The sequence below is a fragment of the Myxine glutinosa genome, unplaced genomic scaffold (assembly GCF_964187855.1).
Source record: "Myxine glutinosa unplaced genomic scaffold, kmMyxGlut1.1 SCAFFOLD_2952, whole genome shotgun sequence".
NCBI lineage: Eukaryota > Metazoa > Chordata > Myxini > Myxiniformes > Myxinidae > Myxine > Myxine glutinosa.
Window position 1 is genome coordinate 1 of NW_027619046.1, and position 54,425 is coordinate 54,425.

The 54,425-nt window shown below is 50.1% G+C and overlaps 1 protein-coding gene and 2 long non-coding RNA genes across 3 annotated transcripts; 2 read left to right on the forward strand and 1 right to left on the reverse strand.

Moving 5' to 3' along the window:
• The first annotated feature begins 204 nt into the window (after positions 1-204).
• LOC144889348 (uncharacterized) lies at positions 205-7,350 on the forward strand. The gene is made up of 2 exons (XR_013621702.1): positions 205-571; positions 7,212-7,350. It is a non-coding gene; the product is annotated as an uncharacterized LOC144889348 (long non-coding RNA).
• Positions 7,351-21,039: 13,689 nt separating this feature from the next.
• LOC137413941 (uncharacterized) lies at positions 21,040-31,242 on the reverse strand. The gene is made up of 3 exons (XR_010981789.2): positions 31,215-31,242; positions 26,041-26,213; positions 21,040-21,379 (listed from the first exon to the last, which is right to left on the reverse strand). It is a non-coding gene; the product is annotated as an uncharacterized LOC137413941 (long non-coding RNA).
• Positions 31,243-53,358: 22,116 nt separating this feature from the next.
• On the forward strand, positions 53,359-54,418 carry MBLAC1 (metallo-beta-lactamase domain containing 1). Its single transcript, XM_078769541.1, is given in 2 exon segments — positions 53,359-53,814; positions 53,817-54,418. Coding segments are annotated over 2 exon segments (648 nt in total). The 5' UTR covers positions 53,359-53,468; the 3' UTR covers positions 54,119-54,418.
• Positions 54,419-54,425: the final 7 nt, after the last annotated feature.

Below are 54,425 nucleotides of genomic sequence, written 5' to 3' on the forward strand. Positions count from 1 at the left end.
TCTGGACAAGAGATGAGGTTAGATCTGGAGAAATAAAACAGAGAGGATTATAATGTACGAGGTGTGTGGAATCCAGCTGTGAACACGCGAGCCGAGACATGCAGGCAGGTTGCCGGGGCAACGGAGTAGCTGCCTCGCGGGGAACAGCGAGGTGGGACAGAATCGAGACAGGAATGCGGACCGTGCTGTGCACAAGCAGGGGACGCATTCGTGTGTGTGAACAATGCGAGTGATGAGGTAGCTTGAAGTGATGTGTTGGAGTGAGCACATGTATGTTGTGTGCTGAGTGGAAGCAGTGCTGCATTGTCGAGCATGCTTCCAAGGAAGACTTTGGGATGCTAGAGTTGGAAACGTTTTGTTTTGTATCTCAAGGGAGATATTGGTTATTTCTTATATGTGGAAATAGGAAATGTTTATGTGATTTTTGGAGAAGGATAAATTAAACTGGAATCAGAAAAGCGCAGGTACCAGATAGGAGAAAGGCAGGAGAAGTGCTGAGACTTCAAAAGCACAGGAAGAAAGAAATCCAGGTAGAAACCAAGGGATGGATCGGCTCACAGCAAGGAGCCAGGTAAGTTCACAGGTAGGTAGGATTGGAGTGTGCATGAGTGTGCATGAATTTATACTGTATTGTATGGAGAATAAAGGGTCAGTCACATGGTATGTGTGTATAAGGGAATGAATGATCTGTCATTGCAGCGTGTATTTGTGTTTATTGTGTGTGTGTCATTGATGTGTGTCATTGATTGACAAGGGGTTCCCCAAATTGCCTGCGGGCGTTGGGCAATCCGGATGAGTACATTTAGGAAGAAATAAGAGGTATCAGTTTAGATTTTGAGATGCCATGTGGGACTCAGTCTGCTGGGGAAAATTGGCAGGGAATAATGAGTATGTTATGGAGAGCATGTGTAGACAGGGCTTTAAAACAAGTGTTCAATTACATCCCCACATTAATGGCTCTCCAGATGTAGCAAGGGAGAATGGGAGTAAAAGTCAAAAATGATAGGCTGTCAACCGACTAGGTGTTTATTCAACGGCATGGCCGGGGCTTGTATTTGGCCGACTTGGGATGGCAGAATGCGTTGAATGAAGGCAAGAATGACATGTGATGCTGGCGTGAGTCCAATCGGAAGGATGGATGGTTATGATTTCACCCGGTCTGTTTATCTGTCTGTCTGTCCGGACACGGAGCTCTTGGGAGAGCCAGGAAGGGTTGGGGTGACCAAGATGAATGTGGACAATATATTAATTGTTTGCCATTGTGAAATTTTGCCCTCGATTTGAGACGAAGACATATGGCATTTGCTGTCGGGCTCAGGTTGGCTGGTTTCCTCAGCTCTGGAGGATCAGAGCGGGTGGATATTTTAAGTTGATACTCCTATGACAAATGTTGATACTCCTATGTGATGCGGGGTATGTGTGTGGTGATGGTGTCTGGGGCCTCGGGGTTTGCCCCTGCCTATTTGCCGGTCTGTCTGTCTGTTACATTTGACCCTCAGAAGAGGTTTCGTGAAAGGGGTTACACTTGATGGGCCAACTTATGGACAGGAACATGGAATTTGTACAGAATGCAGGCGATAACCCACCTGTGTCTATCTCTGTGTGTGTGTGTCCGTATTTGTCTGGCTTTCTGGCTGTCCATGGAGTCATGTCTTTGAACACTGATTTTGAGGGAGTTGCGGGTGTGCCATGGAGTTCAGGTGCACCTGCGGTGGTTGGAAGGTGGTGGTGGAGCTGGTGCGAGGATGCACGCTTGGATTAAAACATGTATTTAATTATCTGAGGATGTGTGCCGAGGTACAGTGTGGATTAATTAAGGGAGAGGGCACTTTGACTTTGTACATCCGTGGACTTTGCCATGCGTGTGAAAGCGCAAGTCAATGATAATAATGTCTTGTCCAGCACAATATTTTCGCAACTATGGAATGTGCTCGAATTCCATGTTGGTGCAATGCGAGTGTGATTCCCGCCATGCATGCCGCGAGAGATACATTGTTTGTGATGGGACTGTGGCGAAAGGTTGGATAGCAATGTGTAGAATATAAGATGCGTTGGTACATTTGTGTTGATCGATGCGCCGAAAAAGAAGTTGGAGGCGCGTGATGGAGTTGCAGGTGCGGACCAAAGCGGTGTGTGTCTACTGGGGGTCGAATGTCACTCCCTCAGTGTCTGCAGACTTGTCGTTCGGCAGTGTCGAAAGACAGGTTCGATTGTCGGTCTGTCTGCTTGATTTTCGGGTCTCACTCTGAGTATATGGTATATACTCTGAGTATATTGTTACAGACGCGGCTTTTAGATGTTATATTGACCGAGCGGTGGTGTATTTAACCGCATCCGAACAGTTACTCCCCGATTAAAACCCGATTTCACCCGACGTTGACCAGATCGCCCCACAGATATTCAATCGGGAAACCTCTAATGCGACCGAAAGAGAATGAAAAAGAAGAAGAAGAAGAATACGGCGGAAGAACAGATTTTATTATACACACACAAGCAATGGATGGAAGAAGCAGTAACACAGCGAATCCTTAAATTACACTATTCATTTTTACTTAGCCCCAAGACAAACGAACAGGACAGGACGTTCACACTTACACAGGGGATAATTGCAGGCAGGTAAGGCTTGAGATGGATCGCTTGGTCGGGAGCGCGCAGTTCGCAATCCCTCGCGGTTTTGGCGGGAAACCCTCCGTCGGGTATCCACCGCGGTAGACGTCCCGCGCTGGTTCGGCACACCTGCTCCCCTTCTTGGGGCGGGGCCGTCTCCCTCCTTTCAGCGCGTCTCTCCAAAGCTGGTCTCCTTGCCGAGTACCTCTCCTCGTTGGCTTGGAGCGTTTCGCATCTCACCGCCTCTCTTTGGTGCAGCCTCGTTGCTCCTCTCCAGCTCATCCCTCGTCGTATTTCCTCCATCTGGTTCCCCATCTGTTCGATTTCCCGGGCGGATTGTTCCCCTATTTCCCGCAATTTGTCCTCCATCCTATTTTCTAACCCCATTAACCCATTTTTCACCCCCTCTAACTGATTCTCCTGGGCAGCCATTCTGTTTTCCACCCCCGTTAACCCATTTTTTACCTCTTTTATCCCGTTGTCTAACCCCTCAAAATTATTGTCTAACTTCCCAAATTTCTTGTCTAATCCCTCACCGGTACCCCTCACTTCGTCCCTCATTACCCACAATTGCTCACCCTGAGCATCCATCCGGTTCCCCATTACCCCCATTTGGTTTCCCATTCTATCCATTTTTGCATTCAGTTGGGTCAAGAATAATCTGAGGTCAAACCCGGTTTGCCCAGCGTCCCCAGCCGCCACCGCGGGCTCGCCCTCCGCGGCGCCGCTATTTTGGGACCCTTCAACCACGTGCGCGAGCGCGCCATTTTGCGCGCCTGATATTCCCGCAACCACATTGCCATTTTCCTCCTCCCTTTCCTCCACATACATTTCCCCGAGGTCCTGGGTCGATTCCACCCTGTCTATCTCTCCCACCGACATCCGATCGCCTTGATTGTCCATGGCGCGATCTCAAAATTCGGGTTTTGCTTTATAAAACAAAATAAATTTCGGCAGCTTGTAATTTTGAGCGCGTTAAGCGCGCTTCGGGTCCGATTTCGGGTCCGATCTCCCTCCTCGACACCAATTGTTACTCTAATGTATGTGGAGGAAAGGGAGGAGGAAAATGGCAATGTGGTTGCGGGAATATCAGGCGCGCAAAATGGCGCGCTCGCGCACGTGGTTGAAGGGTCCCAAAATAGCGGCGCCGCGGAGGGCGAGCCCGCGGTGGCGGCTGGGGACGCTGGGCAAACCGGGTTTGACCTCAGATTATTCTTGACCCAACTGAATGCAAAAATGGATAGGATGGGGGGCCAAATGGGGGTAATGGGAAACCAAATGGGGGTAATGGGGAACCGGATGGATGCTCAGGGTGAGCAATTGTGGGTAATGAGGGACGAAGTGAGGGGTACCGGTGAGGGATTAGACAAGAAATTTGGGAAGTTAGACAATAATTTTGAGGAGTTAGACAAGAAATTTGGGAAGTTAGACAATAATTTTGAGGGGTTAGACAACGGGATAAAAGAGGTAAAGAATGGGTTAACGGGGGTGGAAAACAGAATGGCTGCCCAGGAGAATCAGTTAGAGGGGGTAAAAAATGGGTTAATGGGGTTAGAAAATAGGATGGAGGACAAATTGCGGGAAATAGGGGAACAATCCGCCCGGGAAATCGAACAGATGGGGAACCAGATGGAGGAAATACGACACCAGATGAGCTGGAGAGGAGCAACGAGGCTGCACCAAAGAGAGGCGGTGAGATGCGAAACGCTCCAAGCCAACGAGGAGAGGTACTCGGCAAGGAGACCAGCTTTGGAGAGACGCGCTGAAAGGAGGGAGACGGCCCCGCCCCAAGAAGGGGAGCAGGTGTGCCGAACCAGCGCGGGACGTCTACCACGGTGGATACCCGACGGAGGGTTTCCCGCCAAAACCGCGAGGGATTGCGAACTGCGCGCTCCCGACCAAGCGATCCATCTCAAGCCTTACCTGCCTGCAATTATCCCCTGTGTAAGTGTGAACGTCCTGTCCTGTTCGTTTGTCTTGGGGCTAAGTAAAAATGAATAGTGTAAGTTAAGGATTCGCTGTGTTACTGCTTCTTCCATCCATTGCTTGTGTGTGTATAATAAAATCTGTTCTTCCGCCGTATTCTTCTTCTTCTTCTTTTTCATTCTCTTTCGGTCGCATTAGAGGTTTCCCGATTGAATATCTGTGGGGCGATCTGGTCAACGTCGGGTGAAATCGGGTTTTAATCGGGGAGTAACTGTTCGGATGCGGTTAAATACACCACCGCTCGGTCAATATAACATCTAAAAGCCGCGTCTGTAACAATATGGTCGTTTTCTGTTTTGTGCTTTAATGGTGGTTGATTTGACTTCCCTGAAAGGGGGACAATAAATATTTGGTGTTAGCTGTTGTCATTTCGGATGTTTGCAGTTGTAATGTGGAGCCAGTCTGTCTGTCCGACTGGGTGTGTCTGACTGCGTCTGCAAATATGGATCAAGGAGGAGCAGTGTCTGCGGTGTCAGTTATGGTGTCGAATGTCATTCACTGTGTCTGCTGACATGTCGTGTGACTATGGTGACTATGATGGTGTGTCCTGGCGGGAAGAATCGTGGCAGCCTACAGATTTGAATGGAATGGCCTCTGTGAGACCATCCTGTTAATACGTTGGGGGTTCGTCTGTCTGTCTGTCTGTGAATGGAAACTCAGAAAATTGAACTGGACTTCGACAGAAGGCAGGTGGGTGGTCACCTGCTGTGAATTGTGGTGGAACATTTGTGATGTCCCCTAATACGAGGGGACGAATTGGTTTGTAAATGTGTTGTGCAGGTACTTTCTCTGTAGGTAGCCAAATTCTACCTGGGGTAAGTCAAGGTGGAGGGGAGTTGTCTCTGATGCCTTGCTCCACGGGGCAGTACTATTGTTGTCAAGTCTCATGTAATCTTGGTTAACGTATATCTACGGACAAGAGCTGCACTTTATTTTAGTAAGTGACTGGGAAAGTTTGTTTTAAAAAGTGCCAGTGGAGTTGTTTAGAGTTATGGAGGTCACAGCTCGCTGGAACCTCTTTGTTTATGTTTGGCTGGCTTACACTGGCTAGTGTATGGAAAAAAGGGGGACTGAAAATGCTTTGAATTTGCAGCCTGGCGGACAAGAGCTGTGTTTGGGAAGGTTAGAATCCAGCATTTTGCAGCCCTGAGCAGAGGGGATTGCCCATTGGGCATGTTTAGGATTTAACAGAGTGGTGGAGGTCTGTGGAAATATGAATCCAATGTTTGATGCATACTGTGCCGGTGTGCTCTGAGTTCGAAGGAAGATGATGCGATTATTTCAGATTTATCATAGTTAAGTTTGAGAAAGTTGATTTGAAGCCAGGATTTATTTCAGTGATGCAGTCCGTAGGGCTATTCGGGTACTTTGAAGTGATTTACATCGGAATGCATCTCTTGGAGGACTCCCGCTGTTCAAGGGAGGAAAGGTGTGAAATAGTGACGTCATCCTCGCTGGAAATGTGGTTGGAAATGGCAGGATTGACGCGAGAGTCACAGTGGGTGAAAAAATTGACCAACATGAGAATTAGGTCTATTTCAATAAATAGATCAGGTTATTTTCTTTTTATTATTTGTTTATTGGGCAGCTATTGGGCCAGAGGCTAAAACAGGTGTCTGCAACAGGTGCATGGGATGCTAAGAGAGGTATTGGAGGACATTGGATTGACTTTAAATTGAAATGAGAATTGAACAGGTGGATTAGGAAAATGAGTTTGTTCAAATAATCGTGGCATCTGTGGGATGCAACAATTTTGTGCCAGAATAGTGTATGGGGAACCGTCATCTGGGAAGCGTCGTTAAATGGCAGTAGGTTTAAACAGGTATTGAAAGGGTTCGTGCAATGTCATTTTGGGGCACCACTCGACACAAGAGTGGTAGAGAGCTGAAGTGAATTCTGCCAATATGGTGCAATAGGGTGACAACTGAGTTTTATTTGGAAAACTATTTGTTTGCAAACTTGGTTCGTACATAAGCTGGCAAAGAGATTATGCCAGTCTGAGGGAGTTTGTGTCCTTTGGATGGGAGCTGGAGCCTTGTAGGGTTGGGGCTTGTGGCTCGCCATTGTCTGTCTGCCAGTTATGGTAGGCAGAGGGAAGAGGGAGTGATACTGCTCTGGCCTCTTGCTTGGCAGAATTGAGTATTGCTGGTTTTACCCCTGTTCAAAATTGAGCTCTCGAGAGCTGATTAACATTAGGATGCATCTCTCAAGGGACCCCTGGGTGGTCTCGAGAGCTGAGGTGTGAAATATGGTGACATTGTCTTGTGGACACTTTGTGAGTGGCTAGACATGCGCCTGAAAGGGGAAATTGTATTCATAACTCATGTGGGTTGTGTCTGAAGGAAAGGTTTGGGAGAAAGTGTGAAGAAGGTCGTGGAAAGTGCAAAGATGATTGGATTGGAAAGTCGACTCAGATGGATTATTTGTCAATGACAGGTGACTTTGTTAGGAATTGTTGAGGAAGTAGAGGAAAAGGTTGTAAAAAGTTAATGGAAAAGACAGGAAATAAAGGAAAGTGGTTAGTTATGGACTGTTGTTTTTGTGATAAGAAGGTGATACAAGGGGTTAGCTTGCACTGGGGGGACCAATGAATGTAAAGTTTAAAAACGTTGTGTTAGATTGCTACATGCAGAATGACCCCAATCGAGGAGGTGATTGGGGGCTGGTGAAGATTGGATCACGGCTCTGCAGACCAGGTGAACAGAACTCCACCAGGTATGTGGGAATCACATCAATTGAATTATTGCTCAAAGGGAGGTGATAGAGCAAAATGAAGAAGATTGTCATGGGGACCGCAAGGCTAACCCCCGCTCTTGCAGGGAAATGGCTTTGGGAGGCTAGTTGTTGTTTTTGGTAGACTCTAGGTTCTAAAACCTAAGGCAAAATGCATAGGAGGGTAAAGTTGGCGATTGCGGATGGAGATTAGCTAGAGAACTTGGAGACGATTTCGTTATTTTTCAGATAATTTTTCCAGTGGGTATATACTGGTGTGAAATTCGCGTATCTAGGAAAGAAGGGAAAAAATGTCCAGGTATTGATAGGATAACAGTGAAATTTTGAAGGGGAGAATACCGATTATTTCCATTGACCAAATGGGGGGGGAAATGGTTGGTAAATCATGTATTATTAGATGTAGGGAAGATGATTAAAAGGAAAGTATTTTCGGAAATTGGTGAAAGTAAATATGGCATTTGAATTTCCAGACACGACACAGGAAATGCGGCTATGAATAAGCCAACCATCTGAGAGATAAGGTAACTAAATGCCAATTGGTGGGACGGGGGGCTAGGAATTTGACCATGGTGTGTGTAAGAAAGTATTTTTCAGGATGGACGATGAAGAAACCGCCGTCGGAAGACCATGATCTTGACCACAGAGGCCGTCGACCTGAATGGGTCCTACAACAAGGCAGATGTGACCGGCGCTTCAGAAGATTGTATTGATTTTTGTGATGACTGTGATACTTGTGTTGAAAATCCCTTGTGGGAACTGGCTGATGCCTGTATTGATGTTTGTGATGACTGTGATACTTGTGTGGTAAACCCCTTGCGTGTACTGGCTAACGCCTCTTATGTATTACAAGCTCACAGCTGTACACCCCCTTCCGACCCAACTATGGATCTGATTGCGACGCTGGGTCTGGCAGTCGAGGGACCCGACATGGATATCCTAGACCCGCAAGCCGACCAGGCGTCCATGGGAGACTTTGACATAAAGGAAGTCCCTCTCTTTGCTTCAAATGTTTTGGATCTCTTTGCTTCAAGTGATTCGGATTTTAACGCTCTGTACCCTGACCAGGAACATGAGACACAAGATACTGACAACATTATGTATTCCCCAGAACAGCAGCACGTGAGAGATCTCATGGGCATGATCGTTGATTAACTTCGAAGATCTGCAAGGACCGCATCTGCAAAGGGTGGGGGGAGCAAGTTCCGCAGGGGAGGTTGCTGGCCCCCTGGCGGAGCAGAACCTCATCTGGACCAGAGGCCTTCGTTGTGGATCCGAAACGTTAATAGACTTTCATGTTCTGAGTCTTCATGTTCCAAACACGCACAACATGACACCTTTCAAACATGCATGCAAGGTACTTTATGTGCGTGGCATGCCCTTGGAGGACACATACAACACTCAATAAAGCCCGATGTGGCCACATATAACACTATACTCTTTTGCTTTGCAAATAAAGCCGATGTGGCCTGGTCTCTGTGATACGTAGTCTCGTAGAGACCAAATGGGGGAATGTCGAGATCATGCCTTTTATTGTGCCTTATGTAATTGTGGTTTGCATTTAATAATGGTTGCTTTGTGAAAAGGATTAAGCTTACTATGTTCCCTCTTGTTTTGAACTATGTTTTATTGTCCAACTGTGCCAAAAAATGTAGAAAGATAGTGAAACCGCTTGCTCCGTTAGACCCCTAGTGAAAACGCGTCTGTCTGTCCTTGACCAAAAGCCAACATGGAAGATAAGTTTTGAGAATGTCACGGTGCTCTTTCTCCCTCCCGCATCTTGCCCTTTGCTCATGCCAAAGAAGATAGGACAAGGGTGGGGGTACTGGTCAACGTTTCCCCCATTGTGTATTATACTGCTGAAACTTGCCAAAATTAGCGGAGATTTTTATCACACTCTGCAAGTATATAAGGAAGTTCTTTCTGTAAGGAACTCAGGAGTGTATGTGGCCATGCTGTTCATTTGTGAAGGGTATGACTCTTACACCCTCCACAGCACTGTGATATTGGTTCATCATTCAATCTTGTTATCTCTTGAACTCAAGGTGTGGAACATGGTTCTGTTCTCGACATATATATATATATATATATATATATATATATATATATATATATATATATATATATATATATATATATATATATATATATATATATATATTGTTGCGGATATGGGATTTGCATCCATCCATATCCGCTTGTAAATATTCCCCTATTTCCTCAATACTTCCCAACTATCCCCAATGCCCCATTCCCTAGTCCCATTTTCTGTAAACAACACTCTGTAGACCCGACCTCCCCCTATTTCCCCCATTAAATGTCGTGCCCAGGTTCACCGCATCTCACGTAGACAACTATAGGACATCTTGCTAGTTATTCTTAGTCTATGTCAGTTAAGGACTCGTTTCCATTAATTCTGACTCTTCGTTGCACCAGAATGCGATTGTATGGCACCGTTAGGAAGTTTAGGACCTCGCAATACCTCCCCGCAGCTCTTCCTCACGGTTCAGCAACAACAACAACAACAACAGCACGGCGGCGGCGTGCACAGGGAGTGCGCGTCCTCACTCCGGCTTGGTTGGTAGGGGGTGTTGGGAGGGCATGAGGCCTTCCCAGCGAGCCGCCATCGAACATGTGCTCGACGGGGTTACCACATAGGGGCTCCCTGTCAGCTCCTCGTCAAGGGCGGAGCCCGCTAACCCCCGCACCCAATGGGAGCGGCGGACCGGTCCCATCTGGGGCGGAGCCAACCAGCCGACGGCGTGTCACTCCCCGTTGAGCATGCGCAGCCGAGGGAGGTGACGTCAGATGCGCGCTGAGCTTGGAGAAAGAAAGACGCCACCTCCGAGCGCTGTGAGGCCTCTCTGCATCTCTTGGACCGTGCTTGATCCTGTCCCCGAGCCAAGGTGCACCTTGTGCTATCGAACTACCTGTCCTTCCTGCCATCAATCCCTGTGTAAGTCAGCCTTGTCCCGTTTGTCTGTGGTCTGTCGGGGATAAGATAAGACTGTAACTAAGTGCCCATCTCTTCTGTGTCTTTTACCTCACTCTACCTTGTAATCTACCCCTTTTCTCCACCACTAATTATATCTTCCTCAGGAGGTCTTGAGAACTGTACCCCTTGCGTCATTTCATCTATCCCAGTCGTTGTGTCCTTTCCATCATTGATTTAGCGTAGATTTAGCGTAGTACAACACCCCCTACCAACCAACCATCATTGATTTGGCCAACGTTCGAGTGGAATCGGGTGAGTTGGGGAAGAATCGGGGGAACTGTTAGGTCGCGGTGGACCATCCGCTCGGCCCATAATAACATCTAATCCACGATAAGTAACAATTGGTGTCGAGGAGTGAGATTCGAGGCCCGAACCAAATTTTTTTTTAAACATCTAGGAAAAAATTTGGTCAAAATTATAAAGACACCGAAATTTGATTTTGTTTTACAAAAAACCCGAATTTTGAAAGTCGCGCTATGGCAGATCAAGACGGCTGGGTTCCGGTAGAGGAGAGTGAGGCAGGGTCGATCCAGGACCAAATTGAGGGACATGAGGAGAGCGAAGCAGTGAGGGCGGCAGGTTCGCAAAATGGCGTCCTCGCGCACGAGGTTACGGGCGCGCAAAATGGCGCCTCGCACATGTGCAGCGGGTGCGGCCGCCGTAGCCAAGTGGGAGGGATGGCCCAAATGCAGGCCCTCATGGAGCAATTTATGGTACAAATGCAGGCGTCCCTCAACCTGCAGAAGGACGAGATGAGGGCTGATAGTGAGCGATTGGGGGGCAAAATGGGAGAAATGGGGGAACGGTTAGAACAAAGGATGGGGTCCAATAGCGAGAAATTGAGGGATGACATGGGAAACCAGATCGGGGGTTTAAGGAATGACATGGGGGCCCAGATCGGAGGGTTAGGGAGTAGAATAGAGGGATTAGACAATAGATTAGGGGAAATACAGGAGGGGTTAACGGGGGTGGAAAATAGAATGGCTGCCCAGGAGAATCAGATAGAGGGAGTGAAAAATGGGTTAGAGGGGTTAGAAAACAGTATGGAAGGCAAATTGAGGGACATGAGGGACCAAGCGGAAAGGGAAGTTTAAAAATGGGGCAGCAGATAGAGGGGGTCAGAATGGGGGTAGAAACTAAATTGGATGCTCACAGGGAGGAAATGGAGCAGATGAGGGTGGCATCTGGGCAGGAGATGCAAGTGATGGGAGAAGAGATCAGAAGAGGTGTGAGTGAGGAGGTCGGAGGAGTGCGCGAGGAGGTGAGGCACTGTAAGGAGCGCATGGAGAAGGAGGTGAGAAAGGGGACTGTAAAATTGCAAGGTGGTATAGAGGAGTTGACGCTGGGAGTAGAACAACTGACAGTGGGACAAAAGGAGTTGGGGGACCAGGTAAAGAAGAACACAGCGGTAATAGAGGGTTTAAAATCGACACAGAAGGAGATGAAAAAGGACGTAGGGGTAATTAAAAAAGAGTGTCAGACGGTACATGAGGACCTGACGAGGAAAATGAACAAGGTGGTAGAGGTGATGGAGGTTAAAGAGCGGGAGGTGCGGGAGCACATAGAAAAAAATAAGGTGGAGTTAGAGGAAGAACTTAAGGGGGCGCACGAGGAGATGAAGGAGGTGAAGCAGAAATTAGAAGAAGTGGAAGAAGGGGTGAGCGAAATTAAGAAGCGATGGAGAGAGGATAAGAAAGAGATAAAGGAGGAAGTAAAAGAATTGGTCCAAAGTCTGTGTTCGGATCGTGATGATGTGCTCATTAACCGGATGAGGGATTCGCAGGTGATGGAGGAGAAGCGAAGAGAAAGAGGACCCGGTGTAAGTGGTGACCAATATGGTCGTGCGTATGATGCGCCAGGTGATTTAATAAGCTTGGGGGTCGAGATGGACCCGGATGTTCGTGAGAGGCCAAGAGTGAAGTGTATGGCTGGTCCGGAGGGTATGGAACGAGGGTGCGAGCGAGAGGGTCCGGTGATGGGAGAGGTGCGAGGCGTGAGTGAGCAAGGTTGTGGTGGTATGGAATGGGTAGCGGGTTGCGGAAGCGTGACCCATGCATCGACACCAACAGGGGTAGTTTTTAGAGGGACAGGGGAGGCACGGGAGCCCCTTGGGGGTAATGTACTGTGGGGGCCCGGCCGGTTCGGCCCCGCGCTGACCCCGCAAGGGGCGACGCACGGGGTCCGGCAGGCGGGCAACGACTCGCATACGAGGTGGTCCCACAAGGTCCCACTCGCGCCGTATGACGGCAAGAGTGATCTACGCGCGTACCTGGCGCAGTTTGACTGTGTGTGTAAGGGCAACGGTTGGGGTGAGGACGAAGGTGGAGTACACCTGGTGGCCGCATTGCGCGGCGCGGCGGCGGAGCTGCTGACGGCATTACCACCGGGTGCTCTCACCCTGCCAGCCCTCCGCGACGCCCTAATTAATCGATTCGGCATTGAACAGCAGAGCGAGCTTGTTAAAGCTCAGCTCGCGCTGCGAAAACGCATGCCCCAGGAAGCCATCGGGGAACTTGCCCACGACATTCGCCGCGCAGTGGGGATCGCACATGCTAACATGGCAGCGGATTCCCGGGAAAGCCTGGCGCTGGACCATTTTATCCAGGCCCTCCCGGATATTGAGCTCCGGCAACAGCTCGCCATGTGGCGCCCGCAGACTCTGAGCCAGGCGGCTGACGCTGCAGCCCGTTGGGAAGCAGCGAGGCCCCTGGCCCGGGGGAGCGAGCGTCACGCAATGGCGGTCCGCCAGGTGGGACCCCCGATGGAGGGCGGACCCCTTCGGGGGCCCGCCCCCGACGTGAGTCCTGACCTGGCGGGCATGGTCCGGAGGCTGGTGGACCAGCGCCTGGCGGGACCTGGACCATGGCAGGCGGCCCCGGAGGTGGCCCGCGGTGGACCACGAGCGGGTAATCCAATTCGGACCTTCAGGGGGGGAAATTTGGAATTCCGGAGACAAGCACCTTATCAGGTGAGGTGCTATACTTGCAACCGTCTGGGTCACCTGGCGCGGCACTGTCGAGCCACGCGCCGGGATGATCCCCGGCGGTTGAGGTCCTCAACTCCGCCCAGGGGGGAGCGGGTTAGCCGACCCCAGACACCCCCCCGCCAGACCCCGGGAAACTAGAAGGTGTCGGGCACGTAGGGCGGTGTTCGGCAGAAGAGGATGGAGGAGAGACCTCATTGACGCGACAGGTCATTTATTGTGGCCAGATTGGAACCGGTAGCCTGACAATCAGATGCAAAATTGCCGGCGTGGGGGTAGACGCCGTAGTGGACACAGGAGCTACCGCCACGATCATCAGCCCTGTGGTCCTTGATTCGAGCGCAGGTGGCTGGGATAAGATCCAGCGCCTGCAAAATTATAGTTTGCAACTTGCTACCGGGGTAACGGCCCCGATCATAGGGCGTGGTTCTGTGACCCTCAAGTTAGGGTCGGTAAGGAGGGAGATAGATGTTTGGGTGGCGGAGGTGTGCGACCCATGTTTAATAGGGTTGGATTTGTTGACTGCCAGCGGTTGTAAAATCGACTTGTGCCGGGGGATCCTGCAGGTGGGAGTAGAAGAGCTGCCGTTAGGGGGAGTGAGCACGGCCGAGAGAGCGGAGCTGTAGGCTTCCGAGGCCGTGACCATTCCTCCAAGGGCCGAGGCGATAGTGCCGGCCCGATGGGCAGCTCGCCCAACATGGCAGGAGTCCTGCGGCCTGGTCGAACCGGTGGCAGCGCAGTCCATACCGGGTTTAATCGTGGGCCGCACCCTTGTAAAAACGGACGGACCGGTAGTGGCCGTCCGAGTAATAAATATAAGTACAGAACCACGCACTATAGTAAGGGGCACGCGGGTAGCTGGCTGCACCCCAGTTGAGGAAGTCGTGACAGTGAGGGGCGAGAACGTCCAGCCGAGCCGGCCCCGGGGGGAGCCTTCAATAAGAAGTAGGAATTGGCCCGATCCCATTTGCGAGATGGTAAATCGTAGTAGCGTAGAGTTGGGAGGTACCCAGAGGGAGGCCTTACACAAACTGGTTGGGTCCCATTTGGACCTCTTCTCCCTGTCCACCGAGGATATTGGACGTACGGGCCTGGTGAAACATCAGATCCACACCGGTGAGGCCCGGCCTATTCGTCAGGCTGCCCGACGGCTCCCTTGGAGCAAGAGGGCGGAAGCTGACGAGCAGGTTGAAAAAATGCTCGACGCAGGCGTGATCGAGCCCTCGGGAAGTCCTTGGATGTCACCTGTTGTGCTGGTCAAAAAGAAGGATGGGACCACGCGGTTCTGCGTGGACTATCGCCAGCTAAACAACGTGACACTCAAGGACTCATATCCCCTGCCAAGGATTGATGACACCCTCGATGCCGTTGCGGGCTCAAATTGGTTCTCAACTTTGGACCTCAAGAGTGGGTATTGGCAGGTGGAGATGGATAGGGCAGGGAAGGAGAAAACGGCATTTTCCACAGGTAAGGGACTGTATCAGTTTACTGTGATGCCGTTTGGTTTGTGTAATGCCCCCGCCACCTTTGAAAGATTGATGGAACATGTACTAGGCGGCATGCCATGGCAATCATGCCTGGTGTACCTGGATGACGTCCTAGTACATGCCAAAACGTTCCCCCAGGCAGTAGCTAATTTGGACCAGGTGTTTAGGTGCCTCAGACAGGCAGGGTTGAAACTGAGCCCCAGTAAGTGCACCTCGTTTGCCAAGGAGGTGGCCTATTTAGGCCACGTCATCGGTTGCGAGGGGGTAAAAACGGACCCAGACAAAATTAAAGCGGTAGAGGAGTGGCCCGCACCACGTACCATCAAAGAGGTGCGGGGATTTTTGGGACTCTGCTCCTACTACCGGCGCTTCGTGGCGAAATTTGCGGAGTTGGCTCGGCCCCTTCACCGCCTTACGGAGAAGGGGACGAGATTTAATTGGACAAGGGAGTGCAACGAGGCCTTCCAAAAATTGAAGGGGTGTCTAACATCCGCACCCCTTCTAGCTTACCCCACTAGCAACGGGGCATTTACCCTGGACACGGATGCGAGCCAGGAAGGATTGGGCGCAGTTTTGTCTCAGACACAGGAGGGCGTGGAGAGAGTGATTGGTTACTATAGTCGGGCCTTAAGTAGGCCCGAGCGAAATTATTGTGTCACTCGCAAAGAGTTATTGGCTATGCTGGCTGCCATGAACCATTTCCACCCGTACTTGTACGGGCGGAAATTTTTGGTTAGAACTGACCATTCCTCCTTGCAATGGCTCCTTCGGTTCAAGGAACCGGAGGGCCAAATTGCAAGGTGGTTGGAAAAGTTGCAGCAGTACGATTTTGATGTGGCCCATAGGGCCGGGAAGGCCCATGGTAATGCGGACGCACTCTCTCGGCGTCCTTGTCTGGGGGAAAACTGCAAATTTTGTGCGAGACACGAGGAGAGGGAACAATTGGGCGATTCGGACCCGACCCTCGTTGTCCGTGCAACCCGGGTGAGAGGGCCAATTTTGCCACTAACCGCAGATGAGGAATTCGGAACTTTGGCTTGGAGCGCGGCCCAGCGGGAGGACCCCGTACTGGGGCCGGTGCACGAATGGGTGAGATTGGGGCAAAGACCTAATGGGGAAGAGGTCACCCCCCTCGGGGCACAGACCAAGGCATATTGGGCTCAGTGGAAAACCCTGGAATTGAAGGATAACATCTTGTATCGCAAGTGGGTGGAGGTTCCCTCTGATAAAACTTCCTGGCTGGTGGTAGTCCCAAATAAATTTAAGACCGATATATTGCAACAGGTGCATGGTACCCGCCCCGGCGGCCATTTGGGCAGGACAAAGACGACATCGCAGGTACGCCGGAGGTTTTATTGGGTGAATATGGGGCGCGACATACAGGACTGGTGTCGGAGATGCGACGCCTGTACTGCCAAAAAGGGACCAGCACGGAGGATGAGGGCCCCCCTTCAATTGCACCAGGTGGGGGCCCCCCTAGAACGGGTGGCCATGGATATCCTAGGCCCACTACCCCGCACCCGCCTAGGTAATAAGTACATCCTCGTTGTGATGGACTACTTCACCAAGTGGCCGGAGGCCTACGCCCTCCCCAACCAAGAAGCAGGGGTGGTAGCGCAGGCCTTCGTGGAAGGATTTGTGTGCCGGCATGGGATTCCACAGGAGTTGCACACCGACCAGGGACGAAATTTTGAGAGCAAATTGCTAAAAGATGTGTGCAGTCTCCTGTCAATTCGGAAAACAAGAACAACGCCTTTAAGACCTCAATCTGACGGGATGGTGGAAAGATTCAACCGAACTTTAATCCAACAACTGGCACTGTTCACCGCCACCCGTCAGGATGACTGGGACGAACATGTCCCTTATTTGCTCATGGCCTACCGAACCAGCCAGCATGGGGCCACCGCATGCAGTCCAGCGTTGCTTTTGTATGGGCGGGAGTTACGGGCTCCCGCCGACTTGCTATGCGGTCCCGTGCCAGACACAGTGGTTAACCCGCCGAGGGAGGGGTACGCACGTCACCTAGAGGAAGGCATGGAGCTAGTCCATGCCTTCGCCCGCCGCCAACTCCATCTGGCGGGGGAAAAGATGAAGCGCAGGTACGACCACCGGAGCCAGGGGAGTCAGTACACTCCGGGGATGAAGATTTGGTTCTTCAATCCCCGGAGGAGGAAGGGTAGGTGCCCGAAACTCACCTCTCCCTGGCAAGGCCCGGGGGTCGTCCTGTCGCAAGTCTGTGACGTGGTAGTAAAAATCAAAATGGGGCCACGAGCCCTCCCTCGGATCGTCCACGCCGACCGGATAAGGCCTTACACCGGCGAGCAGGCGCCCCCGTGGATTGCCTCGGCTTTAAATGCCGAGGCGGGACCCAGTACCTCTGAATAAGGGGGGCTTATTAGTGCCAGAGGACTGGGGGATTGATGAGCGATGGGCCCGGTGGGTAAGGGTGGCATCCCTACCACCCTTCCCATGAGGTGGGGGCAAAGGAGCACTAGATTAGGGGGTGTATGGCAGTGAAAACTAGCCCGGGTGGGTTAGGATATTGTGTGTAGGGATCTAGCGAAGATGACATTAGGTAACGTTAAGGTTAGTTAGTGACAAGGATACCTGTAGAGGGGACGCAGGTAGATTAGAGTGGATGATAATGACGAGGGAGCGCAATAGTTTAAAGGGACGACTGGGAAGCGCAAGTTTCAGAGGGGAGTAGTTAGATGAGATGATGCTGTGTGAGAACTGGACAGGTGTGTGGAGCAGTGTATGAGTAGTGAGTGTTGTGGATCAGCGCGAATGCGCTTGGGGGAGAGAAGGGTGCAGGCGGCACCAAGTATGAGAGCACAGGTGTGCAAGTACACTGTACAGGTGTGTGGAATACATGGAGTATTGGAATGAGTGGTGTGGAGAGAGTTGGAGTAAGTGGTACGGAGTGGTGTGCATGGTGCGAAGGTGTGGATGGGGGAAGAGTGGACCCCTTTTCACGAGTACCCGGGGAGGGTAGTTTAAAGAATAGGTAGAAGGTATAGGTAAATTGTGGTTGGATATTGGCATTTGTGGTGCGGTTGCAGAATGGTATTGTGGATGGGTGCATTGGTGTGGTGAAATTGGCTGGTCGTGTGGCCTGTTAGTATGAGTGTGAATGGTTGGGCACTCCGCCACTGTTAGATGTCGGCCAGGTGAGGCCGCAGGTGGGCTCTGGGAGCCGTTAGTGTCAGTGGGTGCCTGAGGATCCCGGGTGTGGATCGGGCAGCCCGTGCCAGAGAGGGCACTGAGGGGGTGAGAGTGCGAGAGGGCCTTCCCCAGTTAGTTAGGTTAGGGTGAGGAGCAGGTGAGCTCGGTAGGCAACAACAGTGGTGTAGGTGTGCAGGTGGGCGGACCAGCTGGGAGCGTCACACGACCCAGCCACCGAAATTGTGTGGGGGCACCGAGTGATGAATCGGGGGAGTGAGACCCCAACTTGAGAAGCACCACAGTTTGGTCAATGGGAATTGGTTTTTAGAACCCATAGTGTAAGTTGGCCAATGGATTGGCAGGGAAAGACCCCGGGTAATGTAAAGTTGTTAAAGTCATTTAGGAAATAGTTAGGATTGATGAACCTGTCGCACCATACGCAGCCACTTACCTGTGGTGATGATGACTCCACACCTGTGTTCCTTTGTTCTGTGTTGCAGGAAAGGAGAATTGCTGTGTGGATTTGTGAGACGCATCACGACGTGGATGAGACATTGGGGTGATTCCATCTCTCCCTCCTTAGGAGGGACTGATGATGAATTGGTGATGGCAAATTTTGATGTTGAGTTGGAGATGGCAAATTTTGATGAGAGTTGGAAATGGCAAATTTGATTGGTTAGGAGGGAGAGAAGACGAATTTGGTTTATGGGAGGAACGGGGAAGACAGTAGGGACGTTTGTTGATGTGTAAAGTAGATGTTTATGGGTAGTGTTGTGTTTTGTGGATACAGTAAGGGGTAAGGGAGGGGCAATGTAGGTTACCTGGTGGGGGGGGGGGGGCGTACGGTAGGAACGTACCTGTCTCACCTGGTTCCCATGTGCCCCCAGTGTGCATTATCTTATATTGCATGCACTTTTGCGCCCTTACCACCTTACTCACTTGTCTTCTTTTGTCTCCCACCTCCGAGGATCTGGCTTTGGGGCAGAGAGAGAGGAGAGAGAGGTGCTGGCTCCGCAGTTGTGGGCCTGTACTTCCGCTGCTTGCTGCCTGGATCGATACACCATATGGACCGCAATTTTTGTGGCCGCCCACAATGGACCGCAATTTTTGTGGCCACCCACAATGGACCGCAGTTCTTTTGCGGTCAAGCACCACCCGTGGATGGACCTCTGGGTCAACGTGGCACCTATGCCATACAGGTGAACCACTTTTAGTTGGCCCCCCTGACGGCCACAATTTAGAAATGGACGCGGTTGGCGCCTTTCTTTATTTCTAAAGAAGCCAGTTCAAGGCCAAGTGCACTCCAAGAAGGCAAGACCAGCGGCCGAACATCGGCCGGCTGCGACACCACCGGTGACCATGGACACTTGATTGTGCATTGTTATTGAACACTTTATTGGTGCACCGGATGGTGCTGACTGTGCGTATGGGGTGGTGCTTTTGGTGCTTGGACGGGGTGCTCTGCACATTATTAAAGGCCGTAGGGCCACAGGGCACTCGTGGGTTGGTGTATCGATGCTGGCATGCGTGCTCTCTCTCTCTATGCATAACATCTGCATGTGTTCCTCAAAGAACAGGTCCTGGATCATAGTGTAAATATCAGTCTTGTATAAATGATGCTCCCTACCGGCTGTATGTTTAGTTTGAGGATGCTTTCCGCGATTCGGTTATCCTGTGGGTGTGTTTCTGTTAGGAGAAGGGTGCAACGTCGCAGGGGGACATATTTACTCATTTGTGAACATCTGTAAAACTGTCGCACTCAGGGTTGAGTTAATAGTAGAGGGAACTACATCTGAGTGCCACACTAACGTAGGTAAAAATTTATCGGGTCGGGCGCCCCGAGGTAGAGAAGGGTGCAATGTTGCGGATATGGGATTTGCATCCATCCATATCCGCTTGTAAATATTCCCCTATTTCCTCAATACTTCCCAACTATCCCCAATCCCCCATTCCCTAGTCCCATTTTCTGTAAACAACACTCTGTAGACCCGACCTCCCCCTATTTCCCCCATTAAATGTCGCACCCAGGTTCACCGCATCTCATGTAAGACAACTATAGGACATCTTGCTAGTTATTCTTAGTCTATGTCAGTTAAGGACTCGTTTCCATTAATTCTGACTCTTCGTTGCACCAGAATGTGATTGTATGGCACCGTTAGGAAGTTTAGGACCTCCCAATACCTCCCCACAGCTCTTCCTCACGGTTCAGCAACAACAACAACAACAGCACGGCGGCGGCGTGCACAGGGAGTGCGCGTCCTCACTCCGGCTTGGTTGGTAGGGGGTGTTGGGAGGGCATGAGGCCTTCCCAGCGAGCCGCCATCGAACATGTGCTCGACGGGGTTACCACATAGGGGCTCCCTGTCAGCTCCTCGTCAAGGGCGGAGCCCGGTAACCCCCGCACCCAATGGGAGCGGCGGACCGGTCCCATCTGGGGCGGAGCCAACCAGCCGAGGGCGTGTCACTCCCCGTTGAGCATGCGCAGCCGAGGGAGGTGACGTCAGATGCGCGCTGAGCTTGGAGAAAGAAAGACGCCACCTCCGAGCGCTGTGAGGCCTCCCTGCATCTCTTGGACCGTGCTTGATCCTGTCCCCGAGCCAAGGTGCACCTTGTGCTATCGAACTACCTGTCCTTCCTGCCATCAATCCCTGTGTAAGTCAGCCTTGTCCCGTTTGTCTGTGGTCTGTCGGGGATAAGATAAGACTGTAACTAAGTGCCCATCTCTTCTGTGTCTTTTACCTCACTCTACCTTGTAATCTACCCCTTTTCTCCACCACTAATTATATCCTCCTCCGGAGGTCTTGAGAACTGTACCCCTTGCGTCGTTTCATCTATCCCAGTCGTTGTGTCCTTTCCATCATTGATTTAGCGTAGCGCGATTTGGCCAACGTTCGAGTGGAATCGGGTGAGTTGGGGAAGAATCGGGGGAACTGTTAGGTCGCGGTGGACCATCCGCTCGGCCCATAATAACATCTAATCCGCGATACGTAACAATATATATAAAATAGTGTTTGGTGTTTGTGTCCTTCACGACGTCGCCAAAAACTGAGTTTCCTGTTTGGAATGATTTTACTTCATTTCGGTTTATTGAAATCATTAAACACTGGAAAAGGCAGTCCGAAGACTGAAATTTGTCAAGTTTACAATAATAAAACAGTGCTTCATAAAACTTACAAATGCATTTTAAAAATCATGTAAAATTACATTAATATACATATTATGTATCAAAATAAGTATCTGGAATAAACAAATATACATAATCAAACAACAATAAAAATACAACAAGTTCAAACAACAAAATAACCTAAATTAACAGAAAACTTAAGAACAACCAACAGATATTATGCATGTAATGCCTCCACTCTCTGCCGCTCCATTCCTCTTCCCTCAGATCGGCAGTCTGCTGCCTCCTCACTCTCTGAAGACCTGGACAAAATCACAGACTGGTCAAACAAGTGGAACATGTCTTTCAATCCTGACAAATCTCACACTCTTACTATGTCTCTCCGAAAAGATCGACTGGACAACCCTCCCATCTACTTTCTCAACAATCCTCTCCAAGAAGTTCTGTCGCTCAAGATTTTGGGTCTCACTATCTGCCATGATCTTTCTTGGGAAAACCACATTTCCAAGCTGGCCTCCAAAGCCAGTCGCCGACTGGGCATCCTCCGTCGTGCGAAGTCCTTCCTCGGCACACCTGAGCTCCTCACCACATACAAGGCTTTCATCCGCAGCTCAATGGAATACTGTTCTCCCCTATGGGCCGGTGCTCCTGCCTCACACCTAGCTCGGCTTCACGCTGTTGAAACCAAAGCTTTCAGAATTATTGGAATCTCCCGCGATGAAGCTATCTCTGAGGGCCTTTCACTCACTCACCGCAGGCAGGTAGGTGGTCTTTCTGTCTTCTACCGACTCCTCTCCGGCCTTGCACCCCCAGCTCTCTCTGTGCTCTGTCCCCCAAATATTCCTACAGGTCGCACAAGATCTGCCAGCAACCCTCTGATGGTTAAACTGCCGAAATCTCGGCTCTCTGCTCACCTTCACTCTTTCATTCCTCTTTTCTCCCGCCTCTGGAACAAACTCCCTCAGTCCCTTCAATCCCACTCCTCCCTCCAGGTCTTTAAAACAGCTGTTCACCACCATCTCTTATCTTCCCCCATCCAAAACCTTGATCTTTTCTACCCCCGCTAATTCACCCCAGATCCACCTTGTTTGAAATTCCAACTTCTTTCCTGGAAGTCCTGGCAGTGTCCATATGTTTTATACCTCTCCCACCGCCCCCTTCCCATGCCCCCCCCCCCCCCCAAAGCCCTCGCCCTCTCTCAGATCTCTCGATGTCTCCATGTCTCTCGGTCCCTGCTCTCAAATGTTGTGTTTGTGTCCTTCCCCCTCTCTCCCCATCTTGTCTACCGCTCCCGATGTTATATGTTTTATGTGTCGGTTTGTCTTTCTGTGTGATTAATGTTCGCTCTTTCACGAGCCTCGATCTTGTATACAAAAAAAAAAAAAAAAAAAAAAATATTGATTTTATGCATCTACATATCAGAATTAAGCATTTTAATCAAAAAAGGAATTGTTTAATTCTTGCATCTTTGAGTCTTACACCGAGGTAGGTCAGGATGTTGAGCATTTCTGAGTTGCATATCATATCGAGACACAGATTGTCGGGTCGGAAGACGAATGTCACGGTGACGATCACATTTCAGAAGAAAAAGTCCAAAAACGTAAGAGAAGCTCATTCCTGCGTTCGCTCAACAACTGTATACCAAAATGACAAAGTTGTTGCGCATAGGACCGAATAGATGGGAACGCAATAAAACGGAGTGCACGCTTCTGGAGTCATTCAATCTCATCACTCTGAGCCCTTGTAATGCCAGAACCCCAATCGGGCACACCAAACTCCATCAAAGGGCGAATGTACACTTTGTATATTTCAACAAGATTGGGGGCACTCACATGGAATTTCTTCAAAGTACAAAAAATAAGAGTCGTCGAGCAGCACGATATACCATCTGCTGAATTTGACTATTCCACTTCAGATTTTTTTTTTTTTGTATACAACATCGAGGCTCGTGAAAGAGCGAACATTAATCACACAAAAAGTCAAACCGACACACAAAACACAAAATATGGGGAGCGGTAGACAAGATGGGGAGAGAGGGGGAAGGACACAAACACAATACCCGAGAGCAGGGACATCGAGAGAACCGTGTGAGGGAGAGGGCTTGGGGGGAGGTGGGAGAGGTATAAAACATATGGACACTGCAAGCACTTCCAGGAAAAAAGTTGGAATTTCGAAAAAGTGGATCTGGGGTGAATTAGCGGGGGTAGAAAAGATCAAGGCTTTGGATGGGGGAAGATAAGAGATGGTGGTGAACAGCTGTTTTAAAGACCTGAAGGGAGGAGTGGGATTGAAGGGAGTGGGGGAGTTTGTTCCAGAGGTGGGAGAAAAGAGGAATGAAGGAGTGAAGGTGAGCAGAGAGCCTAGATTTTGGCAGTTTAACCATAAGAGGGTTGCTGGCAGATCTTGTGCGACCTGTAGGAATATTTGGGGGACAGAGCACAGAGAGAGCTGGGGGGGCAAGGCCGGAGAGGGGTCGGTAGAAGACAAAGACCACCAACCTGCCTGCGGTGAGTGAGTGAAAGGCCCTCAGAATCAGCTTCATCGCGGGAGATTCCAATGATTCTTTAAGCTTTGGTTTCAACAGCGTGAAGCCGAGCTGGATGTGAGGCAGGTGCCCAGAGGGGAGAGCAGTATTCCATTGAGCTGCGGATGAAAGCCTTGTATGTGGTGAGGAGCTCATGTGTGCCAAGGAAGGACTTCGCATGACGGAGGATGCCCAGTCGGCGACTGACTTTGGAGGCCAGCTTGGAAATGTGGTTTTCCCAGGAAAGATCATGGCAGATAGTGAGACCCAAAAGCTTGAGTGACAGAACTTCTTGGAGAGGATTGTTGAGAAAGTAGATGGGAGGGTTTTCCCGTCGGTCTTTTAGGAGAGACATAGTAAAAGTGTGAGATTTGTCAGGATTGAAAGACATGTTCCACTTGTTTGACCAGTCTGATTTTGTCCAGGTCTGCAGAGAGTGAGGAGGCTGCAGACTGCCGATCTGAGGGAAGAGGTATGGAGTGGCAGAGAGTGGTGTCATCAGCAAAGAGATAGAGAGGATTTTCAAGAGAATCGGAGAGATCATTGATGAAGACCAGAAAAAGCACAGGGCCCAGAACACTAATTGGAAGCAGGCTGATTGGTCTGTAATTGCAAGGATGTGTTTTTGCACCTTTTTGTGTAAAGCGGTAATGTTTGCTGATTTCCAAGATGCTGGCAGATGACCTTGAGCAAAAGAGGGTGAAAAGAACAGCGAGAGGGTGAGATAGAGCGGCAGAGCAGGATGTTAGGACCTGTGGGCTGATGCCGTCTGGTCCAGTTGCAGAATCAGAATCGAGGTTTGACAGAAGCTTCTCCACCTTGACAGGAGAGAAGGACACAAAGTCCAGGAGCAGCTGGGTATGACTGGGTACAGTGGGTACAGAGAGAGTTGGGTTTGGGACACAAGATTTTGAGGCAAACACAGAGTTGAGGCATTCGAAGATCGAAGATCAGATTGGATTTTTGACTATTCCACAAGATTTCCTCAGAGCATGCGCGATTTTCAATTTTGTTTAACGACCAGACAGACAGGTAGAGTAAAGAAATTACCTCACTCCTCTGAGCATGCGTGATCGGGACAAGATTCCCTCTGAGCATGCGCGATCGGGACAAGATTCCCTCTGTGCATGCGCGATCGGGACAAGATTCCCTCTGAGCATGCGCGATCGGGACAAGATTCCCTCTGAGCATGCGCGATCGGGACAAGATTCCCTCTGAGCATGCGCGATCGGGACAAGATTCCTTCTGAGCATGCGCGATCGGGACAAGATTCCCTCTGAGTATGCGCGATCGGGACAAGATTCCCTCTGAGCATGCGTGATGGGGCAAGATTCCCTCTGAGCATGCGCGATCGGGACAAGATTCCCTCTGAGCATGCGCGATCGGGACAAGATTCCCTTTGTGCATGCGCGATCGGGGCAAGATTCCCTCTGAGCATGCGTGATCGGAACAAGATTCCCTCTGAGCATGCGCGATCAGGGCAAGATTCCCTCTGAGCATGCGCGATCGGGACAAGATTCCCTCTGAGCAAGCGTGATGGGGCAAGATTCCCTCTGAGCATGCGCGATCAGGACAAGATTCCCTCTGAGCATGCGCGATCGGGACAAGATTCCCTCTGTGCATGCGCGATCGGGACAAGATTCCCTCTGAGCATGCGCGATCGGGATAAGATTCCCTCTGAGCATGCGCGATCGGGACAAGATTCCCTCTGAGCATGCGCGATCGGGACAAGATTCCCTCTGAGCATGCGTGATCGGGACAAGATTCCCTCTGAGCATGCGCGATCGGGACAAGATTCCCTCTGAGCATGCGCGATCGGGACAAGATTCTCTCTGAGCATGCGCGATCGGGACAAGATTCCCTCTGAGCATGCGTGATCGGGACAAGATTCCCTCTGAGCATGCGCGATCGGGACAAGATTTCCTCTGAGCATGCGCGATCGGGACAAGATTCCCTCTGAGCATGCGTGATCGGGACAAGATTCCCTCTGAGCATGCGTGATAGGGCAAGATTCCCTTTGAGCATGCGCGATCGGGACAAGATTCCCTCTGAGCATGCGTGATCGGGACAAGATTTCCTCTGAGCATGCGTGATGGGGCAAGATTCCCTCTGAGCATGCGCGATTGGGATAAGATTTCCTCTGAGCATGCGCGATCGGGACAAGATTCCCTCTGAGCATGCGCGATCGGGACAAGATTCCCTCTGAGCATGCGCGATCGGGACAAGATTCCCTCTGAGCATGCGCGATCGGGACAAGATTCCCTCTGAGCATGCGTGATCGGGACAAGATTCCCTCTGAGCATGCGCGATCGGAACAGGATTCCGTAACGTTTGCCAAATTCAAAACCAAAGTACTGCTCAACTGCAGGTTTGTTTTCTGCTTCATGTTCTGATTAAAAACGAAAACTGTATATGGAGAGAAAAATTAACTTTCAGCACCTTTTTAACTCCACCAAGGGTAAGATCACGTGATCGAATGGATGGCAAGCGGCCAATTCCACCTCTTGTGGCTCCAGAAACTTGAGGCACACGCCCTGGAAGCAAAGTTGTTCGTTGTCCTTGGCCCTCCATCTTGTCACCCTGACTATTCCCTCGTCCAGCCATTGAACACACTGGGGGTACAGGGAAGGAGGGAATACAGAAAGAGTGCAATTAATATAAATAATAATAGTAGTCTGGTGGAATAGTCCTTGCCAGTTTTTCTACGCCAGCACAACACCCATGAGTTGAGGAGCTGTATGATGGAAACTTGAGCTCGTGGAGACAGCACTTAGAATAATGTGCAGATAATCATTTTCCCCAATGACAAAATCAAAACTAGAAAGAGCAATCAGATTGCAGACCCTGCAATCAATCAGATCGATTCCCTGAAAGAGCAATCAGACGTGTTTTCAGTGGCTTTTAAGGCTTTTGTGTTGAAACAAATATGGCGGCCGAATCACGTGACCGATGGCGTCATCATTATTATTTTTTCTCTACCAATTTATCCCTAGATTATGCTCAAGAAATTTTATCTTGATTGAATGAAGTTTTATACTTGTCCAATTATGACCATCATGGAGGCACCTATGACATCATCATTAACATATGTTATTCCACATGGAGAGTTCTTTACAATGAGCAATGTCTCAATTTTTTCTATGCAGCGCTTTCGGAGATATAGAGGTGCAAAGTTTGCATGTCCTAAGATGGCGCCCATACTACGTGACCTATGACGTGATAATTATCATTAAAAAAATTCTACAGGTGGAGGTGCACTATGGTGAAAATTTCCTTTCAACAACAACAACAACAACAACAACAACAACAACAACAACAACAACAATCGGACCAACGGTTGCAGGGAAAATCATTTATTCTGTGTGGACAAACAAACTCACATGCAATACCCAGTCCTCAGGCGAGGATAATAAACAATCAAAACTATAGAGTTCATGGAACACAGCCCCGTGCAGTGTTCAAGTACATACATGTGTGCAGTTAAATTTAAACAAAATAACGATTTTAAAGATCGTTACAAAACTCCTGTAGTTTAGCGCTATTGAAGCAGTCTTGTACATCATCGTTATCCACCTCCTTATTTAACATTTCCAAGCTCTGCTAAACCAAAGGGAAGAGTAAAACCTTCTTTTATCTCACTCCTCTGTGCGCATGCGCGATCGGGATGAATTTGGAGACAAAGTACTGTTAAACGGCACCATTATTCTGAGAGACAGCCAAACAGATCTTCGTTAAACTTTCAAAGATTCATTCACCCCCTTTTTTTTTTTGCACCGTTGGGATATCCCTGGGTGTACCACATCATGTCATCCCCATTCCTGGGATATCCCTGGGTGTACCACATTACATCATCCCCATTCCTGGGATATCCCTGGGTGTACCACATCATGTCATCCCCATTCCTGGGATATCCCTGGGTGTACCACATTACGTCATCTCCATTCCTTGGATATCCCTGGGTGTACCACATTACGTCATCCCCATTCCTGGGATATCCCTGGGTGTACCACATCATGTCATCCCCATTCCTGGGATATCCCTGGGTGTACCACATTACATCATCCCCATTCCTGGGATATCCCTGGGTGTACCACATTACGTCATCCCCATTCCTGGGATATCCCTGGGTGTACCACATCATGTCATCCCCATTCCTGGGATATCCCTGGGTGTACCACATTACGTCATCCCCATTCCTGGGATATCCCTGGGTGTACCACATCATGTCATCCCCCATTCCTTGGATATCCCTGGGTGTACCACATTACGTCATCCCCATTCCTGGGATATCCCTGGGTGTACCACATCATGTCATCCCCATTCCTGGGATATCCCTGGGTGTACCACATTACGCATTTCTAGGAAAATGTTCGGAGAACGCTTGGATTCGGAAGAGGGTCAGAGAGCTGTATTCAGGATTGCAAAGCAGATAGCGAAAGAGAGGTGTGATGTGATGGGGGTGAGTTGCTTGAAGGATGAAGTGGGACAAATCGTTGTGGGCCCAGATGGAATTAAAGGAAGATGGAAAAGATATATGGAAATGCTGTTGAATACAGAGAATGAATGGGATGGCAACATAGAGAGTAACCCAGTTTTAGGACCGGCAGAGAAGATAACTGAGAAGGAAGTTGAGGAAGCGATAAAAGCAATGAAGAGTAGAAAAGCGGGAGGGCCGACGGGAGTTGTGGGAGATATATTGAAGGCAGCAGGAAGTTCGGGTGTGAAGAGAATGACAGAGATTTGTAATCTGGTGGTGAAAGAAGGCCGCATTCCAGTGGATTGGGAACTGAGTACCCTCGTCCCTCTATACAAGGGGAAAGGTGACCCTCTGGAGTGTGGCTCGTACCGAGCGATAAAGTTATTGGAGCATGGAATGGGTGTTGGAGAGGAGGATAAGGAAGAAAGTGAAGATCGACGAAATGCAGTTTGGATTTATGCCAGGAAAAGGATTGACAGACACGCTCTTTATTGTGAGGCAGTTGCAGGAGAAGTACATGGAGAAGAAGAAGAGGTTGTTTCTTGGGTTTGTTGATCTGGAGAAAGCATTTGATAGGGTTCCACACAAAGTATTGACATGGGCATTGAGGAAGTTAGGAGTGGAGGAATGGTTGATCAGAGTAGTGATGGCAATGTACAAAAGAGCGCGCACAGCTGTAAGGACGAAGGACGGGAACAGTGGTGAGTTTGAGGTGAAGGTGGGAGTGCATCAGGGGTCGGTACTAAGTCCACTACTATTTGTAGCTGTGATGGAGGTGCTGGCTCAGAACGTAAAGGAGGGTTTACCGTGGGAGTTGTTGTATGCAGATGATCTGGTGTTGATTGCGGAAAGTATGGATGGACTGAAGGAAAAGATGAACAAGTGGAAGGAATGTATGGAGACAAAAGGTCTGAAGGTGAATATCGGAAAGACGAAGGTAATGGCAAGTGGTAAAGCATGTGGTGAGGTGGAAAGAACTGGGAAGTGGCCCTGTGCTGTGTGTAGGAAGGGTGTCGGAGTGAACTCCATTCAATGTACAATGTGCGCTGAGTGGGTTCATCAAAAATGTAGTGGTCTGAGAGGGTCATTAACCAGTGTGGCAGCTACATTCAAATGTAAGGTGTGCACAGAGGTAGCTGCAGATGGAGGAAATGTTGAGTTGGATCTTGGAGACGGCGTGAAGCTGGAAGGTGCGAAAACATTTTGCTACCTCGGAGACATGCTGAATGGAGAAGGTGGATCAGACTCGGCAACGGTTGCTGGAGTGAGATGTGCATGGAAGAAGTTTCGGGAACTGAGTGGCGTGCTGAGGAGGAGGGGAGTGTCGTTGAAGCTGAAGGGAAAGGTGTATGCTGCATGTGTGAGAAGTGTTATGATTTATGGGAGTGAGACATAGGTGATGAACGTAGAGCAGCAACGAAGGCTGGAAAGGGTGGAAATGCGAATGGTTCGGTGGATGTGTGGAGTATCGTTGAGAGAGAGGAAGACAAATGATGAATTGCGAAAGATGATGGGAATAGAGCCTGTGATGGATGCTGTGAAGAGGAACAGGTTGAGATGGTTTGGTCATGTGTTGAGGAAGGACGAAAGTGACTGGTTGAGAAGAGTGATGGAAATGAATGTAGAAGGAAGTAGAGGACGGGGAAGACCGAGAAAGACTTGGCTAAAGATGGTGGAAGAAGAAATGCGGGCAAGGGGGTTAACAAGGAGAGATGCAGAAAATAGGGCAAAATGGAGAAGATTGTCATGGGGACCGCAAGGCTAACCCCCTCTCTAGCAGGGAAAATGGCCTTAAAATGCATGTTGTGTGTGTTGTTGTTGTACATTATGCCATCCCCATTCCTGGGATATCCCTGGGTGTACCAAATTACGTCATCTCCATTCCTGGGATATCCCTGGGTGTACCACATTACGCCCATCCCCATCCCTGGGTGTACCACATTACACCCATCCCCATTCCTGGGATATCCATGGGTGTACCACATTACGCCCATCCCCATCCCTGGGTGTACCACATTACGTCATCCGCATTCCTGGGATATCCATGGGTGTACTACATTACGTCATCCCCATTCCTGGGATATCCATGGGTGTACTACATTATGTCATCCCCATTCCTGGGATATCCATGGGTGTACTACATTACGTCATCCCCATTCCTGGGATATCCATGGGTGTACTACATTACGTCATCCCCATTCCTGGGATATCCATGGGTGTACTACATTACGTCATCCCCATTCCTGGGATATCCATGGGTGTACAACATTACGTCATCCCCATTCCTGGGATATCCATGGGTGTACAACATTACGTCATCCCCATTCCTGGGATATCCATGGGTGTACTACATTACGTCATCCCCATTCCTGGGATATCCATGGGTGTACTACATTACGTCATCCCCATTCCTGGGATATCCATGGGTGTACTACATTACGTCATCCCCATTCCTGGGATATCCATGGGTGTACTACATTACGTCATCCCCATTCCTCCCCTCATTCCCCCAATGACATTGCGTTGTTTTGGTGGATGAGATTGGTCTGGTGTTGATGTGGCACAGGTATGATGGTCCAAATGGCCTTCTCCTGCGTCTCGTTTCCTTGTGTGTACCCTTGCACCCATTCCTTGGACCCATTCCTTGGACCCCTTGGACCCTTTAACCATCAGTTCGACCCCGTTACGTTAGACGCTCACTACACAAACATCCATACAAGTGGAGTCTTCTTATAATCCACAGAATTGACTCTTTCAGCAGCTATAAATGTGCAATCTCCATTCACCTGGAGGGTGCAGGTACCCTGCTCCTGGCTATTGGAAGAGAAACCGATTAAACACCTGTTAGCAACAACAATAAGGGGGTTGTGGAAGCATCCTGTGATGGAACAAACAGGAAATGCTGCTGTGTACAAATAACGATGTTATAACTATGACATACAGTATAAACCACACAGACAATAATTATATTTATAATGATTTCAAGGTAAACATGAAATGGAGATGTTCTCCGGATGACCGACGTGCCGGTCTTCGTCTTCATCGGTGGTTCTTGGGTCGTACAAACAAACCCACAATGGACTGGACATGAACACACGTTCCGTAACTGAGGAAGGAACTCGGAAAACGACCTTACCTCGTCAAACAAAGCGCCGACTGAACGGGACACGGGTCCCGGCCTCGCCATGCGCCTCGCATAAATAGAGGAAGAAGAATAAGAATCTCACTGTCACCGGAAGGGGCGGAACTCGGAAGTTCCTGCAATCCTCACAGCCGCGGCGTTGTGGGTCGCACCGAGCCCGCCATTTATTACATCGGGATGATGGGCCTTTCGAAAACACACACAAGACGACTGTTTATATCATATTATATTAATTGTTTGTATTATATTAATTAGTTTGGCATCGCTTCACACAGAGTGGCACATTGCACGAATATCGACACATTTGATTGTGTTATAACGATATACTGGACGGTTGTGTTCAGTTATTTCATTAAATGCTACAATTTCTGCACAAAAAAGTCTTGTATTAAAGCGCGGCGCTACGCGCGCTGCTTGTGAGCAAGGAGGAAGCGGACAAGCGGTAACTTATAAACATCTTTATTGTAGGAGCTCACTGTAACACTGGCCCGCTCCGGGCTGGGCGCCCGGTGTATATCATGAGGCCACGCCTAGCCCTCGGGCGTGGCCACCGCCCACTCGGTGCGCGGGATGATGTCACCACGCCAGTGGGCTTTTGTGTCCGCCACACGCACCCCCCCAGAATTCCCGCGCACCTGGAGGGCCAGTTTGCGGGGCAGACGAATGACCCGGCCGAAGCGCCCCCTGGCGATCGGCGGCGTCCGGGGTGCAGGGATGCCAGGTGGGATGCCCCTGGCTGCCCCTGGGATGGGTGCAGGACCGGGGGGCGGCGTGGCGGCGGGGCTGGGTGGTGCCGGGGGTCCGCCCGCAGGAGGGCGGCCCCGACGTGGGGGTCGGGCCACTGGCGGTGGATGGTCCACATCGAGGTGGGCCGGCTTGAGGCGGTCTACCGAAACGCGGTCAGGAGTACCGCCGATGTCCAGGGTGAAGTGCTTCGCCCCGGTCTCCAGCACGCGGAAAGGCCCGTCGTACGGGGGCCGCAGTGGTGTCCGATGGGCATCGTGGCGGACGAAGACGTACTCCGCCGCGCGAAGCTCCGGGGCGACGTGCGTCGGTGGGTGCCCGTGGCATGCCGTTGGCACCGGGGCGAACCTCTGGGCGGTCTCTTGCAGAGCGGAGCGCTGCTGTGCCGCGGACCATGGTTCCGTGGAGTCGGGGAGGAATTCCCCCGGCACCCGCAGTGGTTGCCCGAAGACCAACTCCGCCGGGGATGCGCGCAGGTCCTCCTTGGGCGCCCTCCGGAGGCCCAGCAGGACCCAGGGGAGCCTGTCGACCCAGCCGCCGTCGCGGAGGGTGGCCCGGAGCGCGGCCTTCAATGAGCGGTGAAATCGCTCACACAGGCCGTTAGCCTGGGGGTGGTAGGCCGTGGTTCGATGCAGCCGGACCCCGAGCCCCTGCGCAACCGCCCCCCAGAGCTCCGAGGTGAACTGGGGGCCGCGGTCGGATGAGATGTCTGAGGGGGCGCCGAACCGGGCGACCCAGGTGGCGATGAAAGCCTGCGCGACATCGGCCGCCGTTGTCGACGCCAAGGGCACGGCCTCCGGCCACCGGGTGGTGTGGTCCACCATGGTGAGGACGTAGGTGAAACCCCGCGAGGGGGGCAGAGGTCCCACCAGGTCCACGTGGACGTGGTCAAACCGGCGTTCCGGCACCGTGAACGGGGCCAACGGGGCCTGGGTGTGCCGGTGCACCTTGGCGCGCTGGCACACGAGGCACGTCCTGGCCCAGCCGCGGACGGCCTTCCGGAGGCCATTCCAGACGAACTTGTCGGCGATCAGCCTTTGGGAGGCCCTCGCGCCCGGGTGGGACAGGCCGTGGATGGCGTCAAACACCTGGCGCTGCCAGCCCGCGGGCACGATGGGGCGAGGACGCCCGAGGGAGACGTCGCACAAGAGGGCCGCGCCCGCGCCGTCGAACGGCACCTCGGTGACGCGGAGGCCCGTGACGGCGGTCCGCAAGGCCTGGACGTCGGGGTCAGCGGCCTGGTCCGCTGCCATCCGGGCATAGTCGATGCCGAGGTGGACTGCGTGGGCGATGGCCCGGGAAAGGCAATCCGCCACCTGGTTGTCCTTCCCCGCGACGTGCTGGATGTCCGTCGTGTACTCGGACACGGCCGAGAGGTGACGCTGCTGCCGGGCCGACCACGGCTCGGTGACCTTGCCCATCGCGAAGATCAGCGGCTTGTGGTCGACGAAGGCAGTGAACGCACGGCCCTCGAGCAGATGGCGGAAGTGCCTGACCGCCAAGTGAAGTCCGAGCAACTCGCGGTCGAAGGTACTGTAACGGCGTTCGGGCGGGCGAAGCTGCCGGCTAAAGAACGCCAGCGGTTGCCAAGCTCCACGCACCCATTGCTCGAGCACCGCGCCCACCGCGTAGTCCGAGGCATCGGTGGTGAGGGCGATTGGTGCATCGGGCGCCGGGTGCGCGAGCATGGTGGCGTTAGCCAAGGCGAGCTTCGCGCCCGTGAACGCCGTGTCCATCTGCTCGGTCCAGGTAACGTCGCCTTTGCCCGGCTTACCTCGGAGAGCTTCGTGCAGGGGGCGCAGGAGCTGGGCGATACGGGGCAGGAACCGATGGTAAAAGTTCACCATGCCCAGGAACTCCTGCAGCCCTCTGATCGTGCGGGGGCGCGGAAACCCCTTCACCGCCTCCACCTTGGCCGGCAGGGGGACGGCTCCGTGCCTGGTGACACGGTGCCCCAGAAAATCAATTGTGGCCGTGCCGAACCGGCACTTTGCGGGGTTCACAATCAGGCCATGCTGGCCCAGGCGTTCGAAGAGCGTGCGGAGGTGGCGTAGGTGCTCTTCGCGGGACGCGCTGACGACGAGGATATCGTCCAGGTAGACGTAGACAAAATCCAAGTCGCGCAGGACGCTGTCCATCAGTCGCTGGAACGCCTGAGCCGCATTCTTCAGACCGAAGGGCATGCGCAGGAACTCGAAGACTCCAAATGGCGTGATGACCGCCGTCTTCGGGACGTCCTCCGGCCTGACGGGGACCTGATGGTAGCCGCGTATGAGGTCCACCTTCGAGAAGAAGGACCTGCCCGCCAAACGGGCGGAAAAGTCCTGAATGTGGGGGACGGGGTAGCGGTCGGGAGTCGTGGCGTCATTGAGACGGCGATAGTCCCCGCACGGTCGCCATCCCCCGCCGGGCTTCGGCACGATGTGCAGCGGCGACGCCCAAGCGCTCTCTGAGCGCCGAACGATGCCGAGTCGCTCCAGGGTAGCGAACGCCGCTTTTGCCACCGCCAGCTTCGTCGGCTCGAGGCGGCGTGCCCGGGCGTAGACCGGTGGCCCGACGGTGGGGATGTGATGGGCCACCCCGTGCTTGACGGCCCCCGCCGAGAAGGTGGGCCGCGTGAGGGCCGGGAAGCCGGCGAGGAGGCGGGTGAATGCGTCCGCTGCCGGAAGCGTACAGACCAACGTGGCCGGAACCGAACCGTTCGGCAAGCCGCTTGGCAAGCCGCTCGTTGAGCTGGGCAACGCACAAGCGAGCGAGCTGAACGTCTCGGCCTGGACAAGACGTCTGCGCTTGACGTCGACCAGGAGCCCATTAGCGCACAGGAAGTCCGCGCCAAGCAGTGCCATGGGCACGTCGGCGGTGACGAACGTCCATCGGAAAACCTGCCCTCCAAACCGCAGAGAGAGGCAGCGTTTTCCGTACGTACGGATGGGCGTCCCGTTCGCGGCAAGCAGCGCGGGGCCCCCACCCGCGGCGTGCTTGTCTGACGTGCCGGCGGGAATGACACTCACCTGCGCTCCCGTGTCGCACAGGTTACGGCGCCCGGAGAAGGTGTCCGTTATGAACAGCAGGCTGCTCGAACGGCCGGCGCTCATCGCCACTATTGAGCGCCGGCCCGGGCGTTTCCCGACCTGTTGAAGGAGCATGGCGGATGACACTGCCGAGCTTCGTGGCCGAACTTGGTGTGGAACCAGCACCAGGTGGTGGAGCTGGAGGAGCACGGCTGGCTCCGCCAGGCCGGTGGAGTTGGCGGGTTTCCCCGCGGTGGCGGTTTTCGCCGCGGCGGTGGGCCGGGCGTGGCGGCGTTCACGAGGTGCGTATACGCATGCTGCGTATGCTGTAGAAGCTGATGCTGTGGAACAGCAGCATGGGAGGCAGCAGCAGGAGGCCCGGCAGCAGCATCAGCCTCGAGGGCCGTGACGGCCACGCCGAATCTCGCCCGCGTGTCCGAAGCGGCGAAGTACCTGTCCGCCTCGGCTGCCAATGCTCGGGGTTCCGTTAGCCCGGTCCCGGCCAACGCGAGGCGAACCTGCGCTGGAAGTTGGCGCCGGAAAAGCGCCCGGAATAGGGAACCGGGGGCTTCGTCGCCCAACAGTGACAGCATATGGTCCATTCGGACCGACGGGCGCGTGTCACCGAGCTCGGGGAGATCCAGGAGGCGGTCGGCCCGTGCGTCGTCCGTGAGGCCGAACGTGGCTAGGAGTAGCCGCTTGAGTGCCTCGTACTTGTGGCCGTCCGGTGGGTGGCGAAGGACGGACACAACTCGAGCGGCCGTGCCGGGCCCGAGGGAGGCGACGACGTGGCAATAGCGCGTGTCATCGCCGGTGAGGCGCCGAAGCTGAAATTGGGCTTCGGCCTGGACGAACCAGACTTCGGCCTGAGCCTCCCAAAATTCCGGAAGTTTGACGAAGTTGGCCATGGCAATGGCGTCGCATGTGGAAGGATCGCTCCGGCAGATCCAACGTCGAGGGGGTCACCAGTAAAGTGCGGCGTTACGCGCGCTGCTTGTGAGCAAGGAGGAAGCGGACAAGCGGTAACTTATAAACATCTTTATTGTAGGAGCTCACTGTAACACTGGCCCGCTCCGGGCTGGGCGCCCGGTGTATATCATGAGGCCACGCCTAGCCCTCGGGCATGGCCACCGCCCACTTGGTGCGCGGGATGATGTCACCACGCCAGTGGGCTTTTGTGTCCGCCACAGTATCATATAAACCGGAGTGCATCTGATAGTCTGATAGATACCAGTCGGTATGCTTATTAAATTAACATTTCGTTATTCTTCGGCCTTAAAAAAAATAAACTCAATCTTTTGCCATCGAATAAAAAAATTGGATTCTTTATTTCTATGTTTCTTTCCTGACCTACAGTAAAATAATTGTAGATTCAATCTTTTTATTGGCAGGATTTTGTTATACCTAAAAACAACAACAACAATCGGACAACGTTTTCCGAGCTGTGCTCCATAATCTCGTGAGAACCCATTGAGATATCGCGAGCAGTGCAAAAGCCTCTCCCTTGTATCGCGTCTTGTTCGTTCGTCGAATCGCCCAGGTAATGTACTGAATTATTCAACACTCGGTGTATATTGGTGTCCGTGGTGTGTTGTAATTATCATATCGGTATTACAGGTAGGGCCTATCAACATTTTGGATTGCAGTTTTCCTTTTTGAGGTTATTTTCTTCAGAGAAAGCAGAGGCGTGTAAAATGGCGTCTTTTGCGCAGTTTCCCGCTCACGAAGTCACGTTGCCTCTGAGGTGTAAATGTTTTTGCTTGAGCGAAAGCTGTGAATAAATGTTTCGGTGTTGTAACTTGTAGTGATAACACATCCTGCCATTTGTTGTGGTGTCGATAAAATCTGTATCTTTTGTTCTTGCGATGGTCAATGAGAGTGAGCCCACATTCCTACAATGGCGGCTCTCCGTGTTTTATTTAATAATTTTAATACAGTACTGTAGCGGCTACCGCTGGGTTTACACAATCGCCTTGCACCTACCAAGGACGCGGAGCGATCACCATGCCGGGCTCGTCCAGGACGCCCGGGCAGGCCCGCGCTCAACTTGCCAGGCCTCGGCCGGGACGCCCGGACACGCCCGGCCACGCCCGCTCTCGACTTGCCAGGCTGCGGCCAGGACGCCCGGCCACGCCCCCTCTCGCCTTTCCCGGGCAAACGCTCCGGGATAATGTGTGTATATATATTGCTGCCCGATAAACGGGCTTTTTAGAGAGTACCCGAGTTGTTTTGTGACAAAGAAACTCGGACCAATTCCAGCTTTTTGTCGCGTCCATTCTTCCGATTACGTGGGAGCACAGCTCCTTCATTGGTGACCTACCGACATGGACACGGCAGTTGCCCTTAAACTGCCTACCTTCTGGGAGGCTCACGCTAGGGTGCATCAAACGCCCAACTATTTTTTAAAAGATGTTGGATTGATCTGTCCCAAATTTTATTTTGTTCCAATCATAAAATAAAGTTGCTATGCAAAATTTGGTAAGGTTTGGACATCATCTTCTGGGTCCACCTCACCATTTCATATTTTGAGTCGGTGGTATCAGAGTTGGAAATTTGACACGCAGCTGTTTTGAGGCCCATAAATAAAAATGAAAGGATTGACTGATTGCTACATATAATAACTTTTTGTAAAGGTATTATTGTGCTCTGTAGCAATATATCATCATCATAGGGATAGGGATACAATTCATTTATATACAAATAGTCAAAATAATGATTTTTTTCAAAATATGGATATAAAGCTAAATGAAGAGTATTTTTAAAATATAATATTGAAGGAGCTGCGCTCCAACGCGAGTTGAAATAATTGACGCGACCAAAGACGGAATTCGTCCGAGTTGCTTTATTGAAACAAAACAGCTCAGGTATTCTGACAAGCCCGTTTATTGGGCAGCAATATATATACACATTTATGCCGGGGCGTTTGCCCGGGAAAACCGAGACCGGGCATGCCCGGGTGTCAAGGGCGAGTCCTGGAAAGGCGAGTCTGGACATGCCCGGGCGTCCTGGACGCGGCCTGGCAAGTCGAGGCTGGGCATGCCCGGGCGCTCTGGGCGAGCCCGGGAAAGACGAGACCGGGCGTGCCCGGGAGGTTCGGGCGTGCCCGGGAACAACGAGTCCGGGCATGCCCAGGAGAGGCGCGTCTGGGCCCGTCCGGACGAGCCCGGCATGGCGATCGCGCCCTGGCCGCGTCCTGGCAGGTGCGAGGCGATTGTGTACATTCAGCGGGAACCGCTACAATATATAAATTAAAGAATATCCTGAATGTTGTAGTCATCTTGTCTTTACAGAGATCTTTTAACTAGACAAGATGATTAAAACAATTATTAGGCTATACTCTAATAAAATTGGATAATTGATTTATTTGTTGTACATAATTATGAAATGACATTATTGTTACTAATACTACCTTTTTCTTTCAGATAAAACAATGGATGGCACAGTAAAGAAAGCATCTGTTGCAACAAGAGAGTCCACCAAGGTGTTTGGTCTTGGAAGTGCCATAACTGAACAAAATTCCCAGATCAATGGCACCAGACTTCCAACTTGTTTACAAGTACTACGTTGTTTCATGTGGCACACGGAAGATGGCAAACTTGAACGACGCTCTCGGTGGGAATCAGCAAAGCTTGTACTGCAGAAAGTGACACCATTTTATGGCAAGGCTAATATTCCTATCATCTCTGAACGCAAGGCTATTGAGAAAATTATCAAACTTGCAGATGATAATTCCAAGCTTAGATCAATCCCTATCAACCGAAGAACAACTCCAGCAAGCATCACAAAGGTGAATCAAATGGAGATGAAATTTATGGAGACATTTCCCTTGTGGCCCAATGATGCTAGTTCTCACATCAAGAATCCTGAAGACTTAGCATTCCTGGAATCTATGAAGACAGATCGCTGTGCAACATTTGGCTGCCATGACTCTGCAGAAAGGGGAGTTAAGCTTAGCTCTGACTTCCTTTCAGCAGCCAGAAGTGAAGACCACTACCAAAATGTGCTACAAGTTGTTGAGCACAACCGCAAGGAGAAACCGAATCTTCGAAAGCGAGCAGCTCAAGACTAAACTGTCAGAAATATCCATGAAAACTACAGTATCTTTGTTTTGTTTCTATTTTCATGTTCATCCATAGTCAGATGTACTCGTATTAAGATGATAAATGCTAAGATTGTGTATATATGATTCTACTGTAGTAAAAATTATATCATTCTGGTATCTATAATACATATGATTATACCAATAAAATCATGATTTTGACTATTTGTGTATAAGTGAATTATATCCCTATCCCTATGATGATTATATATTGCTACAGAGCACAATAATACCTTTCCAAAGAGCTATTGTATGCAGCAATCGGTCAATCCTTTCATTTTTATTTATGGGCCTCAAAACACCTGCGTGTCAAATTTCTGACTGATACTACCGACTCAAAATCTAATTTGCTGAGGTGGACCCAGAAGATGATATCAAAACCTTACCAAATTTTGCATAGGAACTTTATTTTATGACTGGAATGAGAAATGGAATCTGCTCATGAAATGGAATTTTAGTTTGTCTGAAAAAATGAGCGGTTGATGAGAAGTGAGAAAATGGGTGATTTCTGAATCCTCATTATCGCGATGTTGGCAATAATAATTTGGGTTACTCACGATGCCTGGAGAGAATTTTTAACATACTATGTGACAAAGTAGTCTTGTAACCTAAAATAATCTTTAACCTCTTCGATTAAGGGGATAGGAAAAGCGGGGGGGGGGGGGGGGGTGGGGGGGGGTTAAAGCACACGTGTGTTTTGTCTGAAAGAAATGAATTTAATGTAAACATTTATCAAACTGTAACAAATTTAATGAGTTTTCAGAGCCAATAAACTCAAACATACACACAAACATCAACACATTAAAACACACATGCACACACACGGGATAAACACACACACACACACACACACACACACACTCGGTCAATGCACACATACTGTAAATTAACCTTTTCAGCTTTCTTTTCATCAGTTAACCACATTCAGCAACAGATCCAGGTACAATCAGAAGAAATGAAACGTAGTCCAGCTGTCAAAATTGCAATATGTGATGATTTTTTTTTTTAGCATTTATCTCTACCATTTTGAAGAACGATACAAATTAGAGGTCTTGTGAGGGTTGAGACCCCAATATGAATAGCAACTTCCTGCTTTTTATCTTTACAATCATTAAAACTTTCATTGCATTATGTGGAATTTTTTGAGAACTTTTGTGTTCCCCTGAAAAAAAAAAATGGCAAGACCAAATACAGGGTAAGTGGATATGCTACATGGGCAAGCTATTTCTTAAGATGCATGCACGAATCTATCTATATCTATCTATAATTCCAGTAATCTCTGTGTGTGTGTCTGTGTGTGTGTGTGTGTGTGTGTGTGTGTGTGTGTGTGTGTGTGTGTGTGTGTGTGTGTGTGTGTGTGTGTGTGTGTGTGTGTGTGTGTGTGTGTGTGTGTGTGTGTGTGTGTTTGTCTGTGACCGCTGTTTCTCGACAACCACGGGTCCGATATACTTGAAACTTGCCAGGTATATTGCTGGGGACCTGAGGATGTGCCTTTTCAAGGTTTCATATTAATCGGAGAAGTAGTTACCGAGCTATGGCGATTTATTTACCAAACTCCGCAAGCCGTTCGCTTTGGCTTTGCGAATTGGACCAAACCATTTCATGTAAATAGAGGGGGGGGATTGTCACCGTACTCGCAAGCCGTTCGCTTTGGCTTTGCGAATGGACCAAACCATTTCATGAACCAAACCATTTCATGTAAATAGAGGGGGGGGGGGATTGTCACCGTACTCGCAAGCCGTTCGCTTTGGCTTTGCGAATGGACCAAACCATTTCATGTAAATAGAGGGGGGGATTGTCACCGTACTCGCAAGCCGTTCGCTTTGGCTTTGCGAATGGACCAAACCATTTCATGTAAATAGAGGGGGGGGGGATATAATTTTAGATATATATATAGTACGGGCACGCCCTAGTATATATAAAACACAGTTTGTGTGTGTGTGTGTGTAATGTTACCGATAGACTCCTAAACGGAGAGGCTCACGTACTTGATATTTGGCAGACATGGCCATTGAGCCTGGGACGAACATGGCTGACCTAAAAATTTATTTCATAATATGTTTTTACCATATTTTTATCTCAGCGCGAAATATTATGACCGGAATCTGACCGGAAGCAGAGCAGCGCGCTGATTCGCTCAGAGCGATCACGTGATGTTCGTTGCCGCCATTAACTCAGTTACGCATTCGCACGTATTTCAGAGCGATTGCGTTTTTGCCGGGTACTTCTGCATGATTAGCATTTAGCATGATTTAGCATGTTTCACATAGATTTGTTTTCAGCGAGCAGAAGTACCCGACATTGTACGAATAATATATCGATAGTGCCGTGTAGGACTAGGGAGTAGGGACTAGGGCGGAGTGATGCCGCTGTGGGCGGGACCGAGCGAGGTCGCTGTGGGCGGAACCGAGCGAGGTCGCTGTGGGCGGGGCCGAGCGAGGCAGCTATGGGCGGGGCCGAGAGAGGTTGCTGTGGGCGGGGCCGAGCGAGGTCTGCGTTAGTGCGTTGCCGTTGCCTGGTATAAAAAGATGGTGCTTGATGCTCTCGCGTCAAGATACGGACTTGATGTCCGTATCTTTACAACAGACATTCCAATGATGATGATGATAAATGTAATACCACTCAAGGAAGGCCCACAACTCAAGAGAGTGGAAAAAAACAATAAAATGAACAAAAATACGGGGAAGGAGAAGCAACCACTCAGAAGAATGACAGAAAATCATTTCCCTTAAATGTACCGTGTTCACCAACTAGCATGACCAGATACAGGACACCAAAATAATTTCCCTTAAATGTACCGTGTTCACCAACTAGCACGACCAGATACAGGACACCAAAATAATTTCCCTTACACATATCGTGTCCACCAACCAGCAAGACCATACCACTTACCTCTGGATCAAACTGTATTGCAAATATTCAAACGGTTTTTACATGCTGCCGTCTCCTAGCAACCAATGAAATTTTTCAAAAATATTGTAGCTTCACTTTTCACGGAGTATGAGCGTTCTATATATTTTCAATTCAGTGCGCCCGACTCGCTCACGTACTTGATTTGCGGCATAGACATGGCCATTGGGCCTTCACGCTGTAATTTGTGCGAGGCTTTTGTCCGAGTGAGCTTGAGTCGAGAGGGCGAATGTACGGGTTGGGAATGTACGGGTCTCCCTTCCCCCGCCCGGCAACGCCGGTATTGGAGGGCGTCACAGGATCGGTGAGTCTCCAAAATCCGCTTCGTGCTGTTGCGAAGATTCAGGACGATGTCGCGATTGTTGTGCTGCTCTCCGACCATGAGAACTGCAACGTCATTGTTGACTGGCCCTCCCCTTCCCCCTCCCTCCTCCGTCCTCCCTCCCCCTCCCTTCCCCCTCCACCCTACCCCTCCCCTTTCCCCCCCTCCCTTTTCCCCTCCCCGCCCTTTTCCCCCTCCCCCCTACCCCTTCCCCTCCCGCCCTACCCCTCCCCCCTACTCCTTCCCCTCCCCCCTACCCCTTCCCCCTCCCCCTCCCCTCCCTCTCCCCTCCCTCTCCCTCCCTCCTCCTCCCCCTCCCCTCCCACCCCTCTCCTCTCCATCCCTCCCCCTCCCCCCATCCCCCTCTTCTCCCCTCCCCCCTCCCTCCCCCTCCCCCTCCCTCCTCTTCTCCCTCACGTTTATACACGGACTGCCGGGTACTTCCCCCCCCCCCTCTTCTCCCCTCACCCCCCCTCCTCCCCTTCCCCCCCTCTCCTCTCCTCCCCTCCCCCCCCCCCCCTCCTCTCCTCCCCTTCCCCCCCTCTCCTCTCCTCTGCTCCCCTCCCCCCCCGTTCCCCTCCCCTCATCTTCTCCTCCCCTCCCCTCCCCGCCCGGCAATGCCGGGTACTTCTGCTAGTACACAATAATGCCAAACAGAGACTTCTTTTTTTTTGTCCAGCCCTGTTGAATTTACAACATAACCATTCATAACCATTCTCTAGAAATGATTCCTAATACTAGCTATTATCAAACTGTTGGCATATTGTGAACTGAACGTTCTTTTTCTAAATTGAAATATAGAAAATACAGTACAATGTACTGTCAAGCAAAGTATCCAATGTTTTCAAACAAAAAAATTAACGGTTTTCACTCTGATACAATGACAGCTATTGACTACTTGTTGCGGGAATCACTTGTAGTCTCTATAAGGTGAAAGTTAAATAATTCACTTTACTTTCTTGGCCAATTTCCTCATCGCCATACTCTTGCTCCCAAGCCCTCCTCCTTTCTTCTTTCTTTCGGCTTCCTTTTTCAATTCACTTGTTTTCTTCTTGCAATAAAAATGCAGTCGTGCATTGATAAACTTATTAATCAGTTTTTCCTTGAGATTGTGACATACTGGTAGAGAAATGTCAGAACTCAATTCCTGTGCCTTTTCCATCAACATTTTCTTGACATTGTTCTTGTCCATGAGGTCATTCTCTACCTTACGAAACATAAGTTCAACTCTGTAGACCATGTCGAACACAGAATCAGATACCTTAATAAGGCTTCCTTCTTTGTATTCTTTTAGTTGGGTAAGCTTTGAGGCCTGGTGTGCTTTGTCATGTGAGTTTTTCATCACTGCCTGGATGCATGTGTCACACGTTTTTTCGTTTACCTTTACACTCCTTACACAGTATCCTGCCAAATTGTACAGGCTATCACGCTCAGCTTGGCCAAGTTCAGATACCCCTTCTTGGTCGACTGAGAAGTGGATGCTTTCAATGTTCGGTTCAGAAGGGACCCGCACATCTTGGTCGAGGAAGTCAGCGAGAAATTCTCCATCATCCTGTTGGTAACTACCTGTTCGCTTGAGACTGAGGAACTGTGCAGTGCTGATCAGTTTGAGTGCATACTTGAACTCCATTGGAGATGGTACTGGTTTCCTCAAGCGCACGACGGAGAACAGATTTTCCAGGCAATCCTGCGTCAGCCTGGATGTCAGCAGGAATTTGTACCCAGCATCCAGTAACTCTTCCGCTATTTCGAGCACAGATGTTGTAGACAGGACAACCCCTGTCTGGATTGGTTTCCAGTCTCCGTGTCCAATTTTGACACCTTTGAATAGGCAGATCACAGTACGAAGACAGGTGACGGCCTCCTTGTACTTTTCTTCGTTGAGCCTGCTCAGTGCTAGTACTGGATGACGACTAGTCACCAGCTCCAACCATTTGCCTATGAGCTTGATGAACCATGCAGTGGTTAGGTAGCTCTCGTCACGCTTCTCTCTTTCCACCAGATATCTCGGTGCACTACTAACGTCACGGCTCAGTACGCGTGTTGCATTCCCTACTTTCATTTTGTCAAAATGAGTAGGGGTCAGAGCTGCCTTTGTAAGCTTTGGCGCAAGCTTCAAGTCCAGGTCATCTTGATAGTCAACAAGGTCTTTCAGAGGCTCAATGTTTACATCATGCGATTTCAGCCCATGCTCCCTGACAAGACTGTCTGGCAACGTGAAGGTTTGGCCATTCACGAGCGAAGCTTTAATGTTCTTGAAAACATGAGGAACATTGGCTAAAAAGTGAGCCACTTATCACTTGCTTGAGGATGAGGAATTCTACTGACAGTCTTGCAGTGCTTACTGCAAACAACTCCAAAGCTCCTCCACATAGCACGATTTGTACTACCCATGTCGCTAGTAACAGTAACCGTTCTCTACGGGAACCGGGTGCTCCCTGTGTTAAAGGAATACAATACATGGGACTGAACAGTAACTTGACCTACCTCGCAAAGCTTTGAAGACGAAGCCGGCTTCCAGCCCTCACGGCTGACTTTATTCTCCCATATTTTACGTCTATTGGGATCTGAAGGGGATCTGTACATCTTGAAACCCTTGTCATGTCTATTTGTGCATCCAAATGCACAACAACCCGGCATTTTCAGTGAACTAAGGCTTACGTAGGTAGTCAAATCGATTGTACTTGCATAACACGCGAACGCGAGAAGTCAAGCGAACGCGAATTTGGCACCAAAATGGCTCCCTGAGTCACGTGACCATATTTTTCCGGATCGTCATGTCGTAACTCTCTGTATAAAGGGACTCTAAGAGGCCGAATCCCCGAAGTGTTGGGTCTGATCAAAGGGGAGGGGTTGGGGCACAAATGCAGAGTAAGGATGTGAAGATAAACGAACAGGGGGAAGGAAAAGGTGAGATATGACGTGGAAAGGGACAAGAGTAGAACAGCAGAGCAGCTCGTACCTCACCACAGATGCACAGCCGCCATCTTGCCACGCCCAAACACACCGACAGCAGTGTTGCCACTCGGGTTTTTCGAATTTCACCAATCGGGTGCCTAAATGTCACCAAATTGAAGTAGATTTCACCAAATGCCAAGTTTTCATTGGATATCGACTGCTAAATGATAACAAACGTGTAAATATTGTTTACGATACAAACTTTATTGACAAATGAACTGTCGAACAAACTTTTTTTTAACAAAAAGTTTTTTTTTGGTTTTTTTTTGTATACAGAGTCGAGGCTCGTGAAAGAGCTAACATTTATCAAACAAACAAATCAAACAAACAAGCAAGCAAACAAAGTATATAAAAAGGGGAGCGGTCGACAAGATGGGGAGAGAAGGGGAGGAAGCACACAAACACAACATTTGAGAGCAGGGACATCGGGAGATGTTTTTGGAGGGAGAGGGCCTGGGGGGAGGCAGGATAGGTATAAAACGCAAGGACACCAAGGACTTCCAGGAAAGAAGTCAAAAGTCACCTAAAAAAAAAAGTGAATTTGGGGTGAAATTAGCAGGGGTAGAAAAGATCAAGGTTTTGGATTGGGGAAGATAAGAGATGGTGGTGAACAGCCGTTTTAAAGACCTGGAGGGAGGAGTGGGATTGAAGAGAGTGAGGGAGTTTGTTCCAGAGGCGGGAGAAAAGAGGATTGAAGGAGTGAAGGTGAGCAGAGAGTCTTGATTTTGGCAGTTTAACCATAAGAGGGTTGCAGGCAGATCTTGTGCGACCTGCAGGAATATTTGGGGGACAGAGCCCAGAGAGAGCTGGGGGAGAAAGGCCGGAGAGGAGTCGGTAGAAGACGGAAAGACCACCAACCTGGCAGTTTTGTTGGCAGGCAGAGTTGCGTAAAGGTCGCAAAACGGCCTCATCATTTGCCGTGGTCTGACGTCACCGGCCCTTCCCTCCAATCAGTGCGCAGCTTGTGGTAGGTCTTTTTTGCCCTCCGCACCGATTGGCCGAATGTTTGCGCCTCCCTCACTGATTAGCCGAAGTGTCATTGGTCGCACTTCGATTATTGGTGGCCAATCAGTGTGGCCCGCTTCTTGTACGCCCCTCCCCTTGTCAATCAAACGTCCTCCTGGGCGTGGCTATTGCTTGCCTTGCACGATGTTATGGTGTTTTACTGGTGATGTGACTGACTGCGGCCCCATCGGCGGTGCCCCGAACTGGCTTCCTGTTGGTTCTTCACTACTTGACATGCCCCGCCCCTTGTGGCGGGGAGTATTGTTGATATTTCACCAGATTTCGACCAATTTCGATTTCTTCCACCAGATCACCAGACTCAGACCGATTTCACCCAATTGGGTGAAATTTCACCAAGAGTAGCAACGAAGACCGACAGCCAGCAGGGGGCACGAGAGAGAGAGAGAGAGACTGACTGTTTCTTCCTTTTATTACAAGAGTACAAAAAATCAGTTATGTTCAGTCACAAAGAAACAAAACACAATAAAATGGTCTCAAGGAAAGGTTATTTTCAAATCATCATCATCAAGTGTGCATATGACATCATTAAAAACCCATTTTTCTTTAAAACATGTTAAATTCTTGTTCATTTTAAAAAACCGGTACTCTAGCTTTAGTCTTGCATTTACAAGAGCCTTAAGGGTGAGCAGTACATCACATGACGAGTCAGAAGCGTTTCCCATTTTTTTCTTCCTGGATTTATAAATTGCAAACTTGGCCTGGCCAATTAAAAAATTCATTAAAACCACATTCCTAAGGGAAGACGGTCCTAAAACACCATAAATAAAAACATTGTGATTGAAGAGGGAACCAAGCTTCACAAAGCGTTCCTGAAGAAATGTAAAAAGAGGTTGCAATCGTTCACACTCCAGGTATATATGCGGTAGGGTTTCAATGGATGCACAGAAAGGGCATAGATTAGAGTTAGCAGTAGAAAACCGGTTCAGTAAAACATTATAAGGTAAAATCCAGTGTACAAGTTTCCATTGAATATCTCCAACATACTTTGGAGTAGGCAAGAGATAAAAACTTCGCCAATTGGGGCAATTGGGTGGTATTGGGGGTAAAACATCCCGCCATCGAAGCCTCGGGTGCTCAGAAAATGTTTTTGCGTATAAAATTTTAACGTACGCGTTGTACAGAGTTTTCTTTGGAAAGGCGGGAAGGGATAATGCAGTATCATCAGGGCTGTTCAGGCCAGGGGACAGATTAAGTGGCGGGCTGAAGACTAGGAGTTTGGGGAAGTCACCCGCTGTTTCCTCGGGGGAAGGGCCAAGTTCCTCGCAGGTATTACGATACGTTGTGGATATCCCTTGAAGGAACCGAGAGATGATCCTGACAGATTTTATTCCGGTTTTTTGTGCCACAGCGGCAGCACTCAGCCGGCAGCTCCCAGACTCTGTCATGAGGTCTTTCATTCGCAGCAGCTTGGCATCAACAAAACGTTGAACGAGTCCCCTATTATTCAAGCTGTTTTCCAGGAAGGGGTTGTAGCATAGGGGCTCGTTCAACAACATTTCCATGTTGTATGTTGCCATTTCACAGGAAAAGGACAGGGCTTGCCAGGCGTTCATCACCCCTTGGTAAAAGGTGGGCAGCAAGGATGAATCGATTTGATGAGGGTTCATCAAGAAAAGTTCTCGGTCGTAACCCAGCTTGCATGTAAGCTGTAATATGCAGTTAGCCAGAGGCCTCCAGAGTAGGGCTTCATCTCCATATACAAGTTGGCGCACGATATGAAGCCGGAAGACCATAATCCGGCTGCGGATATCAATAAGACCTTGGCCACCTTCAGCGAGTGGCAAGTATGCCACGGGGGGTTGGAGCCAGTGTTTCCCGCTCCAGAAAAAGTCGACAATGCTCTTTTGCAGTGTAATAAGAAGGCTCCCAGGCGGTTGTAGGCATATCATCTTATGCCATAGCATAGAGGCGACAAGATTGTTAATGACGAGAGTTCTTCCGCGGTACGAAAGTTGAAAAAGAAGTCCTTTCCAGCGGGCCAGTTTTGCCATTACCTTGTCTGGTAATCCCACCCAGTTCTGCTGCTCAAAGGTGTTGTTTCCGAGGAAAATACCGAGGTATTTAATGCCACTTTTCTGCCAGTTCACTCCTCCTGGTAGGACAATTGGCGGGCAATCCCCAGGTCCTATCCAAAGGGCTTCACTCTTCTTCCAGTTTACCTGGCCTGAACAAGCCTGACAATATGTTTTTAGTGCCTGAGCCACCGCAGTGACGTCAGCACTATTTTTTATATAAATACAGACATCATCTGCATAGGCAGAGACTTTTAGCGGTGTGGTAAGAATTGATCCAGTGAAGCCAGAAATGTGCGTACGTAACTGGAGCAGAAGAGGTTCGATGGCAAGAGAGTATAAAAGTCCAGATAGCGGGCAACCTTGCCGTACTCCCCGTTGTACAGCAATGGGGCTACACAATACTTGATTAATTTTAAGAACACTGGATATATTACAATACAAAAGTTTAACGTACGAGATAAAAATAGGTCCAAACCCAAAATTCTCTAAAACTCTAAAAAGGTACATGTGGTCAATACAGTCAAAGGCTTTTCCTTGGTCAATAAAAAACAGACCAACATTCATATTAAAATTGTTACAAAACCGAATGGTATCACGGATAAGAAAGATATTATTAAAAATAGTACGTCCAGGAATACAAAAGGATTGATGTTCTCCTATTAGTACATTCATAAAAGGTTTCATTCGATTAGACAAGGCTTTGGCTAAAATTTTATAATCCGTACATAAAACAGAAATAGGACGCCAGTTCTCTATAAGTTGAGTGTCCGCTTTCTTAGGAATTAAGGTGGTGACTGCTCTCCGGCAACTCCACGGCAGTTGTCCATCCTCTAAACATTCATTCAATACCCGCAGTAGGTGAGGTCCAATGGTGTCCCAAAAAAACTGGAAAAATTCACTTGTCAGCCCATCCAGTCCAGGGGCTTTATCAGGTTCCAAGGCCTTCAAGGCAGCGGTGAGCTCAGGTAACCTAAGAGGATCCTCCAACTGCTGCTTCTGATCCTCCGCCAATGTTGGAAGGTTAGAAACAAGTTCCGATATTGCATCCTGGTTAATGTCATGCCGCATAAACCGTTGTTTAAAATGTTTCCGGGCACATTCCCTGATTCTGCCATCTTCATAAAGGAGTTCCCCATCATGGAGCAAGCGTGTAATCATTGACGAAGAGGCCCCCCTTTTAAGGCTGAAGAAGAATTTGGTTGGAGCATCAAGGTCGTGTATGTACCTCATCTTCAGGCGCAATAAAGCATTTTGTGCTCGCCTTTCGGATATGGAATTCAGTAAGGCCGTTTTTCCATGGATTTGTTGCCTCATTCCCTGGTAGCTCACACTTGCGGTTCCCTGAAGCTGTTCCTGTAATTCCAGGATTTCATCTTCAAGTAAGGTTGTGGTTTTTCTTTCCTCTTGAACACCATACGCACGATATTGTTGGCAGAACAGTCTGATGTGCGTTTTGGCATTATCCCACCATTGTCTGAGGTTTGAGAAATTCCCTTGGGAGGCAACCAGAATGTTCCAAATTTCCGGAAAAATGTCCTTAAAGGTACTATCATCAAGTAAGTTGTTATTAAATTTCCAAAAAGCACTCTTGTGTTTCGGGCAGGGGGCAGAAATTTTGAGAAATGTTGCGCTGTGGTCCGAGAATCCTGATGGGCAAATTTTGGATGACAGAACGAGGCGTTCAAGTGGAGGATTAATATAAAACTTGTCCAAGCGAGCAAGTACAATATTACCCTGAATGCATCGACACCATGTGTATTGCCTGATTGATGGGTGCTGTACCCGCCATATATCTGTCAAATTCATTTGTTTTAAAAATTTGGTGAGAGGGATTGTGGAGGCAGGATGGGGCTCTGCACTGTTCCTGTCTAGTTGGGGTTGGAGGGTGCAGTTAAAATCTCCACCAATACAAACATGATTGTCTTGGTTTTTTAGGGCGTTTTGACTGTCGAGGGACGTTAGGTGTGTCCCAAGGTCATTAAAAAAAACTCGCCGAGCTACAGGCGTACTTGGGGCATAGATATTAAAAATAGTATAGAATTTTCCATAGTAGTGGAATTCTAGGGATGCTAGGGATCCCTTGTGTATTTCGTCGAATTTAAGCGATGAAGGTGAAAAGGAGGGGCTAAGAATTATTGCGACACCGCCTTTGCGGGAGTCACCGTTACTAAAGAAGGACAGGCCGGGGAAGAGCCTACACCACTCTGCGACACAGCAGTCGTTGGCATGGGTCTCTTGTAAGAGGGCAATGTCAACTTTCTTCTGTAATAAAAAATCCCTTACTTGAACTTTACGGACAGAGCTACATCCTCCGTTAATATTCAGGCTACAAATGGAAAAACTCATTACAGCTATAAGGAGGAGTGACCACCACTCAATTTTTTGATAGCAGTTCATTCTTAGCTTTTTGCAACCACTTCTTTAAACGGTGACGTTGAGAGGAATTGAAATTAAAAACGTGGGGCCGTTTTACCATCAGTTTAGCGGAATGTATAAAATCAGGTAGCTCCGGAAAAAAGGTTTCTATTACAACATTCCTTTTTCGGAATGTGTCCTTAAGAAACCTTTTTATCTCGGAGGGAGGGATTGGAGGGATTTCTTCTTCCTTAAGGCTACCACATTCACTAACAGAGTCATCTATATCAGATGGCTCAGATGGTGTGTCACACTGGTTTTCATCATTTATCTCCTCACCGTCATCACATCCCTCCACGTTATCGGATGGGGCATAGTCCATAGAGGGGGGGGGACGGGGAGGGAGAGAAATGAGCCATCTTCAGGGGAGGGGGGGGAGGGGGGGGTACTAATTTTTGTGGTTCAACCATATCAGTTTCTAGGTCAGTAGACAAGGGCGAGGATTCATCCACATCTATGTCCTCCAATACCGAGAAACGATTTTCTGTGACGAGGGACAAATCTAGGCCAGAGAGGAGGGGCTGTCGGTTTTCAGTTGTAGGTTTTTTAAAGAGATGACCGTTTTCATCTGTTGTTTGCAGATGTCTTTTTCCTTTTGGGCAGACTAATTGAAACTCGTCCTGGTTAGTGGGAAGAGATTGCAAGGGTTTGGGGGGAGGGGGGGGGAGGGAGGACGTGATCATCGGGAGGGGGATCCCATCGGCTACCACGGCGGGAGAGGTAGGATCAGTTATAGCAGGCAACAAGCTGTGATTGGACGATGTCGCCTGGGGGGTGAGATCTATAGTTAACAGGAGATGGCTGCAATTAGATCCTTCAGTAGAGGGAGGGGCCCCTGTTTCAAGGGGAGGGGAGGGGGGTACGGCGGGGGGGTTTGGATTGGTGGTAAGAGGGCTTGGGTCGGTGGTGGACAGATTGGGATCAGTGGTGGTAAGGCTTGGGTCGATGGTGGGAAGGTTCGGGTCGGTGGTGGGAGGGCTTGGTTCGGCGGCGGGAGGGCTTGGTTCGGTGGTGGGAAGGTTTGGTTCGGTGGTGGGAAGGCTTGGGTCGGTGGTGGGAGGGCTTGGGTCAGTGGTGGAAGGGTTTGGACCGGTGGTGGGAAGGTGGGGTGGTTGTTTATTCCCGGTTCGGAGGGGAGGTTGCACTTGTGGAGAATTCTCTTTTCGGGGGCAGTCATGCTTAACATGCCCAAATTGTCCGCAGCCAAAACATTTTAGAACGTTGGTGGACACGTACACTGTATATTCGTTCTGTTGATGTTTTAATTTTATTATAAGGTTTAAATCCTTCTGGGAATTTTTTAAAATCATAAACACTTGCCGCCGGAATGAAACCACGTGCCTTAAATCGTTGTTTCGTGACCCGAAGGGAATCATGGAGATACGAGACACGATGGTACCGTATCGGGACAACTCTTTAATTAGTACATCGTCGGATACAAATGGGGGGCAATTTGATATCACGACTTTTATCGCTGGGCTATCTAGTGGGGAAATCATTACAAATAAATCTGGATCGATTGTCAAACCCTGTTCGACAATTTGTGGGACACAATCCACGTCGGACAAAAAAATAACGATCCGCTTGTTCATCCGCGAAGCGGCAACAACCTTGTCGATCCCGACAACACGACCGGTTGCGAGGACAACGTCCTCGACACTAACCTCACGTTCCGGAGGTACACAAAAGAACCCGTGCTTACGGGTCAGGCTCTGAAAGGCCGTAAATCGAGATAGTGCAGCTGCCATGCTGCAACAGCTGCACTTACAACCCCTCCCCAACTCGGGGAGGGTGAATATATAATACAATCTTCCCTACCCGAACTCCGGGAATGGGAAGCAATCAGACCTCTCCGATTTCCCTAACTTCGGAAAAGGGAGGCAACAAAACAAACTGAAGGAAGGATAAACGAAAGGAAAAAAAGGAAATAGAGGTTTAAGATGAAGGAGCAAACACCGATCGGGCGACGCCCAAAAACGGCGAACCCTTACCAGCGATCACCCTGTGCTCTCCGGCTCTCTCTCCCGTCTCAACGTATATGGGAATCACCAGGAAGACTCCACGAACAGGTACAAGGACACAGAGGGGGGAAAACGGGGGGGGGGGGGGAAATGGAGCAACAACACAGAGCACTCACAGGCCTCCACAAGCAGACGCCATGACAGTACAACCAGCATGCAAACGACCAGCAGGGGGCGCGAGAGAGAGAGAGAGAGAGAGAGAGAGAGAGAGAGAGAGAGAGAGAGAGAGAGAGAGAGAGAGAGAGGGAGAGAGGGAGAGAGGGAGAGAGGGAGAGAGAGGCTGTGTGTGTGTGTGTGTGTGTGTGTGTGTGTGTGTGTGTGTGTGTGTGTGTGTGTGTGTGTGTGTGTGTGTGTGTGTGTGTGTGTGTGTGTGTGTGTGTAAGTAAGAGAGAGACTTTGCAGCATGTTTTTAAATTGGAACTGGGTTGGTGTGTTGGTTGTTGACGGCAAACTCTTATTATCAAGCATTTACATCATAGATTGAGTTCTCGAACGGCAGTTTGTGCCCCCCCCCCCCCCCCCCCCGCGGTTACTCTAATGCCCCCGATTAGATTTGTTCTGACGCCGACTCTGTCTTTACTTCCTCCCTCTACCCCGCAACCCCCTACCCTCCCACTTCAGCACTGCTGAGCTGAGTAAGAAAGTACAAGACTCTGCAGCACAGTAATCCTCATCAGTGACGTCGCCAACGCTTCACTGTCAGAGGAAAATTCGATCTTCATTCTCAATGGATGAAGATTTATTTCATATTCCCGGCAACCCGCACAGCGTGAGCGTGTTGAAGGAGGGATATTGCTACAAGGACCGACACGGCCGGACGAGGGCCGAGGGCACGGTGTCCCTTATAACCGGCCCGTGTTCCATCGTGGTGGATACGGGCGGGCCGTGGTCCACTCAGGAGTTGGCAAACGCCCTCTGCAAGCGTGGAGTGACGCACGAGAGCGTGCCCTGGGTGGTCGTCACGCACGGCCACTTGGATCATGCGGGCGGACTCGCGCTCTTTCCGCGCTCGAAGATCGTCATGGGTGGCGATGTCAGCGACGGGCCGGCCTCGTTCACGGCCCACGATTTCGGCATGGACGGGCGCTAGTACTGACCCCGGGCGTGCAGGTGATTAGCACTCCCGGGCACACGGCAGAGGACGTGAGCGTACTGGTCAGCGGAACCCGGCACGGCACCGTGCTCATAGCCGGAGACCTGTTCGAGAGAGAGCACGATGATGAAGACGAGCCAGGGCCTGATGAGACGACGCGCCCGAGCTGGCGAACCAGCAGCTTTGACCAGGACCTGCATGTAGCCAACAGGGAGCGCGCCTTGATGCTCGCCGATGTCATCGTGCCTGGACATGGGCCGCCATTTCTTGTCAAAAAGTCGTGATCATGGGCAATAGGTGTGCTGTTGGTGAGATCTTTTACTACACACACACACACACACACACACACACACACACACACACACACACACACACACACACACACACTGCACATATACACATACAGTACACATATACACACACACATATGCACATATAACACATACAGTACACATATACACACACACATATGCACATATACACATACAGATATATACACATACAGTACACATATAAACATACAGTGCACATATACACATGCACATATACACATACAGTACAGATATATACACCTACAGTACACATATAAAC